This window comes from Euphorbia lathyris, chromosome 6 (genome assembly GCF_963576675.1).
Source record: "Euphorbia lathyris chromosome 6, ddEupLath1.1, whole genome shotgun sequence".
Lineage (NCBI taxonomy): Eukaryota > Viridiplantae > Streptophyta > Magnoliopsida > Malpighiales > Euphorbiaceae > Euphorbia > Euphorbia lathyris.
This window is the reverse complement of record NC_088915.1, coordinates 81863676-81935764: the sequence shown is the minus strand read 5'-3', so window position 1 is coordinate 81935764 and position 72089 is coordinate 81863676. Positions and strand designations below refer to the sequence as shown.

The following is a 72089-nucleotide window of genomic DNA, read 5'->3' as shown; positions in this document are numbered from 1 at the left end:
GCATGACGTATGTTCTAAAAAATATATCGTACGTTCTAAACTTTATAGTTCGTGTTTGTTCTATAATATAATTTATAACTCATGTTCGAAAAAACATAACGTATATTTTCTTATATAACATAAATTACAAAATATAGAGAAATTAAATAAAAAATTAGAGCATGTTCTTGTATTTTTTTCTATTAATAATTCATTATTATGCATATTTTTTTTTCTATTAATAATTCATTATTATGCATATTTCTTTTTTTTCTATTAATAATTCATTATTATGCATATTTAATCGATGTTAATAAGTGCATGCGTCAAATATTAAACAATATTTAGAACATCGTCCTTAACATTTTAAAACATAAATTACAAAAATATGGAGGAATTAAATAAATAAGAAATTAGAGCATGTTCTTGGATTTTTTTCTATTAATAATTAATTATTATGCACGTTTCTTTTTTTCTATTAATAATTCATTATAATGCACATTTCTTTTTTTCTATTAATAATTCATTATTATGCATATTTAATCAATATTAATAAGTGCATGTGTAAAATATTAAACAACGAAAGCTACAGTTTGGTATATTAATCCGCGCGGCATACATTACACAAGCCAAATAATTAGCTTAGTGGTAAGTAGCATGGAGTGTAAATTAAAGGTCTCAGGTTCGAATCCTCTTGGCAGCAGTATTTTTTTTGTTATTTTTAGACTCAAAACTACGTAGTTTTAGTGGTTCTCATCTAAGAAAGGGTTCTCATCTAAGAAAGGGTTCTCACAAGAGTCCTCCTCTATATATATATATATATATATATATATATATATATATTACTTTATGAAATTTTAATTCTTGATCAATTTTATTTGAGGTCATTACTTTTTGCGTTGTTTGGTTAATTACGAGAGAAAAATTGATTGTTTGGAGAGAAAAATCTCCTCAAAAGATAATTTTAAAAATCGAAAACGTGATTTTACGTTAAACTTGACTCTAAACAACTTTAATTTTGGGTAAATTCCAAAAAAAAAACAGTGATTACACTTTTGTTAATTGCATGCATGTAGTTTTTTTCCAAATGAGGACTCAGGTTTTCGCTTTACTAAAAACAATAATGCTTTAGTTTGATATTGTTAAAACGACCGTTAACGACACCAAAATAGAAAAGTTTAAGAATTAAAGTTGTTTAGCATCACATTTACTATGAAACCAAATTTTTTATTTTCCAAAATCATCATTATTTTCACTTTCTCTCTCTCATCACCAAACAATAAAATTAAAAAGTTGAAGAATTAAAGGTTCTTAATATAATCAATTCTAAGAATTTTTCAATTTTGAGATCGTTAACAGTTATTTTCACAGTGTCCACAAAAACATCCTTGTTTTTAGCAACGCGAAAAAACATTAGTTATATCTTAGTCGCAAAAAAGATAACCCAATTCCTATTTCGCCTAAGATAACACGTAATCATTTTTTATTATATTAATGCAAGTATGAAATATAATATTAATTAGTTAAAATATAATATTATATTATTTTAGTGTATTTTTAATTAAAAGTATATAATCGCATTTATAATATTATATTACTTTAATTTAGATAATAGTGAATCTATTTCTCATATAATATTTTATTGTGTACGGTGTTTATCATTTATATACCATTATATATAATCAATAATATATTAAAAAGTTATTTTAATAAATAATTATAAGCAAAATGACAAATTTATCTATCTATAATGTTTCATAATGTTAGATAATCAATATATAAAAAAAGAATAATGTAATATATAAATAAAATTATATAAAACTTATAAATGAAAGTTAATTAGTATTAGAAGGATAAACTTGTCTTTTTATATAATACTTATATATAAAGGGATTAAATAATTAGTTTTGTCAAAACTTATGGATGTAATAATGTGTTTCTAAAAATAGAGGAACTAATTACTCTAATATGCACAAATATAGACACTAATAAATTATTTATCCCAATAATAATAATCATAATAACAGAAAGAAAAGACTATGACGGCCCAAATGACTAATTATCGGGTTTGTAGATTTTGGAGTTCTTTACATAAAAAGTTTATCGGGCTTTTTACTTAAACAAATTCTCAGACTTTTAATATATATATATAATTAGTTATAAAATTATAATTAAATTACCTACAAAAATTAATTTTCAATCTTTCATTAAATCCTGAATCCTAAAAAAACTTATTTCAGTCTCTAATTTATAAATCTTAAACCCTATAAAATATATCTTACACCCATAATTTTTAAAATATATTAAAATAACATAATTTAAATTATTAATTGATATAATTATAAATAATATTTTTACATTGAAATTTTATAAATTTCCCAAAATTTTAAAAATTCAGAAAATTTAAAAATATAGCACACAAAATAAAATAGGCTTAAAAATACTATTAGTCGTTGATCTATTCAAAATGTTGGTATTTATTTTGATTCATTATTCGGTAAAGATTTCTCTCATACCACTACAAAAAACAGAGGCTTTACCGACGAATTTTGTCTGCTGTATCGACATGTTTTTACCGCCACTATATCCTTTACCGACAGTTATAGAACGGTCCGGAAAACGTCGGTACAACGGGCGTTGCTAGTTCTAGCGACGATTTTAGAAAGGCGTCGGGGTAAGTTTTGGTAGGCACACCAAAATACGGACGGTTTCGCAACGATTTAATGTCTGTTTTACGGTTTGGCAACAATTTTACAGTATTTGCGACGGTTTTAGACAGCTTGGCGATGGTTTTCAGCAGCATTATATATCAATGTAGGAGCAGTTTTAGAAGATATAGAGGCAGTTTAAACCAACTTTTTTTCAAAAATATATTTTTTATTTTCTATATAATGTTTGGATGCTTTTTATTATAAAATTACAAAATATCTTTAATGGATTTCATCAAATTAATGAAATTTTTTCATCAAAATAACTAAATTGAGCTTAACTCTCAAATTCTTGTATTACAATGAAGTCAATTTTTGTTTCTTACAAAATATAAAATGAGAAATAAAAGTAGTAAAATGTTTTAGGAATGGAAACTAAAACTAAAACTAAATTCGCCTAATACACAAATAACCACCTGAACTTGTTCAAATGTTGCAACTACCCTTTCCAACTTTCAATTGTAACAACTTATCCCTCAAACTTGTCCAATTGTAAAACATAACCCCAAATTGGGAATTTTTTTACCCTGTACTTGAAGCAATCGTAAAAACATTTCCACGGATTCGTATCACGCCAACGATCTGATTACCATACTCCACGAGCGTTGCAGTTTTTGTATTTCACGTGTTTCTTCAATTGCAGTCCATGTCAGCAATTAATTTGGGGTTATGTTTTACAATTGGACAAGTTTGAGGGGTAAATTGTTACAATTGAAAGTTGGAGGAGGCAGTTGCAACATTCGAACATGTTCAGAGGGTTATTTGTGTATTAGGCCAAACTAATTTATGTGGAGCTTTTTGGAGAGGCATTCAAAGTATTTTAGCTTTTTCCATTTGATCTATTATTTGGTACCACATTTGTCCATTAACCTATCAAAATTAGTGAAATTTTAACCAAAGTGAATGATAAGTTAATAATTTTTGTTAACTTTTTAACAATTTCGTTAAATTTTTATGAATCAAGTTTTTTACTTTAGCTTGCTCTCAGTACACTTTTGTGGTGGGACCCCTCCCCGGACCCTCGCTCAGCGGGGACGCATAGTGCGACCGGGCCGCCCTTTTTAAGTTAAAGTTTTAGCAGAACTAATTTACCAGATTTAATTTCACCAATTTTATATGCCAATGACTAATGTTGTCAAATATATATCTTAGAGTACAAATATGTCAAAAAAAAAAAAAAAAAGGTTTAAATAACAACATTTTGGATAGATTAGAGGATAAGAATGCTTTAAGCCAATAAAATATGAAAACTAAGTTTTGAGTAGAAAATCCTAAAAATGATAGAAGAAAATAATTAGTGTATTTTTATGTATATTTATACAAAGAGTATAATTTCTATTTTCTACAAAATTTTCTCCATTTTAAACTCAAAGTAGGATTAGTCATTGCATACATATCATATAAGAGCCCATGATTTATTGGGCCTCCCAAGGCCCTCTCTCTTTGAGCCCATTGGACCAATAAAGGAAGCCTCAAGGGTAAAATGGACATTAAACTAAGCTTCGGTGTGTATTTAAGCAATTTATATAAAACGCTAGGCGTTAGTTGAGCAAAGAGGGTCTTTGGAGATTAGTAAGGGATTATTCGAGAATTAATCAGATTTGTGTTTTTATATTTTTATAATTTTTAATAAATAAATTATTATATAAATACAATTAAAATATGAATTATTTCTACCAAAAAAAATATGAATTATACTATATAAAAAATAATAATAGAAAATATTTAAAATAGAAAAACATATATATTTTAATATTTATACATTAATGTCCTTAAACAATAAAAATGTACTAAGAAATAACATTAATATCTTTAAAAATAAGGTATTTTTTATTTTGGTTATTTAATAATTTATTTAAAATTGAAAAAGTTGTTATAAAATTAAACGGTCAATTTTGAAAAAATGACCGCATAGAACCGTCTGGGCGGACAAAAGTCGTTAAACCGACTTATACCGACCAACTTGAAAAAATCGGGATGATGTTCTAAAAGTCTCCGTCTAGACGCCGCCTGGAACGATTTTTAGAACACTGATTTAAGTTATGGATGACAACTAGTACCGATTTTACGGATTCATGAAACTTCTCAACGCTAATAAAATTACTTGAACTGTATAAAAAGGTATGAGACATGAATAGAATCTAAAATTACTTGTGATAAGCATGAGTATATTCCCTTCGATACTTTCTATGTGATTGAATTATTTTGAATTTGGATTTATTTATTAAATTTATGTATGATTTGTTAAAATATTATCTGATTTGTTAAATTTATAGTTTATACTTTATTTATTTACGTTTTTATGATTTAATATGTATATTTAGAAAGGTGAGACACCTTAAAATGCTACGTTAATCGAGTTTTATAGTCAGAATTTACTTTTCTGATCATGTTAAAAATGAAAGATTAGAGATTTAACGTGTTAAAAATAGAATAATCACGAGACTCAGGATATTTTTTTTCTTGAAAAGAAAGAAAGAAAAGATGTAAAAAAAGACAACATCAGGATCGTCTTTCCCCTACACTACAGTATTAATGTCCTCATTCCTTTTCCCACAGAGAAGATTGCTTCTCTTTGTCTTCATCTCTAAATATGGTAAGTTAGCTTTTATTTTTTCATCTCTAAATTTCCCCCTCTAATTCTCTTCAGAAAAGCCTATTTTTCACCCATTGTACATTTTTCCTCCCAAGAACAATTCATGTTTTTTTATTCTAAACCCGGTATTAACAAGGACCCGAATCTTTGTTACCGAACTTCCCGATCGAAAGAGTGAAGTAGATAAGCAGAATACTCCCCATGCTTGATCTGTCAAACAATTTCATACACTTTAGAACCATAGTATATATATGATATAATGTAGCTTTAGTGCTTTGTAAAACTTACAAGGTAGCGAAAAATAAAAGAACTCTTTTCGGATCGATGGCACAAGAAGAAGGTGGTCGCTTGAAACTGTTCCCTCGGAGGATGAGTCTCCTTTCTACCGAGGCATTAATGTTGTTTGCAGCTGTGTTAATAGTAATTTGATGATGAACTTGGGGGTTCATGGAATGATCGGTCGGGACCGCACCCACCAAGGATGCCTTTTCGGTCATGTTAGACCCTATGGAAGCAGATGAAAATTGAATCATTGTGTGAAAAAATAGACATTATGTTGTAACATGGTAATAACTAGCATATATATCACCAAATAATGCAAATTTCACATGCTTTCACCTAAAATGCAACCAACAAAATTGATGATTATTATTCTATTTATTATGTACTAATATCATGTTAATTTAATTAATGCCTACCAATTTTACAGATTTAACATTAGGTCAAAACATGTGTATTTATAGGACGAGTTTGGAATTTATAAAATAAGACAGACCAACTCAGCTCGGATCGTCCTATTAATATTCATCAATATTTTTATAGATTAAATAGTTATGTTTAAGTTTTAATTTTTATTATTAGTCTCTATATTACTTAACACACTGTTTGTCACACCCGACCCTAAACGACCCCAATCGGCATCGGGCGTGAAATAGAAAGATCATAATCAATACTTAGGAGTCTCCAATTTAACCAAATATCATTCTATTACAATTACAATACCAAAGTTCTAACCATAATTCTAACAATAAGCAGCCAACTTCCAAAACTCGCCTAAACGGTCGGTAACTTTCTCTATATCCTGTACTTTATCACCTAAAAACATTAAAACATTTAAAAACGTGAGACAAAAATCTCAGTAAGAAACTATCAGCCATAAAAACCAACTTTACTTAACATAGCTACATATATCCATTTATAAAGGGATTTAATCAAAACTTTATAAAATATATTCAAAACTTAAGTTTATAAGATAGTCATCAAAACCTTATAAAATATACTCAAAACTTAAGTTCATAGAATAAAATTTGTGTATGTGTATCCATCCTCGAATTCCACCCGTGTAGATCATAACATCAATCACAACAATATCGAGATATCTCATTTATATCCCGTTCCTTACCTAACAGTTAGGAATACCAGCCGTGCACTCTGGCCATACCGCCATTAGATATGGTCTTACAAATACAGCTCATACCCCGGGCAATCCTAGATGGACAAAACCATTTAAACTTTCGAAATATCACAACTCATAAAAATCATATATGGATTTCAATCCAAAATAATAACAATAATAACCGCAACATATTTCTCAATCCAAAACCACTTCGTAAGAAATCAACAAATTCATTATAATTTCTAGAAATTTAGACACGGATGTGACACTGTTTTCTCGTATTTTAATACACATTGTATAGTCCTTAACATTTGTTAACAGTTTAGTCTTTAACATTTATTTTATTCAACAGTTAATCCTTAAATATTTGAATTATCACACATTTTAGCCTCTCTCACTTATAAGGAACTAAACTAATAGAATAAAAGTTAAGAACTAAACAGTCTATTATTAAAAATGATGACTAAACTATAGACCGTGTAGTCACATCAGACATTTTAAACATCAATTATATTTAAAATATTTAGAGTTTTACTAACAAAAATTGTTTCAGTTTATCATATGTTTGAACCCAATTTCAATACGTGGCAAATCTCAAGAGATGGGCTTTCTTAATTTATTGGGAAAGAAAATGTTGGTCCCCATTTTTGCAAAATTAATCGGTTTAATCCATTCTTGCCTAATAAAAAAGAAAAAAGTCAATTATATCCCTATTTTTCAGAGGGACAATTATCGGGTTCATATTGTATCGATCAATTCTTAGGATACTGTAGAAAAAATCAAGTCTAACCTAATTCAAAAACTTTTATGTCATAAATAACCGTGTTAATCTAATTGACTTAGTGTTGACTTCATATCGTATTTTCGGGTCATATATAATTTTACTATTTACGTATATTAATTATGATTTTTAAAAATATAGTAACACATCACACTATTTTTAAATATCTTATGTTATTTTTGGATTAGTATGTTAACATTAATCATTCAAAAGTCCGCTAATATCATATTGAGAGATCATATAATGTGTTTATTAACAATATAGTAGGTTCAAGTTGTGTTTTCAAGTAATAGTTCTAATTGTATTATTTTTAGGATAAATTTAAAAAAAAAACTATGTGGTTTCACTAATTTTCAAATAAAGGACTGTGGTTTACTTTTTGTTAAAACGAGAATTGAGGTTTTGCACTTTTAAGAAAACAATGACCTTTTGGATTAATGCTATTAAAACCATCTTTAACGACCTGAAAATAAAAAAATTCAAGAATTAAAGTTGTTCAATATCATATTTGCTATAGAACTACATTTTCGATTTTCAAAAATCATCTTTTTTGGAACTTTCTCTCTCTAAACATTATCTTTCTCTCTCTTTACCAAACATCATCTAAATAATCTCAAAATAAAAAAAGTTAAAGAATTAAAGTTGTTTAAAATATTAGTAGTTCTTAAAATATGTCATTTTTGAAGTCGTAAAGGGTGATTTTAATAATATCAATCGAAAAAGTCCTTATTTTGTTAAAGTTGAAAACCCCAGTCCTTACTTTGAAAAAAGTAAACCACAGTCCTTTATCTGAAAATTAGTGAAAACACAAAGGTTTTATTTGAAATTTACCCTTACTTTTATTAATAAATATGACATGAAAAAAACATAAAAGAATATAACAATAATTTCAAATATCTTTATCATTATTTTCTGATTAGCATGTCAACCCAATCCAAAAATAACATATTACGTACTAAACTAAACTCAAACATTTATATTACGTGTCAATTTCTTATTATATAATCGGGTCGTGTATACTTTTACTACAGCTACTATTTTCCTTTGCATTTAAAGATATATTAGCTAAATCAATCAGTTATTTTTTTTTTATGAAACTGGAAAAGATATCATTAAACAGAAACGTCACAATACAAAGCATCAAACATTATTTGTTCACTTTACATTCAAAATTACATATTTTACGGTTCAAAATAACACATTTATAACTTTTTTTATAACCAAATCAAACATATAAAAAAAAACTACTTTCAAATTATTTAAATTTCAAATTTCAAATTCAGATGGAAATAAATATCATTTTATATATAATTATATATCAAAATTAAAAATTAAGACTAGATGAACTAAGAATTTTTTTTAGGTCCAAAGAGATAAAAACAAAATCAGCAATTAAAGAACCAAAATTATTTGTTTAAAATTTATATAGTTTATTAGAATTGTCGGTTTGAGACTCGTCGGACACTATTTAAGTAAATTCTATCGTTAGGATTCAAATTCGAGACACTCAAGTCAATCTTAATTACAATTTTCAAAGGCAAAGAAACATTACCTCTTGGCGAGGACGAAACACTCATTGTGGTGTCGCTTCCACCACTACCGCTGCTGCCGCCGCTGCCTCCACCGCCACGAAAAGAGCCTTTTCTTGAAAGGTTCCTCTGCAACTTTATTCATAAAATATAATCATTAATTAATCAAATAAAAACATAGAAGAGAAGACATTCTATAATCAAAGTCTTGTCCGTCTGTTTGAAAACTTTCTGATATGTTTTGTTTTTTTAGAGAAAAGAAACTCACTGTGATTCTTGAATTTCCGTTGATGATTTGTTTATTATTACTGCTGCCGCCATGGGAGGAGAAGCTTTCCATGTCGATTATAAAGTTATCAGATTTCTTCGTTATGTATTGAATTCCATTTAAGTGGTCTAAAACTGATATTTTCTGACTTGCTATATTTTCTTCTATTCCCTCGCTATTTTGAACATGAGAACCCAAATCCTAATAACAAAAAAAGAAAAGAAAAATTTAGTCATAATTTCTAACATCGTAATAAAACAATGTAATTTTAAATCTAATATTATAATAAAACTCTTTTTTCAGCAGCATTTTTGAGTTTGCACCGTTTCCATTTCTTTCCTATTTCGGTGATATGTACTTTACATTTCCCTAACATAGGACGATGCAATTGCAAATGTCGTTAACTGAAAATGTTATAAACGAAGCTTGAAATTGCAGTGTTTTATAACTATAGCTAAATTTATATGTTATGTGATTTTTTTAGCTCATAAATTTATATTTTATGTGATTTTTTTAGGAAGATCATAAATTTATATCTTATGTGATTTTTTTAGGAAGATCAGAAAATGATAGATTGAATAAAAGGGTAATTACATTCATGATTCTAAACTTTTCATTTACTTTCGTTATAGTCCTCTGAACTTTAAAATTGGACACCATACTCTTTGAATTTTTGCATTTTACTGAAATAATGACCAGATATACCGTTGACCGAGTAAAAATGATTAATGGCGATATAAAATAGAAAAATGTAAGAATTAAAATTATTTAAAATCACATTTTCTGTAAAATCACCATTTTCGATTTTTCAAATCACAATTTTTGCAATTCTCTTCCTAATCAACTACTTCATCTCTGTTTATCAAACAACAACTAAATGACTTCAAAATAAAAAGTTCGTAGAATATCATTTCGATCGGCTCTATAATGAAAATTTTATCTATTACTAGTCATTTTGATTATAGTTAAAAGAAGTCGTTATGTTAGTAACGTGCAAAATTTAGAGACCGTAATCTCCAATTTTAAAATCTAGGTACCATAATAAAACTAAACCGAAAGTTAAGAAGCCATAAGTGTAATTTACCCAGAAATTGAAAAAACCAAAGCTTACCAACATAGAATTATCCGCCATTTCCAGAGCTTAATTTGAAGAAAACAAGAAAACCCAGATCATAAAACTCAGAAAGACTGCAACTTTTTCCTCTTCTGAGAAAAGGGTAATTAAAAATCACAAACCTTTGAAGAAGACAGAGTCTAAAAAATGGAAAAAGATTGCTTTTTTTTCTGTGAAATGTTGTGTTAATTAGAATTGAAAAAAATTGGGGATTTATGAAGTGAGTTAGTTTAGAAGTTTGGGAAGAAACAGAGAGGAAACAGGAGAATTGAATTGGAGATGAAAGTTTGGGGATTCACATGGTTATTTATATGATCCTTTTTAAAATGTGTTTGTTTTGTAAACGTGAACTTGATAAAAGGTGGAAATATCTTGCACTATCTAATTGGTTGTTATTATAACATTATATTTAGTGAGATAAAGATCAAAGTAACTATAAACAAATATTGTTTTGAGGGTTAAATGATATGGTAGGTGTGAGTTTTTTTATAGTAATTTTAGTATAATTTTATCTTCATATACCTCAATTTTTTTTTATTATATTTCCTCTGTTTGTTTTACCTGATGTTTGTTATTGCTGTTTCATATTACGACTTGCTGTTTGCTGTTTGAAAAACTGTTTTTTCAAAAAACAGGGATTTCTACTTTTATAAAAAGCTATTTTTCAGCTATAAAAGGCGAACAGTAGATGTCGAACCAAACACATAAAACTCTCGTTTTTAAAGTGAAAAGACATACAAGAAGTCAAAAAGCAGCAACCAAACGCCATCTTCATCTTATTTAACTTACATTACTGTACTTTAATAAAAGTTGGGACTATAAATGAACCGGATTGTTGATTAGTCGGATCAACATTCGACTCAATAAAATCTCAGACGTGTTCGGTTCGATTTATACATGAGTCATGCTTGAGCACAACGTTAAAATATGATTTGTAAACGAGCCGAGATTGAGCATGATTGAAAGCTCACGAACAAGCTCGATTATAATGTTCATGAATAAGATCGTGAGCAAGCCCGGGTTGATTACTTTTTTAGTGATAGTATTTCTATAAATGGAAAAATGTAAAACTACGTAGTTTTGTATGATTTTAGGTTTTAAAACTACATAACTTATCAACATAATTTATGAGATATTCATGAGCAAAGTTCACGAACAGAATTAATAATTTGTTCGTGAGTAACTCACGATCAGATAATTTCATAATGAACCGAGCTCGTCCATTTTCTATATAGCCGAGCACTAGTAGGCCAAAGCTCAGATCGTCTATGAGTAGGTCAAAGCTCGGATCATCTTGGCTAGACTCGATTACAACCCTAATAATTTTTCATCTAAACAATATATTAATTATAAGGTAAACAATTGATTAGTCATTGGGTTTGTACATGTTTCTCAAACATTCTGTTTTTATAGTTTTGACAAAACCAACTACTTAGTCACTCCATTCATAATTCACTTAATTAATAATTAAATTTTATATAAAATTATAAAATTATCAGGTGGCTTGGGAATCTCATCCTGAGTTTAAAGTCTTCGTTCAAGACAATTAGAAGCCTCACTCTAATGTCTTACAAGCTGCGGAGGGCTTCATAAAGAATGTTCTGGGGTGGAATAAAAATGTCTTTGGTCATATTATTAGGAGAAAGAATAAATTATTGAGTAGAATTTAGGGCATTCATTGTAGGTTGGAGGTTTGTTTCGATCACAGTCTGAATGGTCTCCTCAGAACCCTTTAGAAGGAGTTGGAAGTTGTGCTTAGACAGGAAGAGTTTCTTTGGTTTCAAAAATCTAGGAAAGCCTGGATTAAAGATGAGGATCGGAATACCAGGTATTTTCATCTCTCTACTGCTATTAGAAGACAGAACAATAGGATTGAAGCTATTAAAGACTCAAATGGAGAATGGGTTTATGAGGATGAAGATATTCATCACTTGGCCCTTAACTTCTATAAAGACCTTTTTAAAGAGGACCCTGTGGATCTGGATAAGGCTAAGACTGTTGCTACCTTTCCCATGTTGGGAGAGGATAGAATTCTGGAAGCTTTCTGCCCTATTTCCCAAAAAGAAATAGATCAAACTATCTTTAGTATTGGGGCTACTAAAGCTCCTGGGGTTGATGGTCTACCTGCTGGTTTTTATCATAAACACTGGGAGGTTGTGAAGGAAGGCATTTATAGCTTTATTAATGGTGTTTTTAATGGCTCATAGGATATTGGGCTTGTGAACAGCACTCTTCTAGTTCTGTTTCCTAAAGTGGAGAAGCCTTCTTCTTTCTTACAAATGAGGCCTATTAGTCTTTGTAATGTTCTCTATAAAGCCATTACTAAAATTACGGCCAATAGGCTCCGTTGTATCCTTCCTGATATCATTAGCCAAAATCAGGGAAGTTTTGTTCCTGGTAGACAAATGATGGATAATGTAGTCATTGCCCAAGAGATGGTCCACTCTATGAAAATCAAAAAGGGAAAGAGGTATTGTGGCTCTAAAGTTGGATCTGGAGAAAGCTTATGATTGCATAAATTGGAGCTTCCTTCTTGAGAGTCTGGAAAGGGCTAGGATCCCAGATAATTGGAGGAGCTTAATTAAGGCTTGTATCTCTTCTCCTGTTTTTCAAGTCTTGATCAATGGGGATATGTCGAAAGGTTTTTCTCCTTCCCGGGGTATCCGTCAAGGGGACCCAATGAGTCCTTTCTTATTTTTTATGGCTATGAAAAGATTGACTCACCTTATCCAGGATGCTGTTGGTAATGGGAAATTCCACCCGGTGTCCATCAATAAATTATGTCCCCAGGTTACCCACTTGTTCTTTGCAGATGATGTTTTGATCTTTGTGGAAGGCAATGAGGAGCAGTTAAGTGTGATTATGGATATTCTTGATTGTTTCTGCACTGCCTCTGGGCAGAAGCTTAATATCCAGAAGTCCAGGATGATGTGTTCTAAGAATATGAACCAGGGAACCTGCAAAAGGTTGATTGTGCTATCTGGTATTCCTCTGACTAATTCTCTGGGGAAGTATCTGGGTGTTTCCCTCCATAGTGATAGAGTTTCGAAAGCTTCTTTTAAGGATATTTTGGATAAAACCAATAAGAAATGTGCCATTTGGAAAGCTAAAACTCTCTCTTGCGGGTCGCCTTACTTTGGTTCAGTCTATCAATTGTGCGACTCCTAATCACATTATGCAGGCTTGTCATCTTCCAGAGCCTGTTCTCAAAGATCTTGATAAAATTAATCGTCGGTTCCTATGGGGGGAAGCTGAAAAAGGGAGGAAGATTCACCTCGTGTCTTGGAATGAAGTTTGTCAACCTAAGGAAATGGGAGGTCTGGGCATTAGAAAAGCCAGAGACAATAATAAAGTTTTATTAATGAAGCTTCTGTGGCGAATGTGGCAACTTCCTTCTGCTCTTTGGGTTCAATTATTATGCGGTAAGTATAGAAAGGATAATTTTTTTGGGGGCCCTAAGGATAGAGTGGTTAATTGTTCCTTTCTGTGGAAAGGACTTTGTGCTGTTTTTGCTGAATTTTGCTTTGGGATTGGGTGGAATGTGGGTAATGGTAAATCTATTAGTTTCTGGAAGGATACTTGGATTGGTAAAAAACCTTTATTAGAGGTTTGTGAGTCTTTACCGCTGTTGAGATTCAGAATTGGAGGATTGCACATGTGGTGAACTCTGAGGGGGAGTGGATTTGGTCTAAGTTTGATTCTTACCTCGGTCTAGAATCGCTCCTGAGAATTAGAGGAGTTCAGATTAGCAGCAAGGAGGAAGACAGGGATAGTTATTGTTGGTCTTTGACGAACAATAGGGCTTTTTCTTGTAAATCGGCTTTTCAGGCTTTCTTTCAGGAGAGGGATACTTCGCACCCTGAGGTGTGGAACACGATTTGGGCCTTAAAAGTGCCTTACCTTATCAGAAGCTTCCTGTGGCTAGGGATTAAAAATAGATTGCTTACTAATTATGATAGGAAAAGGAGGCATTTGGTGGAGTCGGGAGCTTGTGGCAGATGCAAAGGTCATGAAGAAACCTTGTGCCATGCTCTCAAAGATTGTGAGAAAAGTAAAGAGGTTTGGAGGAAAGTTCTCCCTTTTAAGATGCTGTCTACGTTTTTATCCCACTCTGAGCTTGATTGGTTTGTGGATGGGATTAATGGGAAACTTTTGGCTGAGTTGAAGCATGGAGTGCTCTTATTTGTGGTGGTTTGCCATCAGATCTGGAAATGGAGAAATGAGGAGATTTTTGGAGGAGAAGCGGTTGGTTTGCCTAATGTTTTTGATTTCTTTTCCAAGAAGATTCGTACCTTGGTGGATAGCTTTGTTGAGGACCCTTTGGCTAGGGCTATTCAAAGGAAAGAGGTCCATCTTGTAGGCTGGTGCAGGCCTAGTGAAGGTGTGGTTAAGCTTAACACTGATGCCTCCTGTCTAAAAGACGGGAGAATTGCCGCATGAGGGGTTCTGAGAGATGAAGGTGGTGGTTGGGTTTCTGGTTTCTTTCAAAATTTGGGTATGGGTTCGTCTTTTTCTGCAGAGCTTTGGGGGATTTTTTCTGGCCTTAGGCTGGCTAAAAGTCTGGGGGTGAAGAAGCTTCTGGTGGATTAGAAGAATTAGAAGAATTTGCTCTTCCTTTGATCTTATTAGCTTTGGCCATATTTATAGGGAGCAAAATCGGGTTGCAGATCGTCTCGCTGTTGAAGGTCATACTAGGATGTTGGGTCTCTCAACCTTTTCTTCTCCTCCTTTGTTCATTTCGTCCTTGATTTTGGATGATTTGGTGGGGTCAGCATTCCCAGGCTGATCCCAGGTTAGGCGGCTTTGTTTAATTTTCTTTCCTTTCCTTCCAAAAAAATAATAATTTTGATATATATTCTTTAGGGTTAAGGTGCAAAAATACCCCTAACGTTTTGGGCTATGAGCAATTTTACCCCTAACGTCTAAAATGGTGCAATTTTAACCCTAACGTTGGAAGCCAAGAGCAATTTTACCCCTAACGTTAATAAATTGGGTCAATTTGAGAAATAATTCATCAAACTGTCTTCTCGGTCATGCATCGTGTGTCATTTTATCAGTAACAAATCACAAACATTCGTTGGGATGTGAAAAAAAAATATACTGTTTTTTTGTACGGATTAGACAAAAAAAATTCAAAAAATCCACCGAATTTATAAATATTTTAATCTCAAATTCTATTATTAAATTATAAAAAACATGAAATCATTTTTTTAGAACGAATTATTATGCAATTGGTGCAGAATAATGAACAAAAATATATGTGTTTTATAATAGTGTCTGAAATTGACCCAATTTATCAACGTTAGGGGTAAAATTGCTCTTGGCTTCCAACGTTAGGGGTAAAATTGCACCATTTTAGACGTTAAGGGTAAAATTGCCCAAAATGTTAGGGGTATTTTTGCACCTTAATCCTATTCTTAAGAGGGTGTTTGTTTCAACTTTTCGGATGAGCGTTTAGCGTTTCACTCCTAACCGCAGAAAATATAGTGTTTGGTTAGGTTTATATAACATCAGCATTTAGTATTTTCCCTGAAAACTGCAGCGTTTTGGAGCTTTTCATAAACAATTGTTTGTAGTTATTTATTATTGACAAAATTATCCTTCTTATTTCCACAAAATATGTTTATTCTTTAACATTAATTATATTTCTACAACATAATTTTTTTTTATTTTTGATATAGATTATTTTTATTAATTTGTGTGACACATTTTTTACTTTATAATAGGATAAGATGTAAAAATACCCCTAACATTTATAGCTAGCAACAATTTTACCCTTAACATCTAAAATTATGCAATTATACTCCTAACGTTGGCAGCCAAAAGCATTTTTACCCCTAACATTCACCAAGTTGGGTTAATTTGAGAAATAATTTATCAAACTATCTTTTTGGTCATGAATATTGTCAACTACACTTCACATGTGCATTATTTTATCATCGTTAGTAGCGGATCACAAACATATGATTAGACGTGAAGTTTTTTAAAAGAAAATAAAGAAATATATTGTCTTTTGTACGAGTTGGACAAAAAAATTCAAATATTTCACCGAATTTATAAATATTATTTTCAATTTTATTATTAAATTATAAAAAAATATGAAATCTGTTTTTAGAACTACTGATATGTGCAATTGGTGTAGAATAAGAAATAAAATATCTATGTTTTCTGTTGTAGCCTGAACTAAACAATTAATTTGTATAATGTGAGATCAATGTTGAACTTCTGAAGGAAGGCGGTCCTTCCAATCAGGATGATGACGGTCGACGTTCCTTGAGGATCGAACCTCCTGGATGAAGGTTGAACGTCTCTAGATGAAGGTTGAACGTCCCTGGATGAAGGTTGAACGTCTCTGGATGAAGGTTCAACGTCCCTGGATGAAGGTTGAATGTCTCTAGATGAAGGTTGATCTTCCTTGAGGATTAACCTGTTACAGTGTGGGAAGCGGTCTTCCCACAAACGCTCTGATGCTTAAGTCAGATACCGTAAAATATAGTATTCTTTTCTCTCTCCAAAAGCCAACCCCCTCCTCTGCAGCTTTCAACCCGTTTATAGGAATAAAGGAGGAAGTTACCTGTGAATTATCGGTAAAACATCGTGCTGAACGTGGGTACACATATCTAGGGTGATAATGGAGTACGTGGGTAGTGGTTATATCAATTTCTCCCCACTGTTATTTTCGGATGATTTTCCAAAATAAGAGTGAGAAGAACAAATATCCTTAACCGTTCGATAAATAATTTAAAAAATGGCAGCACGAATCTCCCTGTTAGGATTACCCATTTTGCATAATAAGAGAAGATGGAATTAGAAACATAAATGAAAAAGAAATCGGGTTCTCTCCCGATGAAATAGAAAAAATCGGTTTTTTCTTCCGTTGTTGCATTTTTACGGGATACGACTTGGCTTGATTACCCTGACAAGGATAACCCTAATAGTTTCTATCTTCACTAAAGATGGGTTCGGGACCTTACCTCGTGAGATAAATTAGAATCATAACGAACATCAGAATCCTCTCCGTTTGGGATTCTATAGGATAATCTAGAATATTAGTAGGAAATAAAATCTCATTCTGTTTTTTATTAGGAAAAACATAAGAATCCTATTCTGTTTAGGATTAGGATAAGTAATAATAATAATAAATATAAGAACCCTACTCTGTTTAGGATTAGGATAAATAATAATAATAAATATAAGAATCCTATTCCTTTTAGGATTCCATAATATATCCATAGTATTTAAGGATGTTAGCATATTATTATTTTTTTTACCTCAAGTGCACCGATTTTCTCTCCTCAGTGCTTAGTCTTGGACTCCTTTGGCCTCGGGAAAAACTCCATTTTCAGGTTAACTCATTCTTCGATTCTGAAGTTTTATATCTGTGGAATGCAAAATTATGTTATATCGGTTAAAGGAATAGGGGAAAAACGTTTTACCAATCTGTAACTTAGATAATTGACTGTACATTTTTTTTCTTTTTTTGCAGTGAGATTCCGTTTTTGCGATTTTTCTATTTTGAATAAGTCTGAACCTATAAGGTTTTTTCGACTTTTGTTTTTTGAAACTGTCGAATCCGCAAATGATTTTTGGGATCGAACAACCTTGAATCCCTGACGCTTTGCGCTTCTGAATAAAATCGGACTTATACGGTTTTTTTTTAAAACAACCGAATCTGCAAACGCTTAACAAAAAAGAAGACTCTCGATGCTTTCGAATGGAAAAACGAGCCTCTACCGCTTTTTCGTTTGAATTAAAAAACGATCCTCAATCGCTTTTTCGTTTCAATTAAAAACGATCCTCAACCGCTTTTTCGTAAAAAACGATCCTCAACCGCTTTTTCGTTTCAATTAAAAAACGATCCTAAATCGCTTTTCCGTTTCGATTAAAAACGATCCTCAACCGCTTTTTCGTTTCAATTAAAAAACGATCCTAAACCGCTTTTCCGTTACGATTAAAAACGATCCTCAACCACTTTTTCGTTTCAATTAAAAACGATCCTCAACCGCTTTTTCGTTTCAATTAAAAACGATCCTCAACCACTTTTTCGTAAAAAACGATCATCAACCGCTTTTTCGTTTCAATTAAAAAACGATCCTAAACCGCTTTTCCGTTTCGATTAAAAACGATCCTAAACCACTTTTTCGTTTCATTTAAAAACGATCCTCAACTGCTTTTTCGTTTCAATTAAAAAAACGATCCTAAACCGCTTTTTCGTTTCAATTAAAAACGATCCTCAACCACTTTTTCATTTCAATTAAAAACGATCCTCGATTTTTTTCCATCGACACTCGACTCTAACGCTTTCTTATTTTTGATAAAATTGATCCTCCATGCTTCTTGCGATTAAAACAGAAACCGAACCTCTAAGGGTTTTTCGTTTTTAACGCAATTGATCCTTCATGGTTTTAAACAGAAGACGAACCTCTAATGGTTTTTTGTTTTTAACAAAATTGATCCTTCGCGATTTTTAAATAGAAACCGAACCTCTAATGGTTTTTCGTTTCTAACGACATTGGTCTTCCATGCTTTGCGATTTTGAATGAAGCTCGAACCTCTAACGTTTTTTCGCTTTTAACGAAATCAATCCTCAACGGTTTGCGATTTCGAACGAAGCTCGAACCTTTAATGTGTTTGTGTTTCTAATTGCTTTTGAGCTTTTTCTTCTGCAGTTGGCTTATTTTGTCTAAAGATCTTCATCATGGTTCGTACTAAGCAAACATCAAGACATATATTCGAAGCACTGGGGCCACACTCCTTGGATGTATTAGCCTTGTGTGTTCCTACTTTTCTATCTCAAGATGATGTTCGTACTTTCAAGACCACGTTTTCATTTCCGTCTGATTAGGAGGTCCGCCTCCCTTCAAACTCGAAGACTTCTTTTGCTTTCGTGCCTTCAGAATCGTTCGCCATTCATGAGGCTCTGTTGGAAATGGGAGTCCGCTTTCCTTTACCTTCTTTCTTCATGGAATTTTTGAAAAGCAACAAATTGTCTCCGTCTCAGCTTCATCCTCAAGGATGGAGATTGCTTCTAGCATTTTATGCACTTTGTAATGAGAAAGGAGTAGTTCCAGCCGTCAACCTTTTTCATCTTTTCTACCTTCTCAGATCTCTCAAGGATAAATCCGGGTGATTTTCTCTTCAGAGGACCGATATGTGCGAGGAGGGATTATTCATCGATGATCTTCCTCACATTGAAAAGTATGAAGATAGATGGATCGTTGTTTTTCCTCCTGAAAGGACATGGAATGTTCCTCTTCCCTGGGGCTGGAGTTTGATTAGGCGAGGCGTCTCACGTCCATCGCATTCCAAACTTTTAGATAGATATTCATCAGAGATTCTTATTCTTTAGTATGCGAAAAATCCTCTTAGTCACTTTTTAAAGGCTTATCGTCGTATCACGATTGGTTGGGAGATTGTTCCCACATTGACATCTGCAAAAGAAGGCAAGAGTTTTTGCTCTTCATCGGAAAAGACAACCACGGTCCCTGGTCTTACGGATACGACATCAGCATCTGATTTCGTCGATAGCCCATCCTTGGCTGAGCAACAATTTGATGTTCCTTTGACGTCTGAATTGTCAAGAGATTCTCCACAGTTCATACCTGAGCTTGGTGAATCATTTAAACAGATTATGTTTAAAGATAAGGTTCCTTTGTTAACTCTAAATGCTTTTTTGCTCTTCTACAGGTATGACTTCCACGGCTGGAAAATTTGCACTTATTGCCCAATATAGATCTTAGTAAGGAGGCTGAAGCCGACTCGTCGAAGATGGGGGATCCCCTACCTGCTTCTGAGAGTGGAGTTGAGAAAGATATTCCCAGTTTTCGCGCAGGCAGCTTCCACGCTGACAAGGGTGGTCCGGATCTCTCACATCCCAAGACCCCTCGTATTTCGAGGAGGACACTTCGATCAGAGTCCCTAAATAATCTTCGTCCTTCTTTCCCCTTGTTGGACAGACCTAAGTTTTTCTGGAAGTTATACCGAGATGAGCCTACCATATCTCATTCTTTAAACGGCGATGATTTCAGAGTATATCCTGGGTTGCTTGATACAAATTCTGTTTTTCTTCCTGGGGTATTTTCGAGGTTAATGTATTCTTCCATTCTTCCTCGAGATGAAGAAACTTACTTTAAAGATATCCAATAAAACATGGATTTAGCCGAGCGTCGAATCGTTGAGGTAATGGGCGTATACCTTTCTTCATTTCTTAATCAGATTTTTGAAATCAGAAACATGTTTCTTGATACCTTTCCTTATTTTTGCAGGGAGCTCAGCGTGCTTCTCTTGGTTTTGGGTTCGCGAGATCATGGAAGAAAAAACTCGATGTCTGTCTTGCTCGTAATGAGAAAATGGATCAGACTATTAGGGATCTTCAAGAGCGGAACCACAAGCTAAAGAATTATCTTACTCATCAAGCAAAAGTGGAACAAACCATTAGACATCTTCGAGCCCATAACAAGAAGCTGCAGTCTGAGTGTGACCGCTTTTAAGGAGGATGCTTCCAAATATTCAGCCATGGTTGATGATAATAAGAAGTTGGGAGAAAAAACTTGCAAGCTTATTAACGACGTCACTTTACTCCAAAATGAGTTGACTGCTGAGAGTGAGACGGCTCACAGGCTAACCGGAGAACTTAAATCGATCCCCACTTCTAGCGTTCAATCATATAGAGAATCTTTTGATTGCTACCAAAGGAAATGTGTTGTAGGGGTCTCATTTAGCAAGACATGCTTTTATCTGGCTCGCCAGATTCTTGAGGAGGAACATGGGCGTGTGTATCCCGAGTTAGTATTCTCAAAAACTGCGTCAGTTTCTGACTCTCGTCCATGGCAAAGTTTCGACCCTAACGAAGAGGATGTCGCTGCTTCTTTTAATAAAGGATTTTATGATGATTTGGACAACCTCAGTGGGCCTTGGACCTTTCATAGGAAGATTGGGATTGAGGAGATGAAAAAATAGATGTCTTCCAGCATTTGGATGAGGAGGATCTCGATGATGATGATGATGATGATGATGATGCCCCCCTTCCTTAGAGATAGATTTCCCCTTTTATATGTATTCAAGCTTTCCTGCTCCCCAATCACTTGAAATTCAATCCAAATTAAATGTGATTTTGATGAACTTTATTGATATTGCTTTAATAGAAATAACTGCGTGCATCATGGTGAAAGCGGTTTTTGCTTTTTTCTACACCAAGTGTCTTAACAGTCTTGATAACTGTGTGCACCATGGTGAAAGCGTTTATGCTTTTTTCTACACCAAGTGTCTTAACAGCCTTGATAACTGCGTGCACCATGGTGAAAGCGTTTATGCTTTTTTCTACACCATGTGTCTTAACAGCATTGATCCGCGTGCATTCATGGTCTGTTACACCCATATGTCTTAACGGTTTTGATAACTGTGTGCACCAAGCTGAAAGTGTTTTGCTTTTTTCTACACCAGGTGTCTTAACAGCCTTGATAACTGCGTGCACCGTGGTGAAAGCGCTTATGCTTTTTTCTACACCAGGCGTCTTAACAGCCTTGATAACTGCATGCACCGTGGTGAAAGTGGTTATGCTTTTTTCTACACCAGGCGTCTTAACAGCCTTGATCCGTGTGCATTCATGGTCTGTTACACCCATATGTCTTAACGGTTTTGATAACTGCGTGCACCAAGGTGAAAGCATTTCACTTTTTTCTACACCGAGTGTCTTAGGAGCCTTGATAACTGCGTGCACCGTGGTGAAAGCGTTTATGATTTTTTCTACACCAGGCGTCTTAATAGCCTTGATAATTGCGTGCACCGTGGTGGAAGCTGTTGGTCCCTTATAACGTAACAAGTTAGTTCCAAAGGGGGGGATAGGAACTATTTAAAATTTTAGTACATTGAGGCTGACTTCTTTTTCTTTGAAAGAGAATTACACAGCGCGCTGAGTGAAGTAAGACACTAGCTTAGTCAACTGGTGACTAAGTCAGCTTCTTTCTTTGAGTCAGGAGATAGCACTTGAGTCTATTCCTGAACTCGGATACTCAATGCACACAACTCAGCGTGACCTTTTTACTTGGTCGGTTTTGTTTAAGCAAGTAATATATATATTAAAGGAGTTTAAGGTTAGAACGATGTTACTCAGCAGATTTATCCAGGTTCGGCCTCTACGCCTACGTCCTGTCCCCGGAACACGTTCCGAGCTTTCGAATTATCTACTGAGCTCTTTAACGGTAGAGCATCAAACTTTTTACAATAAGAAGCTGAGTATAACAAGAGTACCTTCCTACATACCTCTGCTCACTTCTATTCTATTACTGAGTACTATAACCGAGTACTCAGCCTCTCCTTTCTAATTCTAGAAATGATAATAAGTTTGTCCTAAACAACAATTGCTAAGACACTTTAGATGATTGGATAATCACTCTAGACTTTTACACAGTAATATGGAAATTGGTGTAAGTATTTGCTTTGCTTTTTCACACAGATTCTTCGAGTAGAAATTTGGTCAGCGTAATGGCTTGTTGAAGATCTGCATCGAATGAAGCAACTGAAAGGCCTATTTATAGTGACACTTGAGGTATCGGTTATTTCAAATTTCAAAATAACCGTTGGAGGGAAACGGCTTCATGTCGTTGTCACTCAGTACACGCTCAGTGCCATTGGCCAATCAGATTATTGCATCTTCTGTCTTCAGTCAGTGCTGAGCAGCTTTTAGACAGACAGGCAAAATGTTTCGCCTTTTATGGCAAAGTCTTCTAGACAGCTTTCTGTGTCTTCTGAACTTTACCCAAAGTAGAAATACTTTGTCTTGAAGTTGTTCCTTGCTCAGCTGCTGTCTTGCACTCTTTGTCGTCCAACTCAGCAGCTTCGTTCCGAAGTAGATAAAGAAAGTCTTCCAGATCCTTCTTCATGCTGAGCTGCGTTTTGTTCACAACGACAGCGTTTTGTTTACACCGGTCGAGTTGTATTGGGCCTTTGACTTTCCTTTGGGCCTTTAGCCTTTTAGTCTTTATGTCTTATAAATAATTTAACTCAACATTGAACAAACACATTAGTGTAATAAATCAAAGCATTTAAACTTAGTGTGTTTTAGAATATTTTTAAACATATACTCAAATAATTTTGTCAAATCAAAATCATGTGGAAAGGTGTTTCAACAAACTCCCCCATTTTGATGTTGGCAAAACTATTCAGTGAGGAACTCAGCTTTGAGCTCCCCCATGATAGTTGACCTTTTATAACTTAATAAACTCCCCCGTAAGGGTTGAGCTACTGACACAGTTTTACTCTAAACATTTTAAGGTTTAATCGAGTAAGTCCTAGGTCAGTTTTCAAATAAAGGTCAGCTCATGAAATATATTCTATTAACTCAGTTTTAAGTGGAAGATTTAACTATCAGAGAGCGCTGAGTATTTTGTTGTTCAATGAGTCTTATAAGACAATGTTTTAATCATACAAGACAGTGTTAACAGCATACAATCAGAAGATATTAAGAATGATAAACACAGTTGATGTATGCAAAACATAATAGCTCAGCATCACATAAGATTTCAATCAAGTTGAAAAATTTGATGCAAGCATAGTATTAATAAGTAGTCAGCATTATACATAACAGGGATACTTAAGACTTAGAAACTAGCTATCCTAACTAAGCTATTTCTTCTTATATATCAGTTTTCCCTTTCCCTTAAGCTGACTACTTCCAGCAGCCTCATGCTGAGTTCTTCCTGTTTGTTCTTTCTCCCCCGTTTTGGCAGCATCGGGAGCAGGAGGAGGCCTGAAGGTGCTGTTTTGAGCAGCTTCAGATATGCGAGCTGAGAAGTCCTTCAGCTTGCCGGTGCTTTCATTTATGCCATCAAAGATAGCAATACCATCGTCTAATACCTCTTGAGGCACACCAATTTCAGTAGCGCTGAGGATGCTCAGTGCATAGGCTTGAGATTTACCCATCCAAATGAGTGTATCAGTCAACGCAACATAAGCTTGATGAAACATCTTGAGCAGAGATGAGTCATAGAACTGACGCTGAATGTTGGAATGACGGACATGGGTAAAGATTTGATGTGTATACTAGAGAATCGCATTCTGCTTCATCTGGTCAGTGTCCATCTCTGCCTTGTTTAGATTCAGAAGATGAACAGCTTCGCCGATCTGTTCTACTGAGCATTGGGAGTAAGAGGAAAGCTGATGGTTTGTCTTCTCCTGCTCAGTTTGAAGCTGGGTGAATAACTGATGAACTTGCATACCCTGAGTTCGCAGCTGACAAGGCTTAAAATTGTCCCTGTAGGGAGTTGATATGTTGAACCATGGTGAGCTGGAGTTCAGCCAGCTTTGTTATGGACTCCTGCTTTGGTTGTTGGGCTTGGATATTGATCATTACACTCAGCAAGTCTTTTAGACCTCGAACCTCGTTGAGAAGTTGAGTGACTTATGGAAGCTGAGTGGACTCATTATCGGAAGACCCAGCAGCAGTGTCTGAAGTTTGATGAAGGTCTTGGATCAAGGCCTGAGCCGAGTTAATTATCCTTCTACCAGACTCAGTGGCAGTGAGGTAGTTGTACGAGTCTTCATTAGTTTGACCAGCTGGTGGAGGAGTGAGATTCAGTGCATCATTTGTAGTGCCAGTGGGGTCAGTGACTGGTCTTAGTGTTTCAACCTGCACTTGTTCTGTAGAATGGAGAGGTGATTGAACAGCAGCATTTGATGCAGGTTCATAGTCAGGCTGAAGCTGACTTTCTGTTGAAGGTGGGATAGGTTCAGTGCTGACTGGAGCAGGAATTTCCTTAGCCGACAGAGGGCTAGGTTCAGCATCTGCATTGAGAATTTGCTCGGTGTTGGTCGGGTTCTTAGAAGCATCTAAGTCGGCTTGTTCCTGTGGAAGAGAAACAGAGGCTTGCTTTTCAGTTTGCTCTGGCAGAGTCGTAGAAGATTTTCTGAAGAATTTAAGCTTGATATTCGATGGATCAGTGGTTGGTCTTTTCTGCGTTAGATCATCCATGAAGTCAAGCACTGTTGTTGTATGTGCCTTGACAAGTCTTCTTCTTTTTCCCTGAGTCCTTGGAGGAGTGGGATCAGCGTGAATTGAATGAGATGGAGAATTTTCTCCTTCATCAGCATTCTGCTGTTCTGTTTGCTCAGCACCTTCTTCTGTAGTCAACTCAGTGTGAGTTGGCTCAGCATCTTCTTCACTTGCTGTCTCCTGAGTGTCATCCTGACCACTCTCTTCTCCTTCTTCTTCTTGCTCATCATCCTTATCTTCCTCATCTAATTCTTCTTCCAACTGTTCAATGAACTGATCATCCAGTTCAACTTCATCGTTCTGTTGCTCAGCGGCAATACCTTGACTCTGAGCATAGTGAGAGTCGTCGGGAACAAAGAAGCCAGCAGGAATGGCATCGATTGGACTTAACTCCGAAGAGTTCTTCTGCTTCTTACTCAGAGGTTCTTCATCAACGTTTTCCCTTTCATCTGCCTCAGGCTCATCTTGCCTAGGTCTTTTCTCAGCTGACTTGGGCTCAGCTTGTGCAGTCGTTCCTTTGGACACAATCTTTATCTTCTTAGGAGCGGGAACAACTTCCTTAGAGGTGCTTTGCACAGCTTTCCTCTTCCTGTCAGCAGGGGCCTTAGTTCTTTTGCCCTTTTTTATTACCGTCCCCTCAGCGTTTGGGTCAGCATCACCTTTTGCTTTCTTGATTGGCTGATTAAACTTTAAAGCAAATAGGGCAGCGGCAGTAATCTCTGATCCTTGGCCCTTAGTTTCCCCCATGAGGTCTACTCGGTGGTCAAGGAGGATTTTGGTAATGAGTGAGCCCAGCCTTAGAGTTCCAGTGCTCCTTTGAAAACCGACTATCAAGAATACTGGCATGTTGATGGGCGTGTAGGTCAGCATATGCCATATGAAGCATTGCTCAAAGTTTGTTGCTGAGCTGGTGCAATTTATCTTCGGGTAGATTTAATTGGTCAGCAGGTAGTGTGCCATCTTTTGGTGTTGGCCCATTGAAGTACTGGAGATTTCTCCAGCATGGCCAGTAGGTTTGCAGAACGTAGTGGAATACCCAGTGATGTCCTGATCTCCAGACTTCCTAAGAATAGCTCCTTCATTCTTGAGTTTCAGAAGGCTGGCTAGGTAGGTGGGATTGATGAAGATGGTTTTGTCCTTCACCTTAGTGACTAAGTGGTCCTGGTTCTCATCAGCGACACGCAGGTTGTGGTAGAACTCCCTTACCAAGTCAGGGTAGGTATTGTAGCTTATTGAGAATAGCTCGGTCCAGCCATTCTTCGAAATCCACTCACAGAATGGTTGCTCTCTTTCCACAAACTCTTTCGAGAACCACCTTGAGTAGTCCATCTTGTACTCCCTGACGTTCTCATAGACCTTGGTGTAGGTTCGTTGCTTAGGTTTCTTCGCCTTGGAAGAGTTACCTTGGTCAGTCTGGTTTTTCTTGCTCGGTGTGGTGGCTTTGGTTTGATCATGCTGGGTAGGAGGCTTAGGGTTTCCAGCAGATAGGTGACCGACATCAGAGATGTTTACAGAATCATTCGTCATTTTCGCAGAGAGGATATGAATGATTTGAAGTTTTTGAGAGAGAAAATATTTATGCCAGAGAATTTTGTAAGCGTAAAGAGATAAAAATGGGGATTTGCGCATTATTTATAGAGGTGAGAGGTGGATCTTATCGAATCCATGTGTCAGTTTGTTCTTGGGATTGTCAACCGACAAGGATCCTGGCATTTATGACACATTCGGCGCATACGTCATCCTAGGTGGCTATTCGCGTGCTTTAGCATTAAGTGCAACGGGTCTTTTACTCAGTGTTAGAATTCTAATCGTTCTATATTCTGAGTGGTCAGTTTTACATAAATGGATGGTTTAAGTAATTGGTTTCTCAGTTTGAGATAACTACTCAGTGCGTATATTTGCTCAGTATGTGATATTCATTCATTTAGCATTAAACACTCAGCATACATCTATCCACTCAGCAAGTAATAGCATTCAGCATGGTAATTCACTCAGCATGAATATATATTAAGAACTGGAATTTACTGAAGAGGATTAAACATACCAATGGCTTCTCTCAGTATGCTGAACTGCTCACGAGCCAGTGGCTTCGTGAAGATATCCGCAAGCTGCTCATCCATTGGGACATAGGTCAGCTTGATCTCACCTTTGAGTACATGGTCTCTAATGAAGTGATGTCTGATGCTGACATGCTTCATCCTGTTGTGCTGAATTGGGTTCTTTGATAGATCAATTGCACTTTTGTTGTCACATTTGACCTCCATTGTCTTTGTTTGAACACCATAGTCTTCAAGCTGTTGCTTAATCCAAAGGACTTGAGCAACACAGCTTCCAGCAGCAATGTACTCAGCTTCAGTGGTAGACAAGGCTACTGACGCCTGCTTCTTGCTGAACCAGGATACAAGACAGCTCCCTAGGAAGTGGCATCCTCCAGAGGTGCTTTTTCGTTCAAGCTTGTCTCGTCCATAGTCAGCGTCAGTGTATCCAACGAGTGTAAAATCATGAGTGTTGGGATACCATAAACCTGTGTTCACTGAGCTTTGCAAATATCTAAGGATTCTTTTTACAGCTATGTAATGAGATTCCTTAGGGTTAGATTGATATCTAGCACAGTAGCATACTGAGAACTGAATGTCCGGTCTACTCGCTGTTAAGTAAAGTAGAGAGCCTATCATACCTCGATACAATTTGCTGTCTACCGACTTACCATTCTCGTCAGCACAAAGGACAGTGTCAGTGCCCATAGGAGTAGATATTGGCTTGCAATTTTCAAGATCATATTTCTTCAATATCTCCTTGGCATATTTAGCTTGACTGATGAAGATGCCATTTTTCCCTTGTTTGATTTGAAGTCCAAGGAAGAAGTTGAGTTCTCCCATCATTGACATTTCAAACTCAGTCTGCATTTGCTTGCTAAATTCCTTGCACATTGACTAGTAGCACCGAAAATAATATCATCAACATATATTTGTGCCAGCAGGGTGTCTTTACCCTTTCTCTTAATGAATAAGGTTGTATCAGCTTTGCCTCTGACATAATTTCTAGTCAGCAGGAAACTGGTCAGCCTCTCATACCAAGCACGTGGTGCTTGCTTGAGGCCGTACAGAGCCTTTTTGAGTTTATAAACGTGGTTTGGGAATTTAAGATCCTCAAACCCTGGAGGCTGATTAACATAAACTTCCTCATTTATAACTCCATTAAGGAATGCACTCTTAACATCCATTTGAAATAGTTTAAAGTTCATATAACTTGCATAAGCGCATAAAATTCTAATAGCCTCTAGCCTTGCCACTGGGGCAAAGGTCTCACCATAGTCAATACCTTCTTGCTGACTGTAGCCCTGAGCTACAAGTCTTGCTTTGTTCCTGACTACATTTCCTTGTTCATCCAGCTTGTTGCGGAAGACCCATCTTGTTCCAATGGTCTTCAGACTCCTTGGATGTGGCACTAACTCCCATACATCGTTTCTTCTGAATTGATCAAGTTCCTCTTGCATTGCGCTCATCCAGAATTCATCATGCTCAGCATCAGCGAAGTTATTTGGTTCCTGAACTGAGACGAAGGCTACGTTGCTGAGGTATCTCCTGAGTTGATTTCTTATCATCAGGGTATTCTCAGCGGCATCAAGAATAGCACTTTCTGAGTGTCCTCTTGGTATCCTTATCTCCTTTGGTAGATTGATGTCTTGTGCTGTCTGTGTTTCAACAATCTCTGCAGGTGTAGACTGGTCAGTGAAAACAATTTGAGGTTCACTTTTACCTTTGGTCAGCCCTTGAGGGAATGACTCAGCGGCTGTATCTTGATCAGCGGGTACTGAGTCTGGATCATCCTCGGTTAGCGGCTGATATCTTCCTACAGGGTTAGTTTCGTCGAACTCAACATGTACTGACTCTTCTAAAACTTGAGTTCGTTTATTGAAAACTCTGTATGCTTTGCTGTTTTTTGAGTAGCCTAAAAAGATAGCTTCATCAGCTTTTGAGTCAAACTTAGCTAAGCTATCTTTGGGATTCAGAATAAAACATTTACAGCCAAAGGCACGAAAGTATCCAATATTGGGCTTTCGTCCTTTCCAAAGTTCGTAGGGAGTTTTCTTTAGTATAGGTCTAACAAGAGCCCTATTAAGAATATAGCACGCTGTGTTGACAGCTTCTCCCCAAAAGTACTTCGGAAGCCTATGCTCACTCAGCATTGTCCTGGCTATTTCAACCAAGGTTCTGTTCTTCCTTTCAACAACCCCATTTTTTTGAGGCGTTCTAGGAGCAGAAAAATTATGGTCAATGCCGTTGGTTTCACAGAATTCAACAAACTGTTGGTTCTTGAATTCTCCACCATTATCACTTCGGATGTGAGCCAACCTTAGGTCTTTATCATTTTCAAGTTTTCTAACCAAATTTGAAAATGTCTCAAAGGTCTCATCCTTGCTACTCAGCAAGATGATCCAAGTGTACCGAGAAAAGTCATCTACAATGACCAAGGAAAATCTTCTTCCACCCAGACTCAGCGGCTGGACTGGACCGAAGAGATCCAAGTGTAGTAATTCTAATGGACGCTTAGTTGAGACAATGTTTTTGCTATGAAAAGATTGTTTGGTTTGTTTTCCAGCTTGGCAAGTGTGGCATAGTTGATCTTTTTCAAATTTAAGTTCTGGCAGTCCCTCAACCAATTTCTTTCTTGCTAATTTGGCCAGGAGGTCCATGCTTACATGACCAAGTCTCCTGTGCCATAGCCAGGAATTTTCTTCCTTTGATACTAAGCATACAGTTTTTGAAAACTTTTTCTCTAAGTTCAGCATGAAGACATTATCAATGCGAGGGGAAGTTAAAATTAACTCATTAGTTTTACCCTCAAATATTTTACATCCAGTGTCATCAAATATAACTTTTCTCCCATTGTCACATAGCTGAGCTACGCTGAGTAAGTTATATTTGAGTCCGCTGACTAGGGAGACAGACTCAATAGTAGGATTACCTCTAATGGTTCCTAACCCTATTATCTTACCCTTTTTGTTGTCTCCAAAACTTACGCTTCCTCCTCGTTTACGCTCAAATATGATGAACTGAGTTTCATCACCAGTCATATGCCTCGAGCATGCGCTGTCAATATACCACATCTTTGACTTCTCAGCACACCTCAGGCTTACCTGTAATGTAACTAGTTACTTTTAGGTACCCAATTCTTTTTGGGTCCTTGCTTGTTAGGTTCAATAGGTAAAGCATCATGTTTTATTTTATGGCGGCATACTTGGACAGTATGGCCATTCTTTCCACAGAAGTCACAGCTGACCTTCCGTTTAGGATGTCTCACTGACTGGTCAGCACCCCAGTGCTGAGCGTGCCAGCACACCTTTGTGGTGTGTCCTTTTTTCCCACAGAAGTCACACTGGACATTCCGCTGAGGATTCCATCTCTGCTGACCAGTACTTCGGTACTGAGTATTCAGAGGAATATTTCTTTTGTTTGGAACCTTTAGTTGGTTCTGAATGGATGTGACGTCCTTTCTCAGTTTCTTAGAATCTGATTGGACCTCAGAGACAAACTTTTGCATAATTCCAATGTTACTATGCAAATCTGAGTTATCCTGAAGAAGATATCGAAGGTCACTCAGTTTGACCTCCTCAACCTCGTCACATCGCCTGCTGAGTGCTCTAACCTTTTTATTACACTTTTTGACAAGTGTGTAGAGGTCACTCAGGGCATTAACCATTTCATTTCTGAGCAAGGGTAATGATATTACCTCAGTTGAATGTTCCTCATCGTCAGATGCAATGGAGGGGTCAGCATGCTCAGAAACACATGGCTCAGCAAGTTCGTCAGCCATGAAACAAATCTTTGCTGACTCAGTGGCATCAGCTTCAGATGATGATGAATCATCACTATCACTCCAGGTTGCCACCATTGCCTTCTTGCCGTTCTTTCTTTCTTTCCTCAGCGAGGGACAACTTGACTTGATATGGCCAGTTTGATGACATTCAAAGCATGTAATGGGCTTTGAGATGTCCTTCTTGTACTTGCTGTCGTTGGAGTCAGCTTTGTACTTATCAAACTTTTTATAAGGCTTCTTAGAATATTTGTCATTCTTTTTGAACAGCCTTTTCATCTTCCTGGTAAACATAGCCATCTCTTCATCGTCTATTAAGCTTCCATCAGTGGAGTCAGCTTTCATGACAAGAGACTTTTGCTTCTTGTCTTCAGACTTTTCCTTCACCTCGAAATTCTTCATCGAGATCTCATGGGTCAGCAGTGAGCCGATGAGTTCATCATACTTATAGGTGGTTAAGTCTTGAGCTTCCTCAACAGCGGTCTTCTTTGCTTGCCAGTTTTTAGGAAGACTCCTAAGAATCTTCTTGACTTGTTCTTCCTCAGTGAAGATCTTCCCAAGTCTCTTGAGCTCGTTGATGATGTTTGTAAACCTTGCATTCATGTCAGAGATTCCTTCATCATCGTTCATTTCGAACAGCTCATACAGTCTCATCTGCTGGTTCACCTTGGACTCCTTCACTTTGTTGGTTCCTTCGTAGGTGACCTCCAACTTCTTCCAGATCTCTTGCGCTGACTCACAACCTGAAATCTTGTTGTATTCTGCAGCATCAAGCGCACAGTGAAGCATGTTTATAGCCGAAGCGTGGTTTTGTAGCTTCTTGAGATCATCTTCTGTCCATTTGGCCTCAGCTTTGACAACTGTTTGGCCAGCCACAACTTCAACAGGAACAAATGGGCCTTGGACTATGGAAAGCCATGCACTCATATTTGTTGCCTGAATAAAGTTTTTCATCCTATTCTTCCAGAAGGTGTAGTTAGACCCGAAGAATAGGGGAGGCCGAGTAATGGACAGCCCCTCAGGTAAGATCTGAGTTGACTGATTTCCTGGGAGAAACCGAGTGCTGTTTTCAGCCATAGTGGGGATCAGCTCAAGGCAGTTAAACCTTTCACAGTGAGCTTTTAAGCTCTGATACCACTTGTTGGTCCCTTATAACGTAACAAGTTAGTTCCAAATGGGGGGATAGGAACTATTTAAAATTTTAGTACGTTGAGGCTGACTTCTTTTTCTTTGAAAGAGAATTACACAGCGCGCTGAGTGAAGTAAGACACTAGCTTAGTCAACTGGTGACTAAGTCAGCTTCTTTCGTTGAGTCAGGAGATAACACTTGAGTCTATTCCTGAACTCAGATACTCAATGCACACAACTCAGCGTTACCTCTTTACTTGGTCGGTTTTGTTTAAGCAAGCAATATATATATTAAAGGAGTTTAAGGTTAGAACAATGTTACTCAGCAAATTTATCCAGGTTCGGCCTCTATGCCTACGTCCTGTCCCCGGAACACGTTCCGAGCTTTCAAATTCTCTACTGAGCTCTTTAACGGTAGAGCATCAAACCTTTTACAACAAGAAGCTGAGTATAACAAGAGTACCTTCCTCTATACCTCTACTCACTTCTATTCTATTACTGAGTACTATAACCGAGTACTCAGCCTCTCCTTTCTAATTCTAGAAATGATAATAAGTTTGTCCTAAACAACAATTGCTAAGACACTTTAGATGATTGGATAATCACTCTAGACTTTTACACAGTAATATGGAAATTGGTGTAAGTATTTGCTTTGCTTTTTCACACAGATTCTTCGAGTAGAAATTTGGTCAGCGTAATGGCTTGTTGAAGATCTGCATCGAATGAAGCAACTGAAAGGCCTATTTATAGTGACACTTGAGGTATCGGTTATTTCAAATTTCGAAATAACCGTTGGAGGGAAACGGCTTGATGTCGTTGTCACTCAGTACACGCTCAGTGCCGTTGGCCAATCAGATTATTGCATCTTCTGTCTTCGGTCAGTGCTGAGCAGCTTTTAGACAGACAGGCAGAATGTTTCGCCTTTTATGGCAAAGTCTTCCAGACAGCTTTCTGTGTCTTCTGAACTTTACCCAAAGTAGAAATACTTTGTCTTGAAGTTGTTCCTTGCTCAGCTGCTATCTTGCACTCTTTGTCGTCCAACTCAGCAGCTTCGTTCCGAAGTAGATAAATAAAGTCTTCCAGATCCTTCTTCATGCTGAGCTGCATTTTGTTCACAACGACAACGTTTTGTTTACACGGGTCGAGTTGTCTTGGGCCTTTGACTTTCCTTTGGGCCTTTAGCCTTTTAGTCTTTATGTCTTATAAATAATTTAACTCAACATTGAACAAACATATTAGTGTAATAAATCAAAGCATTTAAACTTAGTGTGTTTTAGAATACTTTTAAACATATACTCAAATAATTTTGTCAAATCAAAATCATGTGGAAAGGTGTTTCAACAAAAGCGTTTATGCTTTTTTCTACACCAGGCGTCTTAACAGCCTTGATAACTGTGTGCATCATGGTGAAAGCATTTATGCTTTTTTCTACACCAGGCGTCTTAACAGCCTTGATCCTTGTGCATTCATGGTCTGTTACACCCATATGTCTTAACGGTTTTGATAACTGCGTGCACCAAGGTGAAAGCGTTTCACTTTTTTCTACACCGGGTGTCTTATCAGCCTTGATAACTGCGTGCACCGTGGTGAAAGCGTTTATGCTTTTTTCTAGACCAGGCGTCTTAACAACCTTGATAACTGCGTACACCGTGGTGAAAGCGTTTATGCTTTTTTCTACACCAGGCGTCTTAACAGCCTTGATAACTGTGTGCACCGTGGTGAAAGCGTTTATGCTTTTTTCTACACCAGGCGTCTTAACAGCCTTGATCTGTGTGCATTCATGGTCTGTTACACCCATATGTCTTAACGGTCTTGATAGAGACAACTCTTTGATGATCGAACCTTCTTGATGATCGAACCTTCTTGAGGATTGAACTCCTGAAGGAAGGTGGACCTTCCAACCAGAATGATGACGAAGGTCGAGTTCTTTGAGGATTGAACCTCCTTGAGGATTGAACCTCCTTGAGGATCGAACCTCCTTGATGATCGAAATTCCTTGATGATGGAACCTCCTTGAGGATTGAACTCCTGAAGGAGGGCGGACCTTCCAACCACAATGATGACGAAGGTCGAGTTCTTTGAGGATCGAACCTCATTGATGATCGAAACTCCTTGATAATGGAACCTTCTTGAGGATTGAACTCCTGAAGGAAGGCGGACCTTCCAACCAGAATGATGATGAAGGTCGACGTTCTTCGAGGATTGAACCTCCTTGATAAAGGTCGAAGGTCCCTTGATGAAGACGAAGGTTCTTCGATGACGGTTGACCTTCCTTTATTCATAATGAGCGTTGTACAATGCAACTGCTTTGAGCTTCAAGTAATTTGCCTTCTATGTCTTGTGAATCTTAGGCGTTGAACTTCTTTAATGGACGTAGGAGGCTTCATCTCTTAAATAGCTTGGATTTTCTCTAGACATGCCTCAATTTCCCTTTCAGTTATCATGTAACCTAAAAAAATTTCTGATTGTACTTCGAAAGTACATTTGTTAGGATTTAGATTTATAACGTGGGTCCTCAATACATAGAGCACTTTGTCGAGCTTTTCCGCATGTGATTCACCCTTCTTACTTTTGATAATCTTGTCATCTACGCAAGTTTCTATGGTATTATCCAACAAAGATTTGAAGACTTTGTTAACCATCATAGGGTATGTGGCCCTTGCATTTTTAAGCCCACAAGGCACAACTTTGTAGATGTAGGTTCCTCTTTCAGTGATAAGTACAGTTTTATCTTCATCGGGAGGGTTCATCTTTACTTGATGATACCCCATGTATGCGTCGATAAAGCTCAACAGCTTATAGCTAGATGTTTCATCCACCATCTTGTCAGTTTGGGGCAACAGATATGAATCTTTCGGACAAGCTTTGTTCAGATCAGTAAAATCTATGCATACTCTCCACTTTTTGTTAGGTTTCTTCACCATCACAATGTTTGCAAGCCAATCAGGGTAATAAAATTCTCGAATAAAGTTTGCCTCAAGCGACTTGTCAACTTCTTCTTCTAAAGCCTTTTACCTCTCTAGAGCTATTCTTCTTTTCTTTTGCTTGATTGGCTTGATGCTTGGATCAACATTCAAGTGGTGGGAAGCTACCCTCAAGCTTATGCCAGGCATAACTATAGGAACCCAAGCACACACGTCCATGTTCCTCTTAAGGCATGCGATTACTTCACCATTCACTTCTTCTGCCATTTTACTTCCAATATATGTTATTTTTGCTGGATCATTTTCTGTCAGCGGTATCGCTTCAACTTCTTCAACTGGCTTTGGTTTTGGCTTATTGTCAGATTCTTTATAAATCGCCATTGTCTCTGCACTTGCACCATATTTTCCTTTAACAGAAGAAACGTAGCAGTTGCGAGCCTTCTTTTGATCTCCTCTCACTTGCCCTATACCGTTTGGTGTAGGAAACTTCATTAATAAGTCTCCCGACGATATCATGGCTCCCTGGCCAATAATTAATGGTCTTCCTAGTATCACATTATAGGCTAGAGATATAGATTTTACTACCATAAAATTCACCATCCTTGTATCCTTACAAGGCTCATCGCCCCACGTGATTGGTAATTGGATAGACCCTGCCACTTGGATGGCTTCCCCCGAGAAGCCAAAGAGTGGGGCTGACACCTTCTTCAATCTATCCAGAGAAAAATTCATATTCTTGAAACAATTCCAATAGAGGAGGTTGACTGAACTCCCACTATCAATGAGAATTCTTTCCACTGGGAACTTCATTATGGTAGCAGAAACCACCATTGCATCATCATGGGGTATCACTACATTTCTTTGATCTGCAGGGGTAAAAGTTATGGACTCTTCTTCTTGGGCTTTCATCACATTGTTGACCTCATAAGCTTGTCTAGCATAAGCCTTCTTTGATGAAGAGGATCCATCTGCCGGTTTGTTGTTAAGAGCTGGAGCTTTATCTTTTTTTTCCTTTTTATCATCTTTTGCTTTCGGGTACCTTCGACCATCACTTTCCTGGTTCTCCATGTACCTTTCTCCTTTTGGGTTTCGTGGTTTTCCTCCTCTCGAACTTTCTGCATAAATGAAATTTTTAAGCTTACCTTGTCGTACTAGTGATTTGATTTCATTCATCAATTGCTTGCATCAATCAGTTGAGTGATCTTGAGTCTTATGGAATAGGCGTCTGTAAACTTTTCCCTCACTCTGTCGGCTTTGGGAGGGAATGTAAGAGGCCTTGATCTCTCAATAGCTGCTAGGATGTTAGAATGAGGTTAGAGTAAAGGCATGAAACCCTGGTATCTTGATTTAGGGATATGTCTTGATTCATTTCTTCTTCCAACTTCATCTTTTTCTTTTCCTATCTTGATTTTCCCTCGCCCCTATGTTCTTCATCACATCCTCGGAAAGGATGAACTTATTAGCCCGGCTGAACAGATCTCCCAAGGTTGAGGGTTGATCATAAGAAAGAGATTTTTGGAGATCTTGCGATCTCGTTCCCTAGAGTATTCCTGCAACTGCCATTCCAGCTTGGAGATCCTGAATCTCCAGAGTTGCAACGCGAAACCTTTCTATGTAGTCCTTCAAACTTTCTTTTTCATCTTGCTTTATTATGAGGAGATACGTCGCATCCTCTTCCTTCTGGTGTTGATGATGAATGCTTTCATGAATTCTCTTCTTAATTGATCAAAGTTAGAGATGGAGCTTTCCTTGAAGCTATTGAACCACGTGCGAGCATGATCTGATAGAGTGAGGGAGAAAGCTCGACACATTATGGCGTCTTCCCATCCGTGTAATAGCATTACCGCTTCATAACTCTGCATATGATCGTAGGGATCACCCTTTCCAGAATAAGTGGCGGGTTGTGGCATCTTGAATTTTTGAGGGAGGGGTTTATTCATGATCTCTCCCGAAAAAGGAATTTTCCTTGCTGCTTGTTCGTCATTGCTCGGAACTAAACTTCTTTTGTTCTAGCACCTTTTCAATCATCTTCTTAAGGTCTACTGTCTCTTTCGCGTTGAACATGGATTCTTCTCCGGCTTTCTCACGTGCCTTCGAATTTTCTTTGCAAGAACTTTCCACAACTTCATGGATCTTTAAGTTGTTTTCCTTGCGCTTTCCTCCTTCACGTGGTTCTGAGACTTCAATTTCATCGTGTGGTATCTCTACCTCAGGACCTTTTTCCTTGTTTCGAAACTCTTTGTCTCGCATTTCTTATTGGACAAAAAGCATTAATTCTTGGAGTTGATTATTGTTTTCTTCAAATTTTTTCTTCAACTCTTCATAATCCGCAAAGGGAATGGTAGGTGGATTTGTTCTTGACGGCCCATATTGGTTTTCAACGTTTTCAACACGTTCTTCTTCGTTGGTTGGATGTGCATTGTGTTCGTCCGGAATATGGGATCCTTGAGAAGGTGGAACTTGAAATTTCTTGGGAGGCATCTTTTTATTACGAAAAGTAGATAATGTTGAATGAATGACTTTTTGATCTGTTTCCCACAGACGGCGCCAATTGTTGTAGCCTGAACTAAACAATTAATTTGTATAATATGAGATCAATGTTGAACTTCTGAAGGAAGGCGGTCCTTCCAATCAGGATGACGACGGTCGACGTTCCTTGAGGATCGAACCTCCTGGATGAAGGTTGAACGTCTCTGGATGAAGGTTGAACGTCCCTGGATGAAGGTTGAACGTCTCTGGATGAAGGTTGATCTTCTTTGAGGATTAACCTGTTACAGTGTGGGAAGCGGTCTTCCCACAAACGCTCCAATACTTAAGTCAAATACCGTAAAATATAGTATTCTTTTCTCTCTCCAAAGCCAACCCCCTCCTCTGCGGCTTTCAACCCATTTATAGGAATAAAGGAGGAAGTTACCTGTGAATTATCGGTAAAAGATTATGCTGAACGTGGGTACACATATCTAGGGTGATAATGGAGTACGTGGGTAGTGGTTATATCATTTTCTAATAATACCTGAAATTGATCCAACTTGCCAATGTTATGGATAAAATTGCTCTTAGCTGCTAGTGTTATGGGTAAACTTGCATCATTTTAGACGTTAAGAGTAAAATTATTCCTAGTTTTAAATGTTATGACCATTTTTTATATATTTTATCTTTTATAGTTTTTTCGTTGATTAATTTAAAACATGTTCGCATTAAACATTTTAAATCCGAACAACAACAGTTCCATATAATTTTACCAAAAACTAGTAGCTAAATAGCTAAGGGTAAATGACACCCATGGCCACTGAACTTTATCCATTTTCACATTATGGGACTGAGCTTCATTTCTTCCCAGTATAGCCACTGAACTTTACACTTTTTAACACCGGTGGCCACTCAATTTTAACTAACTTCTCAAAATGACCGTTAACGATCATTAACGACCTCAAAATGAAAATATTCAAGAATTAAAGTTGTTCAAAACGACATTTACCATGAAACCATATTTTTTATTTTCGAAAATCACATTTTTTGGAGCGCTCTCTCTCTCTAAAAATTCATTTTCTCTCTCCTAACCAAATAACACCTAAATGACCTCGAAACGAAAATTTTCAAGAATTAAAGTTCCTTAGAATATTATTAACGCTTTGGATTTTTTTATTTTTATCCATCAATGGTCCTTTTGAGCCGTTGAGTGGCCACCAGTGTTAAAAAGTGTAAAGTTCAGTGGTCATACCGAGAAGAAATGAGGTTCAGTAGCCATAATGTGAAAATAGGTAAAGTTCAGTGGCCATGGGTGTAATTTATCCAAATAGCTAATAACAAACAACTAATAGCAACAACTAACAGCTTACTGCAACTGCAAACAGCTAACAACAACCACAACTGCAACAGCTATTAGCTAACAGCTGAACCAAACAGACCCTAAGTTTTATGTATTTTTCATAATATTAATAAAATTGTAATTTTTATTCCGTGTACTTATAGTCAAAATTATAATAACCCAATATTTTAAAATAATATCGAATGTATCTCTTATGGATCGTAAATCGAAGTGAAGATTTTAATCTTAAATCCACAAAAAAAAAGTTCTTTACAAGTCAAGCTTGAAGGAGTCAATCCCAAAGAAAATAAGAGCTCTCAACAATGGAGGCTTAAAAATTCATATTCATAAAAAAATTGTCTTCATTAAGGGCTTATATACCTCCCTCTAAATGAAGATAAAAGATTAAGAAGGGCACCCTAGGGTTATAATCAAAGGAGCAACCCTAAGGGTAGAATAGGGACAAAAATAAGAAATTGCAGTAGGGTAAATAAGGTACAATGGTAAGACAGTAAATAAATGAAATTTAGCCATTGTCTCCTCCACCGGAACTTGACGAGAAAGTCTCTTCTAACAAACTCACGCTTTGCGTCAAGTAACAGTTGCTCCGGTTAAGTGGCCTCCTTACCTCGATCCTCCAAGAATGACTCTTCTCCTTCCTTTCAAACAATGGCCCCACGCGGGGCGTGATCTAACCGATGCTCCACGTGAGTGGCCTCTGACCTCGATCCTCTAAGAATGGCTCTTCTCCTCCCCTTCGAACAATGGTCCCATGCGGGGCGTGATCTAACTGACATACCGCATGGAGGTCAGCTCCTTCGTGCCTTTATTACGCTTCTGTTGCACCCTTATCCTCTCCGGCTCTCGGCTTCAGACTAGAGATGTCTTCATTAGTATCTTTCATATAATATTTATTTTATGCAATATTTTTAATTTATGTAATCTTGAATTTATATATACAAAATCGATAGTATATTAAAATAATTTAATTTAATATATAGTTATATAAAAAATTAACAAGTTATCCTTCTAGCATAAACTAGTTAATATTTTATGATGTTGAATAAACTAATGTATTAAAAAAATCGGGATGGTAAAAGTCTTCGTCTAGACGCCTTGACCAGTTTTTAGAACATTGATTTAAGTTATAAATGGCAATGAATACCGTTTTATGGATTCTTGAAACTTCTCGACGCTAATAATAATGGTGGAACTATATAAAACGGTATGGGACATGAATAGAATCTAAAATTATTTGTGATAAGTATGAGTATATCGCCTTAGATAATTTCTATGTGATTGAATTATATGATTTAAAAATATTTGAATTTGAATTTATTTATTAAATATATTCGTTAATGTTTTAGAATATCAGTTTAAAATGCTATATTAGTCGAGTTTTATATTTACAATTTACTTTTTTTAGCTATATTAAAATGGAAGATTATAAATTTAATGAGTTAAAATTAGAATAATCACGAGACTCGGGATGATTTTTTCCCCCTCAAAAAGAAAGAAAGAAAAGATGTAAGAAAAGACAACATCACGATCATCTTTCCTCTACACTAAAGCATTAATTTCTTCCTTCTTTTTCACACAAAGAGATTTCTTCTCTTTGTCCCTATCTAGTGTCGTTTTGTCTTCATCTCTCAATATGGTAGGTTAGCTTTTTTTCTTTCCATCTCTAAATTTCTCCCTCTAATTCTCTTCAGAAAAGACTATTTTTCATCCATTCTACATTTTGCTCCATAGAACAATCCATGTTCTTTTATTCTAATCCCGGTATTAACCAGGACCCGAATCTTCGTTACCGAACTTCGCGATCGAAAGAGTGAAGTAGATAAGCAGAATACTCCCCATGCTTGATCTGTCAAACAATTTCATACACTTTATAACCATAGTATATGATATAATTAGTGTAGCTTCAGTGGTTCGTAAAACTTACAAGGTAGCGAAAAATAAAAGAACCCTTTTCGGGTCGATTGCCCACGAAGAAGGCGGTCGCTTGAAACTGTTCCCCCGGAGGGCGAGTCTCCTTTCTGCCGATACATTAATGTTGCTTGTACCTGTGTTAATAGTGATCTGATGATGAACTTGTGGGTTCATAGAATGATCGACCGGGACCGCACCCATCAATGATGTCTTTTCGGTCATGTTAGACCCTAAAAAAGCAGATGAAGATTGAATCATTGTGAAAAAATAGACACTATGTTGTAACATGGTAATAAATAGTATATTTATCACCAAATAATGCAAATTTCACATGGTTTCACCAAAATGCAACTAACAAAATGGATGATTATTCTATTTATTATGTGCTAACTAGCATGTTAATTTAATTAATGCCTACCAATTCCACATATTTCATTCAACATGCATTGAAATTAAAAGAGGGTCTGAAGATGTAATTGCGGTTCTTTGAAACCTTCGTCTCGCGAGAAAGCCACATAAAACCACCCTCTCGTGATGGATTCCACTAAGTGGAGGTGCAGTTAGACCAATTCACGTATCCCGATATCCATGAGGCATTTTTAATGAATCGAGATTGGACAAGAAAAATTAACGTTAGGTTTACTTTAGGTCTATCAAAACCCTTGTATTTCCAAGGTGGGCTTGAAATTTATGAAATAAGACGAACCGACCCTGCCCAGTTCATCCTATTAATATTAAATATATTTACTTTTAAATATAAATATAAATTTTTATTATTAAAAAATATAGGATAAATAATTTATTAGTCCTATATTTTTACCTAATACATTATTTAGTCTTCGTATTTTATTAATAGTCCTTAAGTTTTGTTTTATTTAATAATTTAGTCCCTTAAATATTTGAATTATTAAAGAGCTTAGCCCTGTTATAACTTATAGCTTATAAGAGACTAAATTGTTAAGTAAAATAAAAATTAAAGACTAAACAGTATATTACTAAAGTACAAGGGTTAGACAATGTGTTAGGTAAAAATATAAAAACAACTAAATCATTTACTAAATAATATATGTTCTTTTTTAGATTGCTTATTTGGGCTAAGCTTGAAATTTAGATTTTAAGATGGAGTACAGTCTGGTTTCAATCTGTCTAAATTAAATTAATTGTTTTCTTTTTTTTTTTTTTGCAAAAGTTCATCTCGTCAAACTAGAGTCTTACCCATGTGATAGACTGTGCATGCACTCTCAACTTTCGGTTATTAGTCGCATCGAACTTTCTAAATAGTAATTATATTTAGGATATTTAGATTGTTATTAACAAAAAAAAATGTATGAAATTACTTTATTTTATCATAAACTTGTTTAAAAGGTCTGAAGTGACAGTTAAATAATAGTGAAATTAGTTGTTTCTAACTTTTTTTTTTTTTATCATGTAAGGTTAAAATTATTATAGTTAAATTTATAGCATATTATACGTTAAAGGCTAAATTTGTAGGATGAATTTGATAATTGACTTTGGTGGTGTACCACTATATTAGGCCAAATGATAGCAGGAGTAGAGTGGCATGCGACAATTTGTGTCAGAAAACAAATTTGGATGGGCCTTCCCCAAATTGGCAAAAATAAGAAATATAATTTTATTTTGGACCCAATTTCAATACGTGGCAAATATCTCAACAAATGGCTTTCTTTATTTATTGGTCCCCATTTTTGCAAAATTAATCAGTTTAATACATTCTTGCCTGCTAGAAAAATTCAATTATATCCCTATTTTCTAGAGGGGATAATTATTGTGTAGCGTTTGTGCTAGATTAGCGTCAAAATGAGTTAATCTTAACAAGTTTTTGTATCATAATTATGTTAATCTAATCATATTAATATCGATTTTGTGACTTATTATGTGATCACGTATAATTTTATTTTGTAGTGTATTCTTGGATCATATATAATTTTATTAGGTACGTATATTAACGGTGACTTTGCTAATGCAATATGACTTCATCTTCATAAAAAAGAATTTTTACCTGAAATTAAAAGATCAATAAATCATTTTAACCAATTTTAAATAGAAAAAAATTCAAAATATAGAGAATTAATTTTTCTGAACAAATATAGAGATTTAAAGATATATTAACCAAACAATATATTTATAATTTTTCTATAATCACATCAAACATTTTCGAATTATATAAATTTCAAATTTCAAATTCATATGGAAAATATCATTTTATATAATTATAATTAATGGAGGCTCCATATATCAAATTTAAAAATTGAAGACTTATGAACTAATTTTTTTTAACCAAATTCCCAAGGTCCAAAGGTATAAAAACAAAACCAGCAATTAAAGAAACAAAATTATTTGTTTGAAATTTGTTCGAAGATTCATCAAGATGAATAATTTTTTCAAAAAAATTACAATTTTTTTTTTATAGTTTATCCGATTTTTCGGTTCGAAACTCACCAGACACTTCGTTAGGATTCGAACTCGAGATCTATCTTAGACGACTTCAAGTCTTTAACCACTCAAATCAATCTTAATTGGTAAAATTTTAAAAGGTAAAAAATTATTACCTCTTGGTGAGGAAGAAGCACTCATTGCGGTGTCGCTTCCACCACTACCGCTACTGCTACCGCTACCGCCACCCCCACCCCCACGAAGAGAGCCTTTTCTTGAAAGGTTCCTCTGCAACTTTATTCATAAAACATAATCATTAATTAATGAAATAAAAACACAAAAAGAAGACATTCGATAATTAAAGTCTTGTCTGTTTGTCTGGAAACTTTCTGACATGTTTTGTTTTTTACAGAAAATAAATGAAAGAAACTCACAGTGATTCTTGAATTTCCGTTGATGATTTGTTTATTATTGCTGCTGCTGCCGCCATGGGAGGAGAAGCTTTCCATGTCGATTATGAAGTTATCGGATTTCTTGGTTATATATTGAATTCCATTTAAGTGGTCCATAACTGATATTTTCTGACTTGCTGTATTTTCTTCTATTCCCTCACTATTTTGGACACAAGAACCCATATCCTAATATATAAAAAAAGAGAAAAATTTAGTCATAATTTATCGCAAAATAATGTAATTTTAAGTCTAACATGGTAACTCTTTTTTCAGTAATTTTTGAGTTTGCACCATTTCCATTTCTTTCCTATTTTGGTGATGTATATTTTTCCGTTTCGCTAATATAGGACGATGCAATTTCAAACATCGCTAACGGAAAATTCAGTTAATGACATTTGAGATTGTATTGTTTTATAATTAGAGGTAAATTGATATTTTATGTCATTTTTTTAAGAAAATCATACAGAGAATAAAAAGGTAAATTACACTCATGATTCGTAAACTTTTCATTTACTATCATTATGGTCTCCTGAACTTTAAAATTGAACATTATACTTCTTGGATTTTGCATTTTACTAATATAATGGTCATATATACTACGGACCAAGTAAAAATGACTAATAGCGATATCAAAATTGAAAAATGTAAGATAAGAATTAAAGTTGTTAAAAATCAAATTTTCTATAAAATCGTTGTCTTCGATTTTTCAAATCACCAATTTTGCAACTTCTCTCTCTAAAGAACTACTTCATCTCTCTTGATCAAGCATCAACTAAATGACTTCAAAATTAAAAAATTCAAGAATTAAAGTTTCTCTGAATATCATTTCAATCATCTCTACAGTAAAAAAGTTATCAGTGGCTAAATTATTCATTTTGATCAAAGTTAAAACGAGTCATTATGGTAGTAAAATGCAAATTTTAGGGACTGTAATGTCCAATTTTAAAGTTGAAGAGCCATAATGAAGTAAGTGGAAAAATTCAGAGCCATGGGTGTAATTTACCAAAAAATAAAAACCCAGAAATTAAAAAAACCAAAGCTTACCAACATAGAATGATCCGCCATTTCCAGAGCCTAATTTGAAGAAAACAAGAAAACCCAGATCATAAAACTCAGAAAGACTGCAACTTTTTGTCTTCTGAGAAGATGGAAATTAAACCTTTGAAGAAGACAGAGTCTAAAAAATGGAAAAGATGTCTTTTTTCTCTGTGAAATGTTGTGTGAATTAGAATTGAAAAAAATTGGGGATTTATGAAGTGAGTTAGTTTAGAAGTTTGGGAAGAAACAGAGAGGAAACAGGAGAAATTGAATTGGAGATGAGAGTTTGGGGATTCCTGTGGTTATTTATATGATGCTTTTTAAAATGTGTTTGTTTTGTAAATGTGAACTTGATAAAGGTGGAAATATCTTTCACTATCTAATTGGTTGTTATTATAACATTATATTTGTTTTGGAAGTTAGTGAGATAAAGATAAAAGTAACTATAAACAAATATTGTTTTGAGGGTTAAATGATATGGTAGGTGTGAGTTTTTATGGTAATTTTAATATAATTTTATCTTTATTTACAGATAAACACAGTCAGAGATTAATATTAGATCTATAATCGGGCCTTAACTATCTACTTAAACTTTTATAATTGGTTCCATAATATGATACCAAAGCTTCTTCAACCAAACGATCGAGAGTTCGAGTCTTCACAACCTCATTAATTTGTAGAATTAAAAACACTTGATGGGATGGAGTTATGTTGTACACGCTGCAAGCTCAAATGGACATTTGCATGTTTAATTCAATCGGTTCCACTATTAAATATTTACTTACTTTACCTTATTTTGGTTCCAACACAATAATAAGATACTTCAAATTTACCTTACTGATACAGATCGGTTTTATCTGAATTCGTGACGTGTTAGTTTTAATCGTAAACTAACAAAGAATAACAACTTATCTAGCTAAACTAGAAGGAGTGGATCCCAATTCATGGACTAAATCCATAGGAAATCAAAGATCCTCCATTATTGAAGGTGAAAACCTTAACAAAGCTTCTTGAAGAAGAATTATATTTGATTGATAAAAAGTTGAAGAACAATTACAAGAAAGAGATGACTTTATATCATCTCAAAAACCCTAATTGCCTAATTACATAAAGGGTAGATTACATAATTAATTAAAGCATAAAGATAAGGGGTAAATGGGGTAAAGGTAAGTGGAGGGGGTTGGTTTGAAAGTGGAAAAGGAGCTGAGGGACCAAATATGTAAATAACAAGGAAGCTGGAGTAAGGCACAAGTTCCTGAAAAAGTGAAAGTACTTGAGACGTGCCCAAAAGTACGCGGGACGCATCATACACTCTCTCTTAAAAAGAACTTGACCCCAAGTTTCTTGCCACGCATTGAAGAGACGTGTTCGTGTTGAGCGGAACCAAGCCCTTAAATCGAACTAAGGTGTTGTTCGAGATGAATTCCAGAAGTCCACTCCACATATTTTCGGATTCACCATCTCCTCACGAGCTTCTCCCGATATCTCAACTAGTACTTCACCCCGGCATTCATCTTCCATGGTACTCATCTCCCAATCTCCACCAATATCGGATGCTCTTCCAACATCGAATGGAATGTCTTGGCGAAGCTTGTCAAACCACTTCCCAACAAATGCTTGGATGGTCTTCCGACGCCTCTCATTTCGTTGAACAGACAACCATTGGAACCTCTTGATCTCCCCATCACGAACTTGAGGAGTCAACTCAATCTTCTTCCGCTCATGGCCTACCTCGAATGGAATGTCCCGACGACACATATCAACCCAACTAGGATCAACCCCATAAGCACTCTTCAAAACCCCAACATGGTCTTGAGTCGAATAAGCCCGAACCTCAATATACCTCACGCCATCACCCCGGATGCTAGGCTCAACCTCCACTCGCTCATAGCCAACCTCAAGTGACATGCCTCGGCGTCATAAATCAACCCAAATTGGAGCGATCCCTTGAGTACTCTTCACAACCCAAACATGATTTTGACTTGAATATGCCCAGACTTTGCTATCACTCATTCCACTAACCCGGCTACAATGCTCAATCTCTCCTTGCCCATGGCCCACATCAAACGAAATATCCCGATGATATTTGTCAACCCATGTCATAGTGAGCCCTAGCACACACATAGTAGCTCTTCCCTCCCCTTGGGTCAACACTCTCGGAACTTCAAGACTTGCCACTTTACTAACTTGGCTATCATTCTCCAAGCCTTGAATTCCGTCAATCTTCTCAACATCTCTCGGGCGGCTATTCCCATTCATCAAAGACTTCATAAACCCCAGTCTCTTCATCACAAGATCGCTTCTCATTGACTCCTTATAGGGTTGATGCTTCTTCATCAAGCACCACATATATCCCCACACATACATAGCAATAAAGCGCAAAATAATGAGTTCCGAGTTTACCAAGTCTTGATCTCCTTCCATCCTTTCTATGTTCCCCGGGAAGCCATTCCCTTTCAATGAACAATCACCAAAGCCCACAGCAAAATCATCCCTCATGGTTCCATCATAGGGAAGGTTCTCCCTCAATATAAAGCTCCTCTTTCTCACAATAAGATCATCTCCCATAGGCTCATCATCGGGAAGGTTCTCCCTCAACATACACATCCAAGATTCCAACACAAATATCTCAACAAAGCACAAAAGGCTTCATAGAGCAACCTTCCTCCTCCTCTCTAGAGCTCAACTCACCATTTTTAGAGCTAGGTGCACTATCTCCCAGATCCCATACTATGTCTTGTGGTAGCTTTCTCAAAAGTGGAAGCCCTTTAGGAAACCCCTTAGGTGGCTCATTAAGATGCATGTGCTTGTCACCCTCGGACATCGGATCAACTTCTTCACTTCCAACTTTGCTACTCCCCTTCTCAACTTCATTCCCCTCTTGGGATTTGACTTCATTAGGAGAGTGGCTAGCTATCTCACCCATGGAACCCAAATCAAGGTGACTCAATGTCTCACCCGTTCCACCAATGCACCCATTCACATTCAACTCCCGAGTTGGACATTCTTCCAAAGTGGTCTCCATTTTCTTACTAGGAGAACTCTTCAAAGGTGTAAGGACATATCAGATTCCGCTTTTGCATATGGTGTAGGTGTTGCTTCTTCCCGCATGTGAGGCATTACAATCAAATTGCCATGGCCTACCAAGTAGCACATCACAAGCACCCATCTCCACTACATCACACATAGCTTCATCCCCATAAGCTCCAATAGCGAAAGGAACTTTACACCAATGAGTAACTTGAAGCTTTTCCACCTTGTTGACCCAACCAAGGTGGTAAGGTCTAGGATGTGGCTCGGGAACCAACCCAAACTTGCTCATGGCGGACCGACTAATGATATTCACTTGGCTTCCTCCGTTGATCACCATCTCACACTTCTTCCCACGAACTAAGCATCGAGTTCTAAATAATCGATGACGTTGGCTAGGCTCCTCTTCACTAGGCATTGGCACCCTAGTCACCAAATACACATTGTGCTCATTGCCACCATCATCAACTTCATATGTGTCTTCATACTCAACACTTCCCGACTCTTCCTCATCTTGGAACCGATTTTCTTCCCCATCATAAGCACCTTCCTTACGGTCCCACTCTACATTTTCCTCCTCATAGTCATCTCGGAACCGTCCTTCATCATGCTCATAAGTCTCTTCGTTGTAGTTCCGTTCAACCTCCTCCAACTCATCATCACAATAGAATCTACCTTCATTATCTTCATAAGGAGCCCCATGTTGATCCCACTCAACACACGGACGCCCACTCTCATCATAGTAGACCCCATCTTTGTCTTCCTCATAAGCGGCCCCATATTGGTTCCACTCAATGCGTCGATGTTTATCCTCCCCGTGGTAAAATCTACCATCTTCATCATGATCAAACTCATTTGCACTATGATAAAATTCACCATCCTCACATATTTCATCTTCGGAAGCGTGCTCTCTCTCTTCAACCTCATCCTCGAATTCGCCTTCACGATAACCACATTCCTCATGCCTTACTAGCTCATTCTCGGATTGGTTCTCCTCTTCATCAATCTCCCCTACTAACTCCTCTTCTTCATCCACGATCCGTCTTTTCCCACGATCTCTCGTTTCCTTCCACTTCCCCCTATAGTTCAAGCCGACCAACTCACGTGCCAAGCCGCTTGACTCACAAGACATGCAACCACCCAACATGGTTGATCCACCAACATCTCTCCCATCTCCATAGCCATCAATCTCCACACATAATGAAATTTCATCATTCTTCTCAAAGAGATTAATAAGCCCAATGTCATTCTCCCCTTCCTCAAGGATAATGCTTTCCATTTCCTCAAACTTACAAACAAGGTTATGCTTAAGAGGCATTTCATCAAACACTTGGGGAGCATCACTTGCTATATGGGCTTTCCCAACATCCTCACCTACAAACACTCTTTCCTCCTCATCCACATATGAATCCACATTCTCATTCACCACATCATGATCAAATAACCCATAATGAGAATCTAAATCCACTTCAACACTACAAACAACACCACAAACATCCAATCTCTTCCTAGCAATAGGACTATCCACAACTTCAATATGAGAAATTGGAAGTTTAGGATTTACCTCTTCAATGTGTAAAGGATAAAAGATTGGTGATGGATCTTTAGGAGGGACCTCCATGGTTGGTTGGGAGTGATTTCGACATTCTTGCTTGAGACCCTTTACGGATTCGGTAAGCTTCCTCGTTAGCTCGTTCATCACCCGAAAATCCTCCTTACAACTCTCATGATACCTCATCATCTTGGCTTTGAGGTTTTCCAATCCCTTGTTGATGGTTTCTTCATAGCTTGGAGATAAATTTGGTTGAACCATAGTCGAAAGAAGTCTCCGTTCAAGGAAAACGATCGGCTCTGATACCAACTGATACAAATCGGTTTTATCTGAATTCGTGACGTGTTAGTTTTAATCATAAACTAACAAAGAATAACAACTTATCTAGCTAAACTAGAAGGAGTGGATCCCAATTCATGGACTAAATCCACAGGAAATCAAAGATCCCCCATTGTTGAAGGTGAAAACCTTAACAAAGCTTCTTGAAGAAGAATTATATTTGATTGATAAAAAGTTGAAGAACAATTACAAGAAAGAGATGAATTTATATCATCTCAAAAACCCTAATTGCCTAATTACATAAAGGGTAGATTACATAATTACTTAAAGCATAAAGATAAGGGGTAAATGGGGTAAAGGTAAGTGGAGGGGGTTGGTTTGAAAGTGGGAAAGGAGCTGAGGGACCAAATGTGTAAATAACAAGGAAGCTGGAGTAAGGCACAAGTTCCTGAAAAAAGTGAAAGTACTCGAGACATGCCCAAAAGTACGCGGGACGTACTTTGGCTGATGAGCCATTCTCTAGATCAGTATCTGTTATACGCGGGACGTGCCCAAAAGTACGCGAGACGTACTTTGGCTGATGAGCTCTTCTCTGGATCAGTACTCATTCTACGCGGGACGTACCCAAAAGTACACGGGACGTACTTTGGCTGATGAACTCTTCTCCGGGTCATTCCTTTTTACACGCGGAGAGTGTTTTCTTCCACACGGAGCATGCCCCGTCCAAGCCCTACGTAAGTGACCTTCTGGGCTTTCTCCGGATCAATCTCAAGTACACGCGGAGCGTGTCCAAATACACACGAAGCGTGTCCAAATACACGTGAAGCGTGTCTGAGCTGCTATGTTGTATTGTTTTGGCCTCTTTACTCGCTTGTTGCTCGTACTTGGTCCTTCCTCCGACTTCCCTCCTCCGGACCCGATCCTAGGGAAAGATGCCCCGCATCACTTACATCACTGTCAGCTGAGCCACTGATGAGCGGATCGTAGTTCGGCTCAATAAAATATCGATCGTGTTGGCTCGATTTATAAACAAGCCGAATTTGAGCACGATTTTAAGGCTTGATTTGTAAACGGGCCGAGATTGAGAATGATGAAACTCAGATTTATACACGTGAATAGGCTCGACTATAGGTTTGTGAATGAGCTCATAAACATACTCAGGAACAAGCTCGATTACAATGTTCATGAACAAACTCATGAGCAAGCTCAGTTCGATTTTTTTTTAATAATTTTAGTATTTTTATAAAAGGAAAAATATAAAATTAATTAGTTTTGTGTGATTGTAGGTTTCAAAACTGTATAGCTTGCATAATTAATGAGTTCTTCGCGAAGAAAGTTCACGAGAATTAATGAGCTGCTCGAGAGTAACTCACGATCAGATAGTTTCTTAATAAACCGAGCTCAAAAACTGACGGGTTATGCTAAAACACTTAATAACTATTTAATTTATCATTAATCAATATATTAAAAATTCAATACTACTTAAATTATAAACACAACATAAAAAAAATTATATGGAAAATATATTTAATATTATTCAAATTCAAATATTAAGTTATTATAAATTTGATTAAAAATACACTAAATAATAATTAATTTGATTATTGTTCAAACACTCACTTTTTTTCTTTTATTAATATATTGCGGGTTCTTGGACCACTCCGTCCAAATTCTATCTCGTCCCAATTTCAATCAAAAAAATAATTAATTTGATTATGAATTGCATGAATGTAAAATTTATATAAAATATTAATTAAATAACATATACAAATATTATGATACAAAGGTAAATTTATTATTTTTATTTAAAATTAAACTATTAATTAACATAATTATAAATAGATGGACTAAATAGTTAGTTTATTAAAAAGTCATGAACTTTATATGGTTAATTAATTATAATGCGATAGTGTGAATTATCACTTCTAATCTTTATTGTTATTTTGATATTTTTTATACTAACTTATTTTGTTAAAAACATTTTTTTTTGTCTATACATTTAATTAGTTTGAGCTTCATTGGACACTTTTAACACAAATCTTCTTCAAATTAATTTTTCTTTAGTAAAATTCCAACTCTAATCTCTAATTTAAGTAAATCGGACTGATACGGATCGGTTTCGGGACGTATTAGTTTTAATCGTAAACTAACAAAGATGTTCTTCTCTAGCTTAACTAGAAGGAGTGAATCCCGGATTTTATGGACTAAATCCATAGGAATAATGAAATCCCCATTGTTGAAGGTTAAACCTTAACAAGCTTCTTGAAGAAGATTAATATTTGATTGATAAAAAGTTGAAGATTACAATAGAAAGAGATGTATTTATATCATCTCAAAACCCTAATTGCCAAATTACATAAAAGGGAAAATTACATAACTAATTAAAATATAAAGATAAGGGTAAATTGGGTTAATGGTAAAGGGGTGGCATGATTGTAAATAGGGAGTGACATGGTTGTAAATAAGGAGTGGCAGGATTGTAATTAAGAAGGAAGCTGGAGTAAGGAGCAAGTTCATTAAAATGAAGACACGTGGAGCGTGCATAATTCCAAGCCCCGCGTGTATTGGTCTCTGAACTTTCTCCGGATCATTTCTTCTTTCACGCGGAGCGTGTTTTTCCTCTACGCGGAGCGTGCCTAATCCAAGCCCCGCATAGATGACCTCCTAGACTTTTCTCCGGATCAAACCTTCAAGCACGCAGAGCGTGTTATAAACCACGCGGAGCGTGCCTGAGCTGTTGTGTGGCACTATTTTGGCCTCTTTACTCGCTTGTTGCTCGTGTTTGGTTCTTCCTCCGACTTCCCTCGTCCGGACCCACCCGATCCTAGAGGAGATTCCCCGCATCATACACTCTCTCTTAAAAAGAACTTGACCCCAAGTTGCTTGCCACGCATTGATGAGACGTGTTCGTTTTGAGCGGAACCAAGCCCTCAAATCGAACCAAGGTATTGTTCGAGATGAATTTAAGAAGTCCACTCCACATATTGCCGGATTCACCATCTCCTCATGAGCTTCTCCCCATATCTCAACTAGTGCATCACCCCGGCTTTCATCTTTCATGGTACTCATCTCCCAATCTCCACCAATATCGAATCCTCTACCAACATCGAATGGTATGTCTTGGTGAAGCTTGTCAAACCACTTCCCAATAAATGCTTGGATGGTCTTCCAACGCCCCTCACTTCGTTGAACGGACCACCATTGGATCCTCTTGATCTCCCCATCACGAACTTGAGGAATCAACACACTCTTCTTCCGCTCTTGGCCTACCTCGAATGGAATGTCCCGATGACACGTATCAACCCAACTAGGATCAATCCCATAAGCACTCTTCAAAACCCCAATGTGGCCTTGAGTCGAATATGCCCGGACCTCAATATACGTCACGTCATCAACCCGGATGCTAGGCTCAACCTCCACTCGCTCATAGCCAATCTCAAATACCATGTCCCGACACCATATATCAACCCAAATTGGAGCGATCCCTTGAGTACTCTTCATAACCCAAACATGACTTTGAATTGAATATGCCCGGACTTTGCTATCACTCATTCCACTAACTCAGCTATCATGCTTAATCTCTCCTTGCCCATAAACTCAAGCACACTTTGATTAGCTACTCCCTCACATTGGGTTAACAATCCCAGAACTTCAAAACTTGCCACTTTACTAACTTGGCCGTTACTCCCCAAGTCTTGAACTTCGTCTATCTTCTCAACATCTCTCAGGCGGCTATCCCCATTCATCAAAGACTTCATAAAACCCACTCTCTTCACCACAAGATCGCTTCTCATTAACTCCTCATAGAGTTAATGCTTCCTCAACAAGCACCATATATACCCACATACACACATGTTAATAAAGCACAACATAGTGAGTTCCGAATTTACCAAGTCTTGACTTCCTTCCATCATTTCTTTGTTCCCCGGGAAGCCATTCCCCTTCAATAAATAATCAACAAAGCCCACATTCCTCAATACAAGATCACCCCTTATGGCCTCATCATAGAAAGGACTCCCTCTCAACATAAAGCTCACATTCCCCACAACAAGATCACCTCTCATGGGCTCATCATAGGAAATGTTCTTCCTCAACATACACACCCAAGATTCCAACAAAAATATCTCAACAAAGCACAAAAGAATAAGTTCAGATTTTACCAAGTGAGTGATTCGATTCTTTTACATCTGGCATGTGTTATCAATAGGCCTCATAGAGTAACCTTGCTCCTCTCTAGAGTTCAACTCACCAAATGTAGAGCTAGGTGGATGTTAGGCATGAATATGACTGCGATAATACATTATGTTAATTATAATTTGTGTGTATTTTAGGCGAAATTTCCTAAATAAAAGGACTTATAAGTGTTTTATACAGATTTGTATTGATTAAGTAAAAAAGGGCTACTACACAGCCTGTTTTGCAACAAACCTTTAGGAGTCGAGCACCCTTTGATCCAGCGGATCTCCGCTGCGTACCTGATGACAGATAGCGACTAGACAAGTGGCAGGAGCAGCGTGGCAGTGACAGCAGACGTATGAAAGGCAGAAAAGCAACATGATGACAAGATGGATCACCCCCTTGAGTGTTCAAGGGTCAAACTAGAATTAATCATTTCCTAGTAACATAGCTATAGAAAAACAATCTTTTTGTAATATTTTGTGGTACGGCTCGTATTTCTTCCTTTATATAGATGTAGTGGAGGAAAGGAGAGGGTACCTTTTGACTTCAGATAATCGTTTTAATTAGAATTTTAGTTTCTTGGAGAGGGAGGAAGCTCTCTAAGGAAGATGACTCCATCAATGGAGATTTGTGGAATTAACTTAGGCTGTTCACTCTACACTATGAGTGAGTAGTCATTTTGAATGGGTAAGGCCAATTAGGGCCGGTTATGTAAGCCTTCTATTATCTTATTTATGAATGAATGTTGATATATTATGATGTGCTTGATAAATCTTTAACTCCATTGCTAAATGCATGTATGTTAGTGTTAGATGCATGATAGGAAACTACTTTCATCTTCACGGAACTATTTGTCAAGCATTCAGCCCCGAAACAAAGATGTCAGGAGGTTGTATCAAGGGTTTTCTTCATTGAAATGATGTTTCAATCGTAATGCAAGAAAGAACCAACTTTAGGGACGCTTGAGGTTGTAGTACGTCTTAGAATCTTAAGAACACACGAGAGTTGACTTAAGTGAGCATTAAAACAGAAACATTGACATCACTTTACTTCATTCATGAATAAATAGGATGTTTAGAGACTGAAAGTAACCTGTTCCGCTGTGCTTAACCTGTTCTGCCTTTTACCATTGTTAAGTAATCGTTTTAATCAATTAAATCATTGACTTTGCTACTGTTTAAACAACATCTCTCAATTTAAGGAATTCACACACCACGAACACCCTGTTCTACAAAGTATTTCTTATAAACTTTGGTCCTCAATCCCTGTGGATACGATACTTGACTTATCACTTTATTACTTGTATCTAGTACACTTGCTAGAGTCCATTCAGGAGACAACAAGTTTTTGGCGCCGTTGCCGGGGATTGAAAGCAACAAAGTTTATACGAACTTTTCTGTGAAACAAGGTGTTTTTAATCTGTTTGCTAAATAGTGCAGCCAGAAGGAATCTTTAGCAGTTTATGCGTAGAGCTGGACCTCCTGTTTTCCCTATCGATCTCGAATTGGAGAGAACGTGTACATGAAACAGAGCGGGAGCTCGACATGCAAGACAAAGAGAACGACAAAGAGAGAGACGAATGGCTGGAAGGGTACCACCCGAACAACCAGTTCAACCAAACCAGGAAGAAGAGGGAGAGAATAACAACCCTCCAGTCATGCGAATCAGAGATTATTGGAAACCAACTATTGAAGGACATTCATCATGCATCGTGATGCCCAACGAAGGGAACAACATGTTCAAGGTGAAAGCATCTATGATACAAATGTTGCAAGCTACCGTACAGTTCAATGGATACTAGTCGGAAGATCCAAATGGGCATATCCTTGAATTTATCACGCTGTGCAACACTTTCAGATCAAACAGGGGCATTTCTGACGACGTAATCAGACTAAAGCTATTTCCTTTTTCTCTAAGAGATAAAGCGAAGAACTGGTTGAAAAACTTGCAACCAGGAACGATCACTACTTGGGAAGAAATGGCTAGCGCTTTCTTAATGAAATATTTTCCACCGAGACAAGCCATTAAGCTCAGAAACGAGGTTTCCCATTTCGTAGAAGAAGAGGATGAATCCTTAGTCGAGGCATGGGAAAGGTACAAGGAACTACTCAGGAGAGTACCAAATCATGGCATCCCTATGTGGATGCAGATGTAGAACTTTTACAATGGGGTAACCAACATTTATAAAATCCAGATCGAGTCCATTGCCAATGGAAACCCCGAAGATCTGGAACCACAAGCCTTGTACGAACTTATTGAGAGAGTAGTAAGCACAAGTTATAAATGGCACTCCGCCAGAAGTGAAGGAAAAAGAGCGGGAAATGAAGATGTTGTGTCAAAATTGACAAGCCAGGTAGAACAGCTTGCTAGATAGCTCGGCAAGATAAATGTGTCCTCAATCCACAACGAACCACCATTCAATGACATTTGTGATTTTTGTGGAGGCCTTCATTTCAACATCAACTGTCCCGGAGTTAAGCAGGGAAAGGGTGCACATGCAGAATGTGATTATGCAGGGTATAATCAGAGGAATCCACCTAACCCGTATTCTAACACGTATAACCCTGCCACAAGAAATCATCCGAATTTCGGATGGACAGGCTAGCCCAACCAGCAGGAACAACTGAGATATCAACAATAGCAAGGAGGACACTACCAGAGGCAACCTCAGCAGCATTATAAACAACCTGTTCCACCAAAAGAAGATGTAGAGCCAGACATGAAGACGATGATGATGCAGTTCATGAAACAGACACAAGCATCAATTAAAAATCTGGAAACACAAGTCCATCAATTAGCTGCATCTACGTCAAAAGGGAAGGGAATAATGCCAAGCAACACAGAACCAAACCCAAAGGGCGATGTCATGGCAATCACCCTGAGATCTGGTAAGCAAACTCAACCAACTTTATCTATTGATGAAAATGCTGAATGCGCAGAAACATCCGAAGAAACTGAAGGAGATCAGGAACAAACTGTTCCTAGTCAAGAAGAAACCAGGCAGACAAAGTCTACCAATGAGAAGGATCAGGGGGAACGCGGAAAGATGTACAAGCCACCTCCACCGTATGTTCCGCCAGTGCCATATCCAACGCGGTTGATCAACAAAAAGCTAGAAGAACAGAATTCTAAGGTGTTAGACACCTTAAGGAAGTTGCACATCAACATTCCGTTCGTAGAAGCACTTGCACAAATGTCGTCGTATGCAAAATTCTTGAAAGATCTCCTGTCAAACAAGAAAAAGCTGGAAAACATATCAATGATCCAACTCAACCGGGATTGTTCTTCAATACTCCAAAACAAGCAGCAACTACCAAAAAAGCTAAAAGATCCAGGGAGTTTTTTTATTCCTTGTTCAATTGGAAAGCTAAATATTGAAAATGCACTATGTGACCTAGGAGCTAGCATAAACCTAATGCCTAATTCTGTATATGCTAAACTTGGATTAGGAGAACCCCAACCTACTCGTATGTCAATTCAGTTAGCCGATCAATCAGTATGTTATCCTAGGGGAGTTGTAGAAGATGTGTTGGTCAAAGTAGGGAAATTCATATTGCCTGTTGATTTTATCATAATGGACATAGATGAGGACCTGCATGTTCCAATTATTCTAGGAAGACCCTTTTTAGCGACAGGAAATGCATTGATAGACGTGGGAGAGGGACAACTATTCTTGAGGATTAATGGGGAGGGAGTCATTTTCAAAATGAACGAGGCGATGAGACGAGCTAACAATAATGATGACACATGTTGTTTCTTAGATGAGTTTCAAAGTCTTTCTACTTTGCAGGAACAGGACACTCTGGAGACTCTATTGGGAGAAGAGGTGAACTTATGTGAAGGAACAAGCTGTTCCATTGAATCCAACTTACCTACACCTTCTTTCGATCCTGCCGTTCCCACTCATCAAGAACCACCGGAGATACCAACTGTGCCATTATCTAAACCAGAATTGAAACCGTTACCTGCACACCTCGAGCATGCCTTCCTGGAACCTCCCAGCGGAAGTCCAGTTATTATATCTTCAAAGTTAACTCCTGATCAGAAAGCTCAACTTATGGAGGTATTGCGAAGGAACAAGGAGGCAATCGCATGGAAAATTGATGACAGCAAAGGGATCAGTCCAACAGTCTGTGTCCACAGAATTTTGATGGAGAAGGATCACAAGCCGTCTGTCCAGCCACAGCGCAAATTGAACCCCCACATGAAAGAGGTCGTGCGAAAGGAGGTGATCAAGCTGCTGGATGCCGGCATTATTTACCCAATTTCTGATAGTGTGTGGACCAGCCCTGTTCACGTTGTACCAAAGAAGGGAGGAACAACCGTGGTACTCAACGAGAAAGACGAGTTGGTCCCTACGAGAACCATAACAGGATGGCAAGTTTGTGTGGATTAGCGAAAGCTCAACAAAGCCATAAGGAAGGATCACTTTCCTTTGCCCTTCATTGACGAGATGTTAGAACGGTTAGCGGGGTATGCATTCTATTGTTTCCTTGACGGTTACTCGGGGTACAATCAGATTGCAATTCACCGTGAGGATCAGGAAAAGATGGTGTTCATATGTCCATACGGGACCTATGCCTATAGGGGCATGTCGTTCGGGCTGTGCAACGCTCTAGCCACGTTTCAAAGATGCATGATGTCTATATTTCATGATATGGTGGAGCGAACTGTAGAAATATTCATGGACGACTTCTCTGTTTATGGAAACTCTTTTTAGAGCTGTCTAAACAACCTCGAGGCCGTGCTTGTGCGATGCAAGGAGACCCACTTGGTCTTGAATTGGGAGAAATGCCACTTCATGGTTACAGGTGGAGTTGTTATCGGGCATAAAATTTCAGAAAAGGGGATGGAAGTGGACAAAGCTAAGGTGGAAGTGATAGAAAAGCTGGCTGTTCCGACCAGTGTAAAAGATGTGCGAAGTTTTCTGGGGCACGCAGGATTTTACCACCGGTTTATCAAAGATTTTTTAAAGATTGCGCTGCCCTTATCAGCATTGCTTCATAAAGATGCGGAATTTTCTTTTGATGCAAGCTGTTTAAATGCCTTCGAACTGTTGAAAGGCAAGCTGATCAACTCGCCTATACTGGCAGGACCCGACTGGGAACAGCCTTTTGAGATGATGTGTGACGCAAGCGATACATGTGTGGGAGCTGTTCTGGGGCAGAGGGTTGAGAAGAAATTTCGGCTTATCTATTATGCAAGCAAAACATTGACCGAGACCCAGCAGAATTACACCAGACTGAGAAGGAACTCCTCGCAGTTGTGTATGCTTTCGACAAATTTCGCCCCTACTTGGTGCTGTCAAAAGTCATTGTTCACACAGACCATGCTGCAGTACGCTATCTTTTCGCAAAGAAGGATGCAAAGCCAAGATTGATATGATGACTACTCTTACTTCAAGAGTTCGATCTCGAAATTAAGGATAAGAAGGGAACAGAGAATGTGACAGCTGATCATTTGTCAAGAATTTCTCACCAAAGCAGCCAGGAACAACCAAAATTTTTGGAGAGTTTTCCAGACGAGCGTTTATACGCCGTGCAGCCTATGCCATGGTTTGCCGACATTGCTAACTATCTAGCAAGTTCGCTTAAACCTCACAACCTGTCCACTAATCAAAGGAGGAAGTTTTATGCTGAAATTAAATATTATTTTTGGGAAGAACCCTATCTTTTCAGGTTGTGCGCAGACCAAATTATTCGCAGATGTATATCTCAAGAGGAGGGACAGGCTGTTCTAAGCCATTGTCATGACCGGGAAGCTAGAGGGCATCATAGCGCCAGCAGAACTGCAGCCAAAGTACTTCAATCAGGTTTTTTTTGGCCAACACTTTTTAAAGATGCCAATCTGTTCGTTCGCACTTGCAATGAGTGCCAACGAACAGGTAATATCTCAGCTAGAATTGCCATGCCCCTCAATAACATAGTTGTTTGTGAAATTTTTGATATATGGGGCATAGATTTTATGGGACCATTCCCTACATCTTTTGGGCATAAATATATCTTAGTAGCTATTGACTATGTGAGCAAGTGGGTTGAAGTCATGGCTAGCCCCACCAATGACGCCCGTGTGGTTATAAAGTTCCTGAAAAGGCTGTTTGCCAGATTCGGTGTCCCACGAGTGATCATTAGTGATCAAGGAACCCATTTTTGCAACGTAAAATTGAAAAGATGTTGGGCAAGCTTGGAGTCTCTCATAGAATTGCCACACCTTACCATCCACAAACAAGTGGACAGGTTGAGATTTCGAATCGTGAAATCAAAAGAATTTTAGAGAAAACTGTTGGCAATTCTAGGAAGGACTGGGCAAACAAGCTTGACGATGCTCTTTGGGCGTATAGAACATCTTATAAAACACCCATTGGGATGTCCCCGTTTAGATTGCTGTACGGCAAGTCTTGTCACTTGCCGGTTGAAATGGAACACAGGGCCTTTTGGGCATTAACCTTCTTAAATTTTGAGCAACAGGCTGTGGGAGACCAACGAAGACTTCAACTCTGTGACATGGAGGAGTTCAGGCTATTTTCGTATGAGAATGCGGTGAATTACAAAGACAAGACCAAGATGTGGCACGAAAAAAAATCCAGATAAAGACGTTTCACGAAGGACAAAGAGTTCTCTTGTACAATTCGAGACTCAGGTTGTTTCTTGGGAAGCTTAAATCAAGATGGACGTGACCTTATCTAGTGAACAAGGTGTTTGGTCATGGTGTAGTTGAAATTGGCAAGGAGGGTCAGGAACCTTTTAAGGTGAATGGGCAAAGATTGAAACCCTATCTAGAGAACGATCACTCAAGGAAGATCGATACAGTTCACTTCCAGGACCCCCCATGCCATTAGAAGCATAAATAGGGTGTTCGCTACAAACACCAATTATAGCACAAGTAACATTGCATTTAAATTAGTTTACATTTCAAATTTTGTTAAATAATGTTAAAGGTAGTCTAGATCAATTTTGTGTCGGGCAATGGTCCGTAATGGGTATCTCCGGCGCAAGCAAAGATGTAAAACTTACAACTTTCCACAAGGGTTAAGTTTTACGTTTTTACCTGTTCAAATAGGGGGATGATTTACCTTTCTGTGGAAGGGCTATCCTTGAAAACCGGGAGGCGAACTAAAAGTCTGAAAAAGTAAAATGTCTCATCATATGTCACTAAGTACTTATTTCACATGCTCTCCTTTCCTCGATAAAATCCAACGGATAGGGGAGTCATAAATTCAAATTTTGAAGCGTGACCGTTCGTCGCCCTAGGGTCTCTTCAGAGAAACGCGCCTTTTGCCAACCACTTGTCCAGGTGGCGTCCTTTGGACCGCTTTCATAAAGGCGGGTTGGCAACATGACGTTTCTTTCCTCTCCCTACTTAAAGAGACCGACCAAAAATACGGCCCCTCGTTCGACTTGCATTATTTTCACACTTTTGTTTCACGGTTCGCCACATGCTCTGTGCTCTTTATCATTGGGAAACCCTATTTAGACTTGAGCACATGATGAGAACTCGTGGATCTGGCAAGCAGGTAAAAATCGAAGGATCAACGAAGAAAGAAAAAGCTAAGGGCAAAATGATGGGAACAAGCACAGTTGCTTTCATTCTGGATGAAAAATTGGTAAAAAAGCTGTCTCAGTTCAAAGATGCGGTCGTGCAGACATACTACGAGGAACTTGTGCAACTAGAATTCGGACCTGTGAGAACAGTTTGCTGGGAGACCTTGAAGAAGCTCAAACTTGCCGAGCGTGTGCGGAAACTCATGGAGGCAGGCCATTTGAGCTGTTTCTTTGAAATGACGGAGCCGGCCTACAAAGAACTCACATTGGAATTCCTGGCTACGTTTAAGCACCATCCCGAGATCACAGACCCGGACGAGGAATGAAAGTTTAGTTTCAGGCTAATGACTCACACCCAGCAGCCTTTATTGAACATGTTCAACAGTTTATTGGGTGCCACGGATGACGATGACCTAGAGTCGGAAAGTTACAAGGAGGCGTTCACTCAAACCCCTGATGTGTTTGACCCACAAGCTTTCTGGCAATCTATTTCGGACCAGCCGAAGTATGATGGTAGCGCTTCCAAAACTTAGAATATTGATGAATATGCCATCCGTTACCTACATAAACTGGTCTCTGGAACAATCTTTGCCCGCGAAAACCAGGCCACTATTCCCCATGCCGACCTTACGGCTCTATGGAGTATGACAACCGGGCCCAGAATGAATTTAGGCTATTGGTTTGGGGAGTACATTGCCAACTTTCGAAAGAAGAATTCTTCGGTCATTTGTTGTGGGAGCATCGTGACTCGGATTGCAGCAGAAATTGGAGTTTTTAAGCCAGAGGACCGCACCCGGCTCACTGTTGTGAACCACCCTGACCAGATTGATTTAAGGAGCCTACAGAGCATGTTGTTTGGGAAACTGGTGAATGGGAAGTGGGTCTAGATGGCAGACTTTGTTGAAGCCAGGAGAGTCGAAAGCCGAAAGAGGAAGAGTGAACCTACTGTCTCTGTTTCCTCTGAGTCCGAGCAAATTGAGCACAAAAAAGACCTTGCCTTTTACAAGAAATGTGCAAAGCTCACCAATGATGATATTGTTTGTCAGTTCAATGCACTGTTTGCGAAAAATGTAGCTAACCGAGACCAGATCCATGCCCTTGAGCATAAAAATGCTATTCTACAAGGAGAGGTGGATATGCTGAAGCATCTCTGTGTAGAAGAGCATGGGCAGGAAAGTCCTTCGGGTACCTCAATCAAAAGTCCGGTAAGAGCGAAATCTGCTGCCCCTGAAACACATGTCGCTGCCTCCTCGAAAAGGGATGGTGTTGCTCCTGCTAAGGATCGAGAGGTTGAGTCCTCTCTTTCCCCACTTATCTAAACCTTCAAACTTGTCGCTATCCAAGCATCCGGTAACACTTATAACCCTTCTTTGCATTTATTGTTACACCCCTATGCTATCATGTTAAATTTTATTTGGGGGTGGGATGCATGCGTTTAAACTGCAAAATTTTTGAGCATAACATGATAAAAAGATGAAACATGTTGTTGTTATAGAATGATATGTTTAACAAATTACCCTCTAATAAATCTCGGCGTCCGCTTTAAGCTAATCGTATCATGTATTTGTTTTCTTGTAATTATCTCACTCTCTGATCTAATTCCTAACTGATTGTGCTTTTATGATTGCAATTTGAGGTGATAGCTTTGTGAAATTATTTGAACTCCCAAATCGAGAAGTTCTAAAAAAATTTAAGTTTTAACTCAATCTTCACTTAAAGAATCTCCTGCTCCAATGCAAAAGCCCTAAAATGTGAGAACTTGAGCCTACATTAGCATGAAAATGCACCGATTCTTCATGAGAGGGCTAGTGCATATTGTCTTTAGGTAGGCATTGCTTTGGTTGCCTAGTCATTATGGTTAAATTTTGGACGAACATAGGAGGAAAAAGGCATTTAGATCCCAAATTCACTCCACAAAAGGCCTACCCGTGCTTTGCACTCACATTTTTAGGATATCCAACTTGAGCCTTGACCTATTTTTTCTTAAAACACTACTTAAAGGAACCAATTCCCTTTACTGTAATCCCAAAATACCTTGAATTTGTCTCATGCCTCAGAACAAGCTGCTCTAGTTAAAGAAAATGCAATTTTTGAAAAAAATCTGAGTGTATAATGATCAAATTGTTGAAATAATGACATTTGAGGGATGATGATGGAGTGAGGGCCACTTTTTGAATAAGGTTAAAAGAAAAATAAAAATAAAAATCCCAAATAGGAATTGTAGAAGATAACAGAAAAATATTTGAATAACGTCTCTTCATTTTCAGGACACATGTTTATATCTTGAGCCTAAAATGAAATGTTTGGATGATTGTATTTTGTGTGTTTGAAGAATAGTTTGGCCGATGTTGTGAAACAGGCTGTGTAAAGATAGTAGGTTGAGGCAGAAGTGATCAGTGTTGAGTGCTGAGTATAGTGAATTGCATTGCATGTAGACAAAAATTCTTACACTTATGTTTAAGACCTTTTGACTATGATCGGAATTTTTTTGATCCATCGAGATAGGGCCAACAAGCAATGTCATAGCCTAACAATAGTGGTACTAAGCTGAGGAGTGATGATCCTTTCCCCTATGACAACAAAGGCCATTTGAGAGTGAGTGAATCCTCCTGAACTTAGTGAGGCTTGGAGCAATGCAGGTGGTTTAAATGATGATTGAGGTTCAATTTGAAGCTTTGAGGAACTTCATAAGAAAGGGATAATTTTTTTTAACTCTAGCGAAAAAACCTCATTAGCAATCATGATTTGCTCAAAAAGTTTTCTGTCGTAAATTCTTTCTGTTTGAATCATTTTTCTAAATCTGTTTCTCCTGTTCATCTTTGTTCTATAAATATTATTCCATTATTCATACCTAATCCCTTGTGATGTTGTTATTATCTTTTCGTTTACTTGAGGACAAGTAAGGATTTTATTTGGGGGTATTTGTTGGGCATGAATATGACTGCGATAATACAGCATGTTAATTACAATTTGTATGTATTTTAGGCGAAATTTCCTAAATAAAAGGACTTATAAGTGTTTTATGCAGATTTGTATTGATTAAGTAAAAAAGGGCTACTACACAGCCTGTTTTGCAACAAACCTTGAGGAGTCGAGCACCCTTTGATCCAGCGGATCTCCGCTGCGTACCTGATGACAGATAGCGACTGGAAAAGTGGCAGGAGCGGCGTGGCAGTGACAGCAGACGTAGGAAAGGCAGAAAAGCAACATGATGACAAGATGGATCACCCCCTTGAGTGTTCAAGGGTCAAACTAGAATTAATCATTTCCTAGTAACATAGCTATAGAAAAACAATCTTTTTGTAATATTTTGTGGTACGGCTCGTATTTCTTCCTTTATATAGATGTAGTGGAGGAAAGGAGAGGGTACCTTTTGACTTCAGATAATCGTTTTAATTAGAATTTTAGTTTCTTGGAGAGGGAGGAAGCTCTCTAAGGAAGATGACTCCATCAATGGAGATTTGTGGAATTAACTCAGGCTGTTCACTCTACACTATGAGTGAGTAGTCATTTTGAATGGGTAAGGCCAGTTAGGGCCGGTTATGTAAGCCTTCTATTATCTTCTTTATGAATGAATGTTGATATATTATGATGTGCTTGATAAATCTTTAACTCCATTGCTAAATGCATGTATGTTAGTGTTAGATGCATGATAGGAAACTACTTTCATCTTCACGGAACTATTTGTCAAGCATTCAGCCCCGAAACAGAGATGTTAGGAGGTTGTATCAAGGGTTTTCTTCATTGAAATGATGTTTCAATCGTAATGCAAGAAAGAACCAACTTTAGGGACGCTTGAGGTTGTAGTACGTCTTAGAATCTTAAGAACACACGAGAGTTGACTTAAGTGAGCATTAAAACAGAAACCTTGACATCACTTTACTTCATTCATGAATAAATAGGATGTTTAGAGACTGAAAGTAACCTGTTCCGCTGTGCTTAACCTGTTCTGCCTTTTACCATTGTTAAGTAATCGTTTTAATCAATTAAATCATTGACTTTGCTACTGTTTAAACAACATCTCTCAATTTAAGGAATTCACAGACCACGAACACCCTATTCTACAAAGTATTTCTTGTAAACTTTGGTCCTCAATCCCTGTGGATACGATACTTAACTTATCACTTTATTACTTGTATCTAGTACACTTGCTAGAGTCCATTCAGGAGACAACAGTGCACTATCTCTCGGATCCCATGCTATGTCATGTGGTAGCTTCCTCAAAGGTGGAAGCCCTTTAGGAAACCCCTTAGGTGGCTTGTTGAAATACATGTGCTTGTCACCCTCGGACATCGGCTCAACTTCCTCACTTCCAACTTCGCTCTCCCCTTTCTCAACTTCATTCTCCTCTTTGGATTTGACTTCATTAGGAGAGTGGCTAGCTAACTCATCCATGGAACCCAAGTCAAGATGATTCAATGTCTCACTCGTTCCACCAATGCACCCATTCACGTTCAACTCCCGAGTTGGACAATCTTCCAAAACGGTCTCCATTTTCTTACTAGGAGAGCTCTTCAATGGTGTAAGGACATATCGAATTCCGCCTTTGCGTATGGTGTAGGTGTTGCTTCTTCCCGCATGTGAGGCATCACAATCAAATTGCCATGGCTTACCAAGTAGCACATCACAAGCACCCATCTCCACAACATCGCACATAGCTTCATCCCCATAATCTCCAATAGTGAAAGGAACTTTACACCAATGAGTAACTTGAAGTTTTTCCACCTCGTTGACCCAACCAAGGCGGTAAGGTCTAGGATGTGGCTCGGGAACCAACCCAAACTTACTCATGGCGGACCGACTAATGATATTCACTTGGCTTCCCCCATCGATCACCATCTCACACTTCTTCCCAAGGACTAAGCATCGAGTTCTAAATAATCGATGACGTTGGCTATGCTCCTTGTCACTAGGCATTGGAACCCTTGTCACCAAATACACATGGTGCTCATTGCCATCATCATCAACTTCATATGTGTCTTCAACTTGGCTCCACCCAACACTTCCCGACTCATCCTCATCTTGGAACCGATTTTCTTCACCATCATAAGCATCTTCATTTCGATTCCACCCAACATTTCCCAACTCATAGTCATCTCGGAACTGACCATCATCATGCTCATAAGTATCTTCGTTTCGGCCCCACTCTACATTTCCCAACTCATCATTGAAGGAAAATAGGCTAACGTATAGCAGCGGAAATATAAAAATTTTAACCTATTTCCATTAACCCCAAGATCCGTTAACCGTTATTTCATACAAAGAGGGATAAGAAGAAATACCTTTTAGATGTTCTATCTACCGTTGCAAACGAAGTGCCCACAACTCTTACTTCGAGTTCCCGAGCACAAAACAAAATAAAGGAAGATCAAGTTAGAATCAACCGTTTATAACAACCAATGTAGATTGTCTCTAATTAATCAACACAAGATCAAGGATAAAGAGAAAGGGATGAAAATCAATTGAATGGAAGGAAGCGGTGAAATCTCGTCCTCGGTTAGGGGGTTCGAAATTCTCTCTCCTGGAATTCACTGTGGATTTCGAAAATCCTTAGTAGGGGGGTATTTATAATCATTTGTATCTAAACCCTAGTTAGATAGAATTAGGTTACTTAATAGGAATTCAATTTGGAATAGAATTCTTAATTATTATCTATTAATATATCTAAATATAAAAGATAATAATGATAACCTTATTGGATAATAATAGGAGTAATATAATCTAATTAAAACTCCTAACTTATCTTTCCTTTAATTAATTTAATTCATAATCCTAATCTAATTAGGATTTGATAAAATCAAATTAATTATTTATGTATCCCCATACATAAAAATCGCCCCCCCATGGTAATTGGGCCTTATTGGGCTCAATTGGGCTTCCATCAATTAATTAACATCTGTCTCTCTTTTGGGTTCTAAGTCTTATGTGTGACCCATTAGATTCTCATTGCTTCTAGCCGTATGCAACGTTATTAAATAATTTTTAAAGAATTATATTTAATCTTTGCATAACGGAATGATGTACAAAGTATGTGATTAGCAAGTCCGTAATCATTCCCCTAGAGCTATAAGAAGACAAGTTGATTCTGTCGTTGACCTTTCCGTATTAGTTACGGTATAATTCGATCCTTTATCAACTACATCCTTGAACTGAATCTTATGACTATGGGTGATGTCAAGTCACATATAGCGAGACGTTCGTTTTACTTGTTCTGGCCGAGTCAACTCCAATTAGATAGGTTAAGAGAAATCTCATTTCAATCTCAAGCTATCACCTTGTAAGGATTTAGAGTCAAGACTTCCACAAGCGATCCATGGACATATCTCCCATTTATCGGGAGTGATAAATGCTCAATCCAATGTATAACAATCCCGCAATCACTTCCTGTGATACCCAACGTCTGCTGTTCACACCCCAGAGTCATCTCTGTTAAGGATCGTGTTACACCAGAGTCAAAGCGTCACATTCCGTAATCCAGAATACCAATTAACATTCCTTTGAGTCTGAGGATTATTTATACCTATTAATACCAATGAGATGAACATGTGACAAGGAAGAATCTACCCATCCTGTTATCTCAAGTCGGGTCCCCAATCCTAATGAACTACCTTTCATCGGATCCATGTAACTGTCCAGATATCTATATATATGATGCTTGTGAGATCAGCTTTCTGTCGGACAGAAGACACTGTTACATGCAAGTCTCAACCGCGATATGTCAATCACTTTGGGTGGTTTTAAGTTTATTAGTTTATTATAAAGTTTTGTCTCACTTCATGCTTGTATGAACACTTTATAATCACTTTAAACAAACTTACGGATTTCCTTTTATTAGACTTTATTTAGTGCTTAAAAGGGTTTTGCCTTTATATAGTTATAAAACATATATCTCATTAAAACAAATGATATAAAGAACACTTCATTTACATTAAGTCTGTATCCTAGAACAATTGTCTATAGGACACTAAACCCCAACAATCATCATGATGGAACCTACCTCCATCATACTCATAGATATCTTCATTGTAGTTTCGTTCAACATCCTCCAACTCATCATCACAATAAAATCTACCTTCATTATCTTCATAAGGAGCCCCGTGTCGATCCCACTCAACACCCCATTGCTCACTCTCTTCATAGTAGACTCCATCATCGTCTTTTTCACAAGCGACCCCATATTGGTTCCACTCAATCCTTCGACGTTCATCCTCCTCATAGTAAACTCTATCATCTTCATCATAATCAAACTCATATGCACTATGACAAAGTTCACTATCCTCACATATTTCATCTTCGGAAGCGTGCTCTCTCTCTCCAACCTCATCCTCGAATTCGCCTTCATAATAATCACATTCCTCATTTCTTACTAGCTCATTCTGGGATTGGTTCTCCTCTTCATCAATCTCCTCTTCATCAATCTCCTCTTCTTCATGGTGGTATTCAAATTCATTTCCATCTTCGTCCACGATCCATCTTTTCCCATGACCTTTCGTTTCATCCCACTCCTCTTCATAATTCGAACCGACTAATTCACGTGCCAAGTCGCCCGACTCAAAAGACATGCTACAACCCAATATGGTAGAGCCACCAACATCTCTCCCATCTCCATAGCCATCAATCTCCACACATATACTAACTTCATCATTCTCCTCAAAGAGATTAATAAGCCCAAACTCCTTCTCCCCCTTTTCAAGACAACTATCCTCAATGTCCTTAAGCATACATATGTGGCTATGCCTAAGGGGCATTTCATCAAACACTTGGGGATCACTCTTTTCAACATGGGTTTCCTTAAAGTTTTCACATCTCAACCCCCATTCCTCCTCATTCACACATGCATTTAACTCCTCATCAACAATTTCATTAACAATAAATCCACAATGAGAAATTAAATCACTAACAACATCACACACCACCAAATCTTCACTAATAATAGGTATACCCACAACTTCCACATCAAGAATTGAAAGTTTTGGATTTACCTCTTCATTGTATAATGGAGGACAGATTTGGAATGAATCTTTAGGAGACAAAATGGTAGTTGCTTCATCCTTTTTCCGTTGGGCTCGACGTTGTCGCCTCCTACTATTTCGGGTTCCCCTTTGGAGTCTTTATATTTCTTCTTGCTCCAAGTTCTCTCTTGTCTTTCTCATCATCTCGGCATACTGGAGCTCCATCTCCCTTGTCTCGGCTTCAAGACGTTCCTTTAAGGCTTGTGAATAACTCGGTTGAATCATTATCGAAAGAAGTATCCGATAGGATAACGATCGGCTCTAATACCAACAGATACGGATCGGTTTCGGGACGTGTTAGTTTTAATCGTAAAATAACAAAGATGTTCTTCTCTAGCTTAACTAGAAGGAGTGAATCCCGGGTTTTATGGACTAAATCCATAGGAATAATGAAATCCCCATTGTTGAAGGTTAAACCTTAACAAGCTTCTTGAAGAAGATTAATATTTGATTGATAAAAAGTTGAAGATTACAATAGAAAGAGATGTATTTATATCATCTCAAAACCCTAATTGCCAAATTATATAAAAGGGCAAATTACATAACTAATTAAAATATAAAGATAAGGGTAAATTGGGTTAGTGATAAAGGGGTGACATGATTGTAAATAGGGAGTGGCATGAGTTGTAAATAAGGAGTGGCAGAGTTGTAATTAAGAAGGAAGCTGGAGTAAGGAGCAAGTTCATTAAAATGAAGGCACGCGGAGCGTGCCTAATTCCAAGCCCCGCGTGGATTGGTCTTTGAACTTTCTCCGGATCATTTCTTCTTTCACGCGGAGCGTATTTTTCCTCTACGCGGAGCGTGCCTAATCCAAGCCCCGCGTAGATGACCTCTTGGATTTTTCTCCGGATCAAACCTTCAAGCACGCGGAGCGTGCCTGAGCTGTTGTGTGGCACTTTTTTGGTCTCTTTACTCGCTTGTTGCTCGTGCTTGGTTCTTCCTCCGACTTCCCTAGTCCGGACCCGATCCTAGAGGAGATGCCCCGCATCACGAACTACTTAACGAGCTAACCTTGTGATAAAAACAAATCTTTAGTTTAAAATTGGTTTAGAACAGCTATTAATTATGATTTTTTTTTCTTTTCACTCCAAAAAGATAATATCTCTTTTTATGGAAAAAAAAAGAGAAGATATATTTTCATCTTTTGAGTGTATATTAAATTATAATCCAATTTCCTTTTTCTTTGCATCTGTTTTATATACTTTCTTAATCAGCCATTATGGAAAAGCTTCATAGTTAATAGTTGTTTTCAATAAAGCTCTTTGTTATTTTTATTCTAAATAGCTTTCAATAAACTATTTAGTAAGATTTATTAAACAACCAATCTATTTTGTGACATTAAAAAAGCTGTTCTTTAAAAAAAAAATCACTTTTGGAATTATTTGTGAAAATTTTCTTTTATTTCTTTTATATAAATTATTCTCAATATTAAAATCTTAATGCAAGTGTAATTATTCATTCAATTAATAAAATTTATACCTTACACTAAACATCCATAACATATTATATTGAAAAAATAATGGCTTATCAAATTAGCATAATTTAGTTGGTACACTTCTTGATTTGATTAGAGGTGGGAGGTTGTGGGATTAATTACGAGAGAAAAATTGATTGTTTGAAGAGAAATTTTAAGAAATTTTAATTCTTATAACTTTTTGATTTTGATATCATTTTAGTGTTGTTTGATTAATTACGAGAGAAAAATTGATTGTTTGGGGAGAAAAATCTCCTCAAATGATAATTTTAAAAATTGAAAACGTAATTTCACATTAAATGTGACTCTAAGCAACTTTAATTTTGGGTAAATTCCAAAAAAAAAAAAAACCCGTGGTTACACTTTTGTCAATTGCATGTCTGTAGTTTTTTTTTTCCAAACGATATGTTTTAGTCTGACACTATAAAAATGACCGTTAACGATCTCAAAATAGAAAACTTCAAGAATTAAAGTTGTTTAGTACCACATTTACTATGTAACAATTTTTTTTTTCCAATATCATCATTTTCAGAACTCTCTCTAAACATTCACATTCTCTCTTCACCGAACAACACATTAAATGCCCTTAAACTTAAAAAGTTGAAGAATTAAAGTTGCTTAATATAATCAATTCTTAGAATTTTTAAATTTTGAGATCATCAACGGTCATTTTAACAGTGTCAACATAAAAGATCATTGTTTTTAGCAACGTGAAAAAACATCAGTTATCTTCTGGTCGTAAAAAAAACTCCAATTCCCATTTGGGTAAAAAAAATTACAGACATATAATCGGAAAAAAGTGTAACAAGATGTGTTTTTTTTTTAATTTATCCTAAGTGAACATAATAATAGTAAATACTAGGTTTTTGAAGTTGAATGATTATAATATTAGTAAAGATAATGTTTGAATGGTTATAGATATAATTTACACCAATTACAGTACATAAAAATATTTCTCATTTGTTTTTTTATGAACTTCAAAATATCTTCACTTTTAGAGTCTAATCATATATTTAATTAAGTACTAATTAGGATTTAAACAAAAAATACACATGATTAGCCTAGATATATAGACAGACAAGGTTGGGTCACTACCCCATATTATTCTAATTGAGTATAATCTTAGAAAAAATAATAATTATGTAGAAAACAATGTACATGTACCTACC

General features: G+C 37.1%; 1 protein-coding gene and 1 non-coding gene across 2 annotated transcripts; both read right to left on the bottom strand.

The window, feature by feature from the left end:
* Nucleotides 1–40058: 40058 nt before the first annotated feature.
* On the bottom strand, nucleotides 40059–45196 carry LOC136233408 (uncharacterized). Its single transcript, XM_066023053.1, has 5 exons — nucleotides 44860–45196; nucleotides 43798–44001; nucleotides 43540–43657; nucleotides 40983–41199; nucleotides 40059–40904 (listed from the first exon to the last, which is right to left on the bottom strand). Exons 1-5 carry the CDS (start codon nucleotides 44878–44880, stop codon nucleotides 40823–40825), a joined length of 642 nt encoding a protein of 213 aa, XP_065879125.1. The 5' UTR covers nucleotides 44881–45196; the 3' UTR covers nucleotides 40059–40822.
* Nucleotides 45197–55919: 10723 nt separating this feature from the next.
* On the bottom strand, nucleotides 55920–56026 carry LOC136234322 (small nucleolar RNA R71). The gene has a single exon (XR_010691211.1). It is a non-coding gene; the product is annotated as a small nucleolar RNA R71 (small nucleolar RNA).
* Nucleotides 56027–72089: the final 16063 nt, after the last annotated feature.

What these genes read in the sequence shown, in the direction of transcription:
- LOC136233408 (XM_066023053.1), bottom strand. Translation starts at nt 44,880, where the DNA reads ATGGCGGATCATTCTATGTTG. An exon ending in TGGCGGATCATTCTATGTTG is followed by an intron (nt 44,002 to 44,859) that starts GTAAGCTTTGGT and finishes TTTATATATTAG; the next exon opens with GATATGGGTTCTTGTGTCCA. An exon ending in ACGGAAATTCAAGAATCACT is followed by an intron (nt 43,658 to 43,797) that starts GTGAGTTTCTTT and finishes TTATGAATAAAG; the next exon opens with TTGCAGAGGAACCTTTCAAG.